At 36.6% G+C, this 70,303-nt stretch overlaps 7 protein-coding genes across 10 annotated transcripts in view; 3 read left to right on the top strand and 4 right to left on the bottom strand.

Moving 5' to 3' along the window:
• Window positions 1–6,184, bottom strand: part of LOC125197123 (P-loop containing nucleoside triphosphate hydrolases superfamily protein) — a 7,358-nt gene extending 1,174 nt beyond the window's left edge. Inside the window, exons 1-14 of the mRNA XM_048095828.2 lie at window positions 5,908–6,184; window positions 5,726–5,809; window positions 5,540–5,613; window positions 5,425–5,458; window positions 4,881–4,939; window positions 4,351–4,465; window positions 4,126–4,163; window positions 3,667–3,764; window positions 3,531–3,586; window positions 2,533–2,800; window positions 2,275–2,390; window positions 1,799–1,852; window positions 1,028–1,093; window positions 443–517 (exon numbers count right to left, since the gene is read on the bottom strand). Coding sequence (XP_047951785.1) covers window positions 443–517; window positions 1,028–1,093; window positions 1,799–1,852; window positions 2,275–2,390; window positions 2,533–2,800; window positions 3,531–3,586; window positions 3,667–3,764; window positions 4,126–4,163; window positions 4,351–4,465; window positions 4,881–4,939; window positions 5,425–5,458; window positions 5,540–5,613; window positions 5,726–5,809; window positions 5,908–6,069 — 1,299 coding nt within the window. The 5' untranslated portion in view covers window positions 6,070–6,184. The remainder of the gene's footprint in view (window positions 1–442; window positions 518–1,027; window positions 1,094–1,798; window positions 1,853–2,274; window positions 2,391–2,532; window positions 2,801–3,530; window positions 3,587–3,666; window positions 3,765–4,125; window positions 4,164–4,350; window positions 4,466–4,880; window positions 4,940–5,424; window positions 5,459–5,539; window positions 5,614–5,725; window positions 5,810–5,907) is intronic.
• A 5,895-nt stretch (window positions 6,185–12,079) lies between these two features.
• On the bottom strand, window positions 12,080–19,338 carry LOC125196126 (uncharacterized). Its single transcript, XM_048094504.2, has 17 exons — window positions 18,838–19,338; window positions 18,077–18,433; window positions 17,843–17,983; window positions 17,460–17,592; window positions 17,239–17,352; window positions 17,070–17,143; window positions 16,919–16,993; window positions 16,203–16,295; window positions 15,980–16,040; window positions 15,478–15,810; window positions 14,450–14,576; window positions 14,266–14,365; window positions 13,887–13,956; window positions 13,587–13,739; window positions 13,410–13,505; window positions 12,635–12,954; window positions 12,080–12,534 (listed from the first exon to the last, which is right to left on the bottom strand). Exons 1-17 carry the CDS (start codon window positions 18,925–18,927, stop codon window positions 12,352–12,354), a joined length of 2,520 nt encoding a protein of 839 aa, XP_047950461.1. The 5' UTR covers window positions 18,928–19,338; the 3' UTR covers window positions 12,080–12,351.
• Window positions 19,339–32,564: 13,226 nt separating this feature from the next.
• Window positions 32,565–35,121, bottom strand: LOC125193579 (uncharacterized). Of its 2 annotated transcripts, none has more exons than XM_089070105.1 (6): window positions 34,708–35,121; window positions 33,759–33,904; window positions 33,299–33,429; window positions 33,119–33,178; window positions 32,962–33,030; window positions 32,565–32,879 (listed from the first exon to the last, which is right to left on the bottom strand). In XM_089070105.1, exons 1-6 carry the CDS (start codon window positions 34,881–34,883, stop codon window positions 32,808–32,810), a joined length of 654 nt encoding a protein of 217 aa, XP_088926231.1. In that variant the 5' UTR covers window positions 34,884–35,121; the 3' UTR covers window positions 32,565–32,807. The 2 variants fall into 2 exon arrangements, with proteins under 2 accessions (XP_088926231.1, XP_047947361.1); XM_048091404.2 differs by having other exon boundaries at window positions 33,759–33,885; window positions 34,708–35,119.
• Window positions 35,122–43,053: 7,932 nt separating this feature from the next.
• Window positions 43,054–47,095, bottom strand: LOC125191941 (uncharacterized). The gene is made up of 6 exons (XM_089057690.1): window positions 46,952–47,095; window positions 45,945–46,148; window positions 44,782–45,011; window positions 44,507–44,677; window positions 43,637–43,985; window positions 43,054–43,542 (listed from the first exon to the last, which is right to left on the bottom strand). The coding sequence occupies exons 2-6, from the start codon at window positions 46,102–46,104 to the stop codon at window positions 43,331–43,333; spliced, it is 1,122 nt and encodes a 373-aa protein (XP_088913816.1). The 5' UTR covers window positions 46,105–46,148; window positions 46,952–47,095; the 3' UTR covers window positions 43,054–43,330.
• A 10,398-nt stretch (window positions 47,096–57,493) lies between these two features.
• Window positions 57,494–61,889, top strand: LOC125194099 (Methyltransferase MT-A70 family protein). 3 transcript variants are annotated; one of them, XM_048092134.2, is made up of 10 exons: window positions 57,494–57,841; window positions 57,930–58,152; window positions 58,331–58,461; window positions 58,664–58,697; window positions 58,932–59,007; window positions 59,119–59,296; window positions 59,367–59,456; window positions 59,528–59,630; window positions 59,710–59,830; window positions 61,764–61,889. In XM_048092134.2, exons 1-10 carry the CDS (start codon window positions 57,545–57,547, stop codon window positions 61,879–61,881), a joined length of 1,371 nt encoding a protein of 456 aa, XP_047948091.1. In that variant the 5' UTR covers window positions 57,494–57,544; the 3' UTR covers window positions 61,882–61,889. The 3 variants fall into 3 exon arrangements, with proteins under 3 accessions (XP_047948091.1, XP_047948093.1, XP_047948094.1); XM_048092136.2 differs by lacking the exon at window positions 61,764–61,889 and adding an exon at window positions 60,357–60,626; XM_048092137.2 differs by lacking the exon at window positions 61,764–61,889 and having other exon boundaries at window positions 57,495–57,841; window positions 59,710–60,626.
• Window positions 61,890–61,948: 59 nt separating this feature from the next.
• On the top strand, window positions 61,949–63,520 carry LOC125194100 (geranylgeranyl pyrophosphate synthase, chloroplastic-like). The gene is made up of 2 exons (XM_048092138.2): window positions 61,949–62,459; window positions 62,697–63,520. Exons 1-2 carry the CDS (start codon window positions 61,949–61,951, stop codon window positions 63,245–63,247), a joined length of 1,062 nt encoding a protein of 353 aa, XP_047948095.1. The 3' UTR covers window positions 63,248–63,520.
• Window positions 63,521–67,699: 4,179 nt separating this feature from the next.
• On the top strand, window positions 67,700–69,741 carry LOC125191908 (protein BRASSINAZOLE-RESISTANT 1-like). Its single transcript, XM_048089341.2, has 2 exons — window positions 67,700–68,140; window positions 68,671–69,741. The coding sequence occupies exons 1-2, from the start codon at window positions 67,853–67,855 to the stop codon at window positions 69,364–69,366; spliced, it is 984 nt and encodes a 327-aa protein (XP_047945298.1). The 5' UTR covers window positions 67,700–67,852; the 3' UTR covers window positions 69,367–69,741.
• Window positions 69,742–70,303: the final 562 nt, after the last annotated feature.

The raw sequence follows: 70,303 nt of genomic DNA, 5'->3' as shown, positions 1-70,303 counted from the left end.
AATGAACATAGATAGATTTAAATTCATTCCTTCCTTCCTTCCACCCAACTGGGACCTGGTAATTTAGAAAGATACAAAGAATATAGAAACCATACTACATTAAATAATTGACGTATTATATATTCATAGCATTTACAATAGTCTTAACTTCTAACTTTTGTGACTATAAGTATAAATTTTCTACAAGATGAGCTTTAAAATACGGTAAAGAGGAAGGTACTTTAACATCATATTTGCCATAAGTTGTCTATCAATGTCATATCTCTATAAAGTCAGACAAGGTTCTGAAACAAGTTATTAATGATGTGTTCCTATTTAAGTCTCATGTCTTCAGAGTCACACTTCCATCCTCTTGTGCCATAGAAAGGCAGAGAGAGAACAAGGAAATCAAAGGACAAAAACAGCCAGGACAACACCAAAATCTCAGAAGAATATCTATTACCTGAAGTAGGTAACTATGCAGCCAATCTAAAGTCTGAGGGAAAGCTGTAGCCGATATATTGACAACTGAGTAACCCTGCTCACAAGTTTTCAAGAAGTCTATGAGCTACCATATGCAGAATATGTTTGCAGCATGGTGCGATTCATCAAATATAATTATCCGACTGGAAATAATTTGAAGTGTGCATTTAAAACCATCTAACTTCACTCTACCTGAAAAGGATTATAAAATTGTTCCTTTGCAGGATAACCAATTTTTATCCAATTTATTAAAGCTGTAGCCGAAAAGGATTATTAAAAGTTTTAACCTAATTTATTACAAATAAAGAATAAACAATAGAGGATAGACAAAAGCTGTGATTGCATTTACTTTTTTCAGCAGAGATACACACACACACACATTCAAAGTCTTCCTATCTAGGCAGAACAAAAGGATGATCAATAGATGGGGCAGAAGAACATATCGACACTTGAAATTTCACCACATGATTTATTATAAATTACAAAAATCGACCATAAAACAGTAGTGTCTTTCCTTATGAATTTAGCATTTGAGTCCTCTGGCAAAGGTTTCAAATGGTAGTACCTGGGACTTAAATGAACAGAGGTAGTCCTGGATAGTTTTCAAGTTAGCAATTAACTTATCCTTGTCCTGGAAAAACAAGTAGATTGTGATTGTCAGCAATTTATTTTAAGAAATCACTCCAGAAGCATAAATACAAAAGAATCATATAGTTAATATGTATTCCAAAAGCCTATGTAGAATTTATGAGTCGAGTATTACAAGCTTAAGAACACATAGAGATAAAAATTCAAGACTTGATACAAACTCAAACCACAACTATAAAAAGTGCAAGTAATGTGTAAATAATTCCCAAACTTTTGAGCCCCATACACCAGATTGAATTCTTCAATAAGGAATATATAAATTAGGCTCACTAATTTAAGTTAACCTCAATTGATTCAGAGATACATCCGAAGTCCGAGGAGGACTTGAGAACAATAATTGCATGGTGCAGTCACCAATAAGGATAATGCACAATACTCTATAAACCAATATGCATGATAAAGTAATACAGCACTTCACATACCAAAATTAACACTTGAGGGAATTTACTCAGTAATAGGATAGATTCATAAAACATAGGATTGAGTATTTGAAGAATAAGATGGTCAAACATGCTCAAAAACTCAAATGTGGATTAGCTTAAGATTATTTTTAGCAATTCATCCTATTACTCAAAGTAGACATCCCATCACTGGTTTATATATATAACAAAAGTGAAGCAGCACAGTATTCTTAATCACATTGAACAGTTCTTAAATGAAGTTTGTGAAAGGACAGTTAATGTATAACCTGTACAGGGAATTTTTCCATGGCACGAGTAGATAACCACTCCTCCAGCAAAGCCTGCAAAATCCAACCAGATTAGGCAAACTTCCAAAAACAGAAACATTGTTTTGAATATTATAGCATGGCCGATCTCTAAAGAAATTACAAAATTATTCGCTAAAAAACATTTACTCATTTTTCGATCACCAGATCCAATGATAGATCCAACTTACAATCCCTAACCAGCTCTCCCTTCCATTAACCAATTTCAATTCCACATTTTAAGATTCCATTTCCTATATGATGTTGGCTGTTTGCCCAACCTTATATTCCCAGGCAAGCCTAATGGGGATTTTCCCATCATTAAATTTTTTCGTACTCTTGCCCAGGTTTTCTCAAGTCTTAGTTCATAATATAGGAGTAATCTTTAGAGCTATCTGAGACAAGCTCTCATTGTAGTAACAAGGAAAACCATCAAAACAATAAGTAACTTTAGACACCTTATGGTCAAATTCAGCCATCTTCAGGATTATAGGAATTATAATGGGTTCAGGTCCAGACTTTTCTTTATTGACTGCAGGTGGCCGGATGGGTTCAGCATCTTTCACCAATATGCCTGTGAAGATAGTTAGAAAGTTGGAAGTTTAGCTCAGAAAAATTAGTGCAAGCAGGTGAGATATCTTCTAGCAGAAAATACAGTATGAGTAACCAAATCAAAAAATGTGAAAGTCAAGATCACAAAAAACAACAATTTTCACCTTGACATTCAGGGCCACTACTGCTTATGTTCACATTTTCCAGAGCCCCTGAAACCATATCCACACCTGATGCTACTTCATCTGACCTGGCAATCTGATTGCCAGAGTTGTCATTATCTTGACTAACAGATGCAGCAGTGGAATGATTGTCAGCTGAGCTTCCATTTTTTATTTTTCCTTCAGTCTTTTCTCCCTCTTTTCCTTGGTTCGTGGTTGATGACTTATTTTCATCATTCATTAAGTAAATACTAGGGTCCAAATGTATGCCCTGTAATTTTATAAAAAAAAAGAAATACATATCCATGAGGACATATGTTAACAGGGTCCACCTCTATAAGAATACAAATCCTCTAATAATAATAATTATGTAAAGAAGCAATTTAAACAAGTCCTAAAATAAGTTACATGAGTATATCTGGGCCATAATTAACTATTCATTATATGCAGGTTTAAGCAAACTAGAATATGTTCTTGCATACAGATGTGTGTACTTGTGGAAAATTACCAAGTGATTTGCATGCAACTGTAAATGATAATACTGGGTACCAAAAATTATGCTTCATGGTCAGGTCTGATAATCACATCCGACTATGATTCAGAGTATAATAATAACCATGTACGGTGATTATGATCCAATCTTTTAGTATTTGAATTATAAAAAGAAGCTCAATATGATACTGATACATCTTGTGTCCTCTTAATAATCCATTCCGGCTAAAGAAAAATAGGATTTGAACATCTGTCATAGCAAAGAAAAGTCAAGGTTCCTCTACTCCTGGTTTTCCAATATCCTTACCATGTAAACCATCAGATTCCACAATATATAATTCTTAATTTAATGAACTCTGAACTTTTAGGTACAACCTTTCAACAGCCTCACATTAATATTAAGATATATTTGCCAGTGATCTAAGATTCAGTACAGAAAAGAATCAAAAGGAAAAGTAAAAAAAGCATGCAAACAAGAGATTCGCAAAGCAAAGCGAGATGGAAATTACCTCAATAATAATTGGTTTCCCATCCTTCATTGCTTTCTTCAAATCACCAGCCAAACCTATGCGAAGCACAAATTATACATGATTTATAGGATAATTTCCAATGCAACAGTGAAAAATACCAAAGCTATTGCAATACCTTTGCGGACAATTCGACACTCTCTGCAAAATTCAGTTATTAACTCATCAGACGAGCTGAAATCTCGTGCCCAAACTGGGGAAGATGTTAATGGCGCACTGAGATGAAAGAGTAGGCAACATTAAGCAGAATCACCATCAAGCACTTTAGCATCGCATATCATTTATCAATTTTAATCAAAATAACAATCAATGCATTGGAAAAGTATAAGTCTGATAATCTGCAACTGGATAAGCACAAACTTCTTACAAGCAATCTATAAAATTCTCTAGTAGCCCATATATTGACTATTTGACTATTTCCAGCCTTATAGCATGATTTTTAGCATCAGTAAACACTTCCCAAGGCTGAACAAGTTGGACACCAATTGACTAAGTCTGTCAGATAGAAATCTGGGTTTTTAAGATAATTTCCAGAAACTGTTAACAGAGCAAAATTATAAGCCAAGGAGGTACATACTCTGTTGCTGTACGCAGTAACTCGTACACCATACTCGTCTGTACATTAAGAGGATATAAAAGCACTGGAGTTAGTTTGAGAATTCCCAAGGGAGAAACAAAAATAAAAAAATATAGTAATAAATTATAAATCAAAACTGGGAAAAAAAGCCAGAGCAAGAATTTGAGTGTGGCGACTCCAACAAATGGACTTTAAGCATTACTTTTGTAATAAGGAGAATCTCACCTGCAACACATTTGGCAAATTTAGCCTTTGTGCAAGTTGAGTAGCAATAGTCGATTTTCCAACACATGCAGTTCCACATACAAGAATGACCAGTGGCACTCTTTGATGATGAAATCTTATAGACAGAGAAAAACATATAAAGTAATGGTAAACATTAGAAGAAAACAAAGTATCAGTTCATATATCATCTTAATACTCAGATGTTCAACAAGCAAGTAGCTATGGGTTTGTTAAATCTGATATTCCTCTCATCATTCTAGGGAATAACAATGTAGGTGCATTATGTACTTTTGGGGAGTACACATATTCCCTTATTCACCCAAAGAGACATATTCCAAACCTCTAGTCATCTTCACATATGCCCAAGTCACAAAACAAAGTGAATGTGTCCACAAGTGATACAATTTATTATCTTCCAAATGGTGTCTTAATGTTAGGAAATATTCAACCCAAGTAATTTTTTTTAATATAAAAATACTTGACCTCAATTATCAATATCAACATAAAACAAAGATGAAGAAGTAACTGACCTCGTCATCATTTTGTATCGGTTTATATACTCTTGGCCATAACCTCGCCGCTCCATGAGCTACGAGAATGAGGGAAAAATTATGGAACTATGTAATCATGTGTGCAAGCCTCCATATACAATGCAAAGATTTTAAGAACATAACAAAAACAGGAATAACAGTCCAGGAAATTCACTAGTTGAAAGAGATATATTCCTTGATAGTTCATTAAAGAAATGGAGTTAAGTTCGCCCGTACTATGTTGGGTCATTAAGGACATTGGAAACCACACAAACAGAATGTAAACAGAAGAAAACCATAAAAATTACACCAAAGAAAACAACAAGTGATCCAGGTTGCAGTCTGAAGGCAGCAATCAACACAGCAAAGTCATTCAAGCTCAATAAAGTAAATAAGAGGTAAACTAGTATGACTTAAAGACTTATCATAGTATCATACCAATTACAACAAGAAGGACTAATGGAAACTAAAGATGTATTGCCATTTATCAAAAAGCTCTAATTTAACATAAATGCTGAAAACTAAAGATGGCGAATGTACACACCTTAAATAAGTTAGCTTCGAGGTCAGACTGCGAGCTGCAATGCAATTACCTTAGTCAGTTAACAGTAGAAGAGAACGAATTAACATCCAAACATGTGTGTGGTGGCAGAACATACACGTCTAGAAGGCTATTATCTATAAGCAGCTTTTTCAGCTCAAGAGCAATCTTAATAGCCACGTGATTAGGAATCTGCAATGAAGATCAAATAGAACACCATAACTACAAATTCGTTTAATTTAACAAAATAATCAGGAACCCCCCAAGGTGTAAAAACAAAAAATGCAGGGGGGTTTTGTTTTACCTTAGTGACAGTCAACATTCTGCTAAGCAAAAACCGGGAGAGCACGTAATAGTGGTCGGCATTGTCTCCCAACCATACCTTCACCTGAATTGAACAAGCAAGTGTTGAAATTTTGACAACAGAAAAAAAAAATTAAATAAATAAATAAAAGTAGAAGATGATTTATGATCGGATGAGTAAACCTTAACAAAATCATATTTAGAAGAAGCGTTGCGAGTGGAGAAGGGGAGAGCGGCAGATTGGGCGTTTTGAAATCGACGATCAAAACCATCTTCTTCTTCGTCATCATCGTCTTCCTCTTCTTCCTTAGGGTTTTGGATTGCGACTCCTTTATCTTTCTTCATTTCGCTATTGGGATTGATTGTAGCGTTGTGTTTCTGGATTTCGTCACAGTTTGTATTCGACTTACGTGTGCGTCTGCTGCTCTTCTTCTTCAACACTTGTGTATTTTCAACTCTGCTCCAGACTTTAAATAAATTAATTTTAAAATGTAATATTTCTAATTGTATAAATAGGACCTGAAACCAATGTATAAACTTTTTATTCTTTTAGATATTTTTTAATATTCAATTAAATTAATTTATACTAGTATTAACACTTGTGCTATACAGAGGACATAAGAATTTCAAATAATGAATATAATATATAATAAATTTATAGAAAATATAAATTCAACTCAATATGAAGATTTAAAAAAACAGAAATGTATTTATCTTGTCTAACTCTAAATCAAGAATTTACTACTTCCTAATGAATGAAATACCAATATAATTTTAATTTATAATCTAAGTGAAATAAAAATAATAAAAATTAATAAAAAAAAAAGATATGTAACAGTGTAACTATATTAAAAAAATATGACTTAATTAGAATAAAGATATACAAATATTATTTCTATGTAACAGCATTACTATTACTATTATTGATATGTCAAAGTTGACTTTTCATTTACTACTATTTTCTTAATATTCTCAATCCTAACGTCTAAAAGTTTAGAAAAACTGATATGAATATTATTCACTGATTTTTCCTTTTTCAAAACATATATTAATAATACGTAACTAAATAATTGTTAATTTTTATTCAGAAAATATAAACAGTTATCATGTTTTCTTATAGAAAATATTCAAACCAAAAGAAAAATACTTATACGGGAATAAAATGATAAAACAAAACAATTTTGTCGTGATAAAAGAAAACTCTAAACTCTAATCTATTATTATCTTTTATTTTAAAAAAAAAAAAATTTTATCATGAAGCTAATGAATTCAGAATTTTATAAAATTTCTTACAAAAAGAAAAATTTATACTAATTTTTTAATTAGTTACTAAATAAAATTAATATTACATCCCAGGGCCTGAATTAGGTTTTGCAAAATGGGCTTGACCCAATTCTTTAAAAAGTACAAATGCAAGATCCGCCTCCCTCTCCTCCCGTCTTCTCCTTCACGCCGCCGCCGTCGCCGCCGCCACCATCCCTGCCCGGCCTACACCACCTCGCCGCTGCCGTGTGGGATAGCTGCGAGGCTGCACACTTTCTCCTTCCTCTTTCTTCTTCTCCCCCTTATCTCTCCATGTTTCATTTTGCAGATTCAATGTTAGTTTATAATTGTTCCAAATCTTGATTGGGAAGCTATCATTTGATTGAATCAATTTTCTATCCAATAGTTGTCATTTTTCAAAATGACCAAAAGGGTAAACAAAATAGCTTCATATTTTTCCTCCAAAAATGATAAAATTGTCTTTTCATCAAACTGTCACTTTAGATTAGTAAGATGCCTTTTTACTTGGTACAAATAAATTAATAGTATGACTTTTTATAGTAACTTTTTATCAAACTTATCATGAACTAAAAATTGATCTATAATATTATAAATATTTCACAATTGTCCACAATTAATAAGTGTTCGTTGAAAATATCTTATTTGAGTCGGATAAAATGTAAAATTTGTGATGAAAAATATCAGAATTTTGTCCAAAGTTCACAGTCTGAAGGATCATCATCCCTAAACATAAACGAAACATGATTAAAACATACTATTTTTAGTTTATTTTTTATTTTATAACTCCAAAATAATGAATTATCTACCTTACTAAATTTCCCTAAACAGTACTTATATATTTTTCTATTAAGCAACTCCCCCTTCCCAAAAAGTTTATTACTTATTTTTATTTTATCCGTCTCCAAAAATTTGTCACCTTTTACTTTTTACTACTTTTGATACAGTTTATTACTCCCTCCGTCCCAGATTAAGAGTCACTTTTGGCCATAAAAGTCCGTCCCAGTTTAAGAGTCACATTTAGTTTTATCCATATTTGGTCATTCAATTTTATCCCATTATTCATCAAAATTACATCAAAATGTCATTATCTATATTTAAATAAACCAAAACAAAAATTAAAAGTAAAAAAGGACCCACCTTCAACCAACTTCACCATCTCACTTCATTTATTACACACTTTACCATCTCACTTCATTTATTACACACTCCACCATCTCACTTCATTTATTACACTTCAACTCTTTCTTAAAACCCGAGCCATAACAATAAGTGAGTCCAAATGTGAGACGGAGGGAGTATAAAACTAATAGTACTATATAAAACTAGGATCTGCATGCTACTTACTTTTTCAATCCACTCTCTATTAGAGCATTAGCAATGGAAGGGCCCTCCCATAGTGCCCTTCTTTTTTTATTATTTCCACATCATCAATTTTTGAGGGGGGCTATCTTCCCACAATGAAGGGCCCTCCCATAGGGCCTTCCCATTTCCAATTCATTTCCACATCATCATTTATTTTGTTTTAATTTTGTAGCACTTGTATCTTTATTATGTTGTCAAATTAAATAATTTTAAATGCAAAAATATATTAATACACAAATCGTCGTTGTATTGCAATAGAATACAACGAGATTTAAAAAAAAACCTACATTGAAAAGAAAAAAAAAACCCACAAAGGAAAAACTATAAATTAAAGCCTAGATACGAGTCAGGGATCGGCGTCGGCTTCGTCGTCGAAATGCAGACCCATCTGTTTCTTCATCCGATTGATAGTTTTCCAGATGTCCAACTTCACACGATCATCCGGTTCTTCTCGATACAGCTTATAGAACTGACAAACTCATGTTTTCATCGGTTTAATTGATCTGTTGAGGTGCTTAATGTCGAGTTTATTGCTTGAATTGTTTATTTCCAGCCAATTATTCCATTACTTGGAGTTTTATGGTTTGTTGAGTGTTTTAGGCGAAATAGGTGGAAAGAAGGTGAAAATCCGGTTTTAAAGGTAGGAGAGGGCAGCGGAGCCTCTAAAAGTACCACCCGGCCGGGTGAATTTCTAGCTCAAAAACTCCACCCGACCGGGTAGAACCTTGCAGCGGTTGAAGCGACAGTGAGGTGCCAAAAACAACCACCCGGCCGGGTGAATTTCCTTTGCAGAAATTGTACCCGGCCGGGTCCGTAAACGCAGCAAGCGTTTCTGCAATTACGATTTCTCGAAAGAAACAAAAAGAAAAGGGGATCTAGGTTTCATTATTCAACGTTCCACCGCCTACCACATATTCCACACTTCTCCAATAACACCTTGAAGAGAGATTTGAAGATTGAAGACTACAAATCGAGAGATTGGATTCTCTAATCCATAGAATCATTCCACAGGAGTATTTATTTGCTTTCTTTGATGTATTTGATTGAATCCATTATTTTGGTTTTCATGAAGAACATGAGTAGCTAATTTTATTGTGGAGTTTTGGTGAAGACTACAATGGATACTTGTGATTAATTCAAGGACTTCTTTAGATTGCTTAGCTCTTGTGGTTTCTTTGTTCATTCTTGTGCCTTTTCAATTCAATTGTTTAGCTACCAATTGGGTTTGTTTACCTTTATAGTTGTAATCGAGAGATACCTATCTAGGTTTGATAAAAGAGTGAACATCACTTTGATAATCTACACTCGAGAGAGGGGAACCATAGTGAGGACTTGGGTCTTTTGTTCTATGGAGTTAATCTAAACATATTAGAAGGAGACTTCAATATTAAGGGTTAATCAACGGGGTGAGTACACTCGCGAGGGGGCTCAACCTAGACTAGCGACTTTCCTAGTAATTCTAGAGACATAAAAGGGGTAATCGAAGTTGTTGAATCAATCGCAAGACAATTCCATTGTAGTTGGATCCAAAACTCTACTCTCCTCTTTGTGATATCTTTTCACTTGTGTTTATTTCCTCTTGTTACTTTTAATTTCTTTTCATTGTTATATGCTTATAGTAGTGTTAGAACAAAACCATTTCTCTTGGATTGTCTAGATAGTAATTGAAATTTGTTCGTGGTACTTGAGTTGATACAATCTTGTCTCTGTGGGATACGATACTCTTGCTTGTTAATTGCTACACTAACCCTGTACACTTGCGGGTATTATTTGTGTTAAAATAAGTTGAGTCAAGAACTTATGCAGTTGAGCGTATCCAGCAATCCGTACATCATCACCCTCCGCGTCCCCACCGGTCGACTGGGAGGCGCTCCCCTGAGACTTCCCCTTCCCCTTCGCCTTCGCCGCTGCCTTCGCCGCTTTCACTCCCATTGGGCGCCGAGGAGTGCTCTGAACAACCTCAACTGACTCGGTTAAGTCAGTTGGCGTCGGACCGCTGCCGCTAAAACTCCCGGATTGAACGAGCTTTTCTTCCCCAAGCCCGTCGCCGCTGCCGCCTCAATTCCCGCCCGAAATTTTTCATGATCCTTCAGTTTCATGTAGGCGTCCCAGTGTTGGAACCCGGCGCTGCTGACGGTACTCGTGAATTGGTGGAGCGACAAATCCCGCACATCGGCGTAGCTCATACCGCTCGACATCATTCTGTAATTGTTCTAGTATATGCCATGAAACTTACCAATGTGGAACATGACACGCTCGAAATGCTTGCGAAGCTCCGGCGCCTTGTGAGAAGGTGCCCCTTTAGGCTTCACTCCCTCCTCATTGTATCGTTGCGCAATGCGGGTCCAGAAGCCAAGCTTCCGTTGGTTGTTCGACACAACCGCATCCTCGCTGATATCGATCCAAACCCTTGCCAGAGCAAGAGTCTCAGCTGCCGTATAATGTGTTCGCGGCCTTCTACCCTTCGGAGCAAGCGCCTCCGGGTCCGCGGCCGTCCCCTTTCGCTTGCGCCTTCCCCTTCCCCTTCCCCTTCTCCTTCTCTTTTGGAGGTGATGGGTGCATCTCCTCCACTTCATACTCTTCCGCCGTACTGAAGCTCAAATCTGTGACTGAAAAAGTTGTAGATCCGTGAGTGTCGGGTGTAGAACTCAGCATCTCTGTCCGGTACACCGCGTCCCCACAATTCGGGTTGATTCCTCTTCCGATGCTCCAGTGGAACGCCTGTGGGATAATTGGCCGACCAGCACCGACAAAGGTGCTCCCGGAGATTTGAGGGAAGGCCGCGGGTTGGTTCCCGGGAAAATAAGGAGTGAATCCTCCACCGAATATGTTGCCTCCGGGAACTTGGTTAAAGTAGGGGTTTTGCGCCGATGGTGGAGGTTGGTTGAAGTAGGGATTTTGCAGAGTGGGTGGAGTTTGGGATACGGGCGGAATTTGGGTTCCGCCTGTGTATGGGCTTCCATCGCTAGATACTTGGGGAGAGTTGTCGGAATCCATTTTGTAGAGAGAGGAGGTGTAGAGTGAAAAGATAAGTGTGGAAAGTGATGGAAAGTGGTCAAAGTGTTGGAATGTGGAGGAATGGTGTGAAAGTGATGGGAAATGGAGATATATATAGAAAAAAAAATCAAAAAAAAAAAAAGGTGAGAGGGCCGACCGGCGGCCCTTCCTCCACAATGGAGGGCCGATCGGTGAGCCCTCCTCAACGGCTAGGGCCGATACATCGGCCATATGGGAGAGAGAGGGAGGGGGCGCTCGGCGGCCCATTTTCCACTATGGGGGGCCGGTGGAGGCCAATGGGGAAGGCCCTTCCATCGGCCCTCCATTGCTAATGCTCTTACAATAGTGACAAATTATTAGGTACACAGTGAGTATTTTATTTGGACAAAACCGACAAAATTGATGGCCAATTCAAAAAAAGAGTAATTTATCCATATATACTACTACTTACTTCCATCCAAAAAAATTTGGAGTCATTCATCAAAATTACTAGTCTCTATCTAATTATATTAAGTTATACAATCACCATTACAATCAAGATCGAGCTACAATGATATATCCTATAAAATTCAAACTCTAAATGAACCAATCTACCAACTGAGCTCTTTCTAATACCATTTGACGAAACTTTGCTGAGCACGAATTAGCAAACTTTTTTTAATTATGAAGGCAAAAACAAGTCGAAAAATATGTTGATTTGAGAGATAGTGCGAAGACCACGAAATGAGACTTATACATTTCACAAAAGCCTTGAGCCGAGATACATTTTGCTCTCTCTATCTCTCTCTTTGCAATTTCACTCTTTACATGAATCAGAGATGGACTTTCTTCTTCGAAAGCCGAAAACTTAAATATGAATCCCTCCCAATCGTTTTTTTTTGGGTGGAAAATGGAGCTCTAAACTAAGCAAGATTGAATTCAAGAAAATATTGATTTGATACCTAAAGCTTCCTACAATTTACATACTCCCTTATGGGAATGCTATCATAACCAAGAACTCAGCTCTCCCCACCCTGTGCACAAACCTTCTCCCTCTTGTTCGTTGCTAAATAGCGTCTGGTCCGAGCAATCCAGTGATGCCCCGCACGCTAAGTTATACGACTGGCATGCTGAGTGGCATACTCGTAGCCGGTTGTCTCCGTTCCCATCACATTTCTGAATAGATATCTAGTTCAACCAACCAAACATAATAATAGTATTAGAGCTGACAACAACCAACCAACACAAAACTTAACTAAACTAAACTATGCATTATGAAGAAACTCACCCAGCAGGCTAATCGTTTGGCTGCTCCATCGCAGTCTCTGCCTCTTATATAATTTAGAAACTTCCGCGGGCCACCAGGAAAAAGGCGATGGTAGTTGGGCATCACCACAACTTCTTCAAGCTGTTGTAGGATGCTTAACTCACTAGGTGCACAATGTTGCCCCGACATATCGTTCTCAAGGACAGATTTGCACACTGACAGACTTGGGAGAAGCGCTGAACTGTTCTGGCATGTGTAGCCAGCATAGTCGGAGCAACGAAACTCACAGACACCATTGTCACAGACACCGCCGTGAAGACTGCACTGTTCATCACATGTGGCTGCAGATAGCCAAACAACCAGAGGACTTACTCAAGGCATTTTCAAAATTAGTATTATTTCAAATAATTTGCTTTTTCCTTTCAATAATTTTTATGTTCATGTAACAATTACTTCAACAATAGCTTCTTTGGCTTTTCCTAAGTAAATATACATATAATCAGACGACTAAGAAACTGAAAACTGTGTCTCCCTGAAATTATTAGACTTCTAGAATTTCTCATGCGCATCACTCAAGTGTCGCATGTAGGTAGCATGGATCCAACCCAGGCTGACACCTATTTCTAGGGAATATTATGTTGGAATGAGTCTTTCGATTCGCGTAATTCAAACTATAGAACACTTCACTGAGCAAAGTAGCAAACAAAACCACCAACAAAGTCGAGATTTTCTCCCACAAATGATGAAAAAAAACCACCCAAGCCTAATAAAAGACAAAGCGATTTGATTGCAGTACCTGTCGAGCAGTCAGTTCCAGTGTAACCGGGTTTACAATTACAGACTCCTTCCCTAAGGCATTCACCATGACCCCCACAATTGTTAGGGCAAGATCCTACAAACAGACAAGGACACAAGTTGGGAAACAAATAAGGATTGCAGTTTAAGCTTGAAAAATAAATCTTTGACCACTCACGCTGGCTACAATCATGGCCCTCAAACCCTAGAAAGCACTGGCATCTTCCATCAATGCAATCACCATTAAAATAACAGGCATTGGGACATTGACCAGATACAGGGGCAGGATCTACATTGCAGAGTTCATGATAGGCAGGGCAGATCAGCTCACCTACAGAATGGATGTGACAATTCTCCATAAGGAAACATGCATTAAGATGCAACTTATAAATAAACAGACACGATAATCTGTGATTGCACATGCACACTTGTTTGTGGGTGCACAAGACGGATAATGTATAGAAATAAAAGATGTTACCATTAAAGCCTGAAAATTTAATGGGTCCACCAGCTTGAGGACATACTTTCCAAAGTCCATCTACCGCAACCTAGTAATACAGCAAAATGCACTCTTAGAGTCAGAAATTAAAATGCACATGCAATTATCTGACATTTGAAGCTTAACAATAGATTACATCAGAGGTATCACAGCCTGGTGTTTTGCTTGTTTCTCACACTTAAATATTAAATCTATGAAACAAATCATTTTATTAAGTTTTTCAAATATTTAACAATTAATATATCCTGAAATATGGAAAAGGGTGATGATGCTCTACAATATCAGCGTACAAGAACTAGCTATACAAAAACTATTAGCATACATACACATATGAGTATGTTTAAAGAGCAAACTGTACCTCAAGTGAGTTGTTTAAACATCTGTGCTGATAACAACCGTTTCCCTGCGTAGCAGACCCTCTAACAAACCCACTACGCACCAAATTTGAGGCCATGCATCTGTTATCCAAGGATACGCGAACTGTAATTATCTGTTATACATGAATTTCATAATGGAACAGAAATGGTACAGATAAAACTCACCTTGAATTACTTCCCCGCACTTCACCCAACATACTGTCAGGTGCCCTAGCACTGTTAGTATCCGTACATGAACCGTCAGAATATGCCACATAATATGTACAATAATCAGCCAATGATGACTGGCCTCCTGCAAAGATAAAAAGCAGGGTATTAAGGATCCCAAGCCTGTTGAGATGGGATATTGTGAAATATACTACTCCTATTAGCCAAATTGTGAACTACTAGGATTACAATAACAATGCACAATAAGTACATAGGAAATCATAGAAGTGAATTGCACATTAAACATCAATGAAAGCAACCCCTTAAAAGATGAAAATCCTCAAGTAGAACACTAAACATTTAAACCACCAGGTAGAAATAAAAACATAATTACACACTGATAGATGTTGTCACTAGACACTAATACATAAAACATGACAGGAACAGGATACTTCAAATTCCAAACTGAATCATTCATATTGAAAAGATTAGCAAATCCCAAGCAAACATTAAGTCATCAATTCATGATCTTCACATAACATAAGACGAGATGGACTTGTAAGCATATTGTGTTTCCACATTGGATGGAGGTCATTCAAGAAACAAAAAGTAATAAAATATGATCTGCAATTAAATGTCTCAAAAAATTTAGACAAATAGTAAAAAGTAACTGGGTTTTGGCCAACTCTATCCAGATTATAGCTTATACATGTCCAGTTTACTTCTAAACGAGATTTTTCCTTTGCCAATCAAAAATGGCAATTCAAGAACTGAACTGCAGGCAAAATGAAAAAGAAAGGGAACAAGGATCAACTTCGCCTGACTTCAAGTTGACAGAGTAACTTGCATTGAAACGTGGAAAATATATATCTGGAGAAGGATAAAGGAACAAAATGCATGGCTTTTTGACCTATCATGCCGTGTAGATAAGAGTATAAATTGACATGCAACCTAGAACCGCTAGTAAAAAGGATGCACATACTACAACATTACTTGTTAGGGAGCTTAGAAAAGTTCAATTTAAAGGAAGCAACAGCAGACCACACCTTTATTAGCTTGTGAAAAGTAGCGAGCCCACTGCGGAAGATCACGACTGTAGTTTATAATAGGACAATAACCTTCTGCCTCCCTATTATATGTACATCCAGAAAGCTGTGTTGAATTGCAACGATATGCACCCTTCCAATGGTTGCAGGGCAATGTAACAAACTCAGTTCCCTGGTTGTGGCCCCAGTCAAGATGGTCTGCCATGCTGTAATTAGCCTGATACCACCCACTGTCCTCCAGTAAAGCAAGCGTCATCTTAGAAACAACTGATCTTGTATCAACTGAGCCCGTCATAATCTCATTCATTAGAAGTCTTTTCTCCCAATGAGATCCTGTGTTAAAAACCATAATTATAAAAACAATAAAAATCAACCACTCTCAAGACCATTCCACACACCAAACATTTTAGAAATGGTGATACAAAACCCGAAAAAATCTGGATAAATATGCAAAAATAAAATAAAAACATTAGGATATATGCAAAATAATACAATGACCAACCTGATGTGCCGCGCCCACCGCCATCTTCAAGCTCCAAACCAGTAAAGTTCTCAGAGAAAGCCTGCCAACCAAAATGTGAGAAGCTTTATCCACTATGTATGTATTTATATATAATCTACATAAATACTAAGAAAATGAAATCAAAATTATGTTTCTCGACATTTGCCAGCATACGAACCATTTAAAAATTGAAATTTGAATAAAATTGGACTGATAATTTTACCCCGTAATGATAGCGAGAGTGCATGATAACTCGAGGAAGCACCACTCTTGTTACCATCCGTCCTAGTTTTTCATCCATAGCTTGTTCTGTTACCTACAAAGAGGTTTGATGATGAAATAGTTGTGAGGACATAAGCATGTTAGTCGCCTGGAAAATCCACTAACCAAAGTGGGTGTCAAGCACGTGTATTTGCCCTGATAACTCAAAATAGAACCTTTGGTTGGGATTTTAATTACAGTTCCATTGAGGCAACGAACATACATGATTGTCTCATTTACAGAATGAACACTAAAATAAAAGTAAATATATTATCAATTATTAAGAAAAGGGCCCCATGCTAGGAACTGCTCTATTGATTATTATAAGTAGAGGAAAAGTTTTCAGACACAACCTTGTACTTCAATTCAATGCAACAAGCTATCAAACTACATAACCTAAACATGATTTCAAAATTATATCAGTAGTAAGAAAGTATGCAGAATATTAACTTGTTGAAAGATTTAGCTTTTCGTAGAATAGAGTCATAAAATACCAAAATCCAATTAAAAAAAGACTATAAAACAAGATAGGATTCCTGCATTATCATATTCAATGTGGGAAAAATGGCATTTTAATTCTACGATGTCAGTGACAATCTCCTAAACTTAAATACACAGTGGTGGTCTAGTGATAAATTTCCTGATAACCAATATGTTGAAAATCTTTCTATGACTTACCTGAATACGCCTTCTTTTCCTCTCATCTCGAAAGTGAGCAAAGGCATGAGGATCGAATCCAAGAACATGCATAACCTACATAAGCCAAACTTCACTACTTCTAATAAAGAAGAGCAACCTAATTCCCAAGTGTTAACTTGATCTAACTTACCTCGTGGATTAGGGTGGCAGAAAGTAATGATTCCGCTTCAGCAGTCAAGTGACGAGGTGCAACATTCACATGCCCTAATCACCAAAACAATATTGGTCAATGAACTTCCACCTTTAATAATAGCTAATTATATAATGAGAATTAGCTAAGTCAAATAAAAGAACCATACCAGCAATAGCACGACCCCATTGATCCCGTTCACATGCAACAGCCCAAGCAAGAGTGTTCCCAGTTGTCGGTCTTGTAGTAACCAAGAGAACTAAATCTGCATCAGCTACGCCTTCTGAAAAAGATCGAAAAGATGCATTTAATAATGCTGAGATTTTAAGAAAACCAACAGACGAAAACATTAATCATCTGAAGTGTTATAGTCTTTTGCAAGAGATAGACCTTCCACATATTCCCTGGGAAGTTGCACACCTCCGTCTTGACCACAAGCAGAGTATCCACTCAGCCGCAAATTCCCCCTTACAGGCTCAACAGCGAGCGCTCTTCTGAACCAATCTGCTGTTTGCCCAAGAGCCTGTAGTAGAATGTGCATATTATAACATGTTTTCAATATAGAACAGTTTTAAGGATTAAATTGAATGTTAAGATTAAAGAATATATTTTTCAAGCTATACACATCAGTAATCCCCCTATCATGCAGCAAACTCCTAAAAAGAGTTGACGAGAAATTCTTAAACAAACTCCATTTTTAGATTCAACTAAATTACTAATTCTGTCAAAGGTTACGGTTCCCACCATACAACAAAAAATAAATAAAACAAAACCTTGCGAAGACGAAGTTTCTTGTCCTCCTCAGCTATGTCATCTAGTGTACAATTATACCAACAGTCACCATAAATAGGAGGATCCGCTTGAGGGTTACAAGAAGGTGCACCAGAGTAAGAGGCTCCAGCTGGTTCTCCCAACTGGAAAAGGAAACATAGGCGTAAAGGGAAACAATATCCAGCATCAGTATCACATCAACAGTATAAACAGAATTTTTCATAAAGTATACTTGCCTTTACAATGTCCCCCACATTCCGGCAGTCTCTATCAGAAGAATGACCAACAGCATCATAATTTAAGTAGATTCTAATGGGTTGCTTCGCATCAGTATGCGGCAATGGCAATTCAGAAACACCGAGCAGCCCACGTCCCTTTCTCTTTAGGGACTTGGATAAATCAGGCTCAACATAGACTTGAGCAGACACGGAATAAACCTTATGACCAGGTCTCTTCCTTTGTTCGAGGATTTGATCGTGAATGCAAGAATGTGATAGTATGTTCTCTTTGTCCGTATCAATTACTCGCCTTTGAGATTGTAATCCTTCAGTTGTTGCAAAATCAGCTTCCAATAGAAGCAACACCAATAATATCTGAGATCGATAGAGACAACTTAGCAGATACTTATAAACTATCTGTCCTTTGCAGAAGTTGAAATTCATTGAGAGAAATACAAACTCCATAAGCTTAGCAAACAGACCCTCAACTAAACCAAATGAAGTCCAATTTAGCATCCATAAATATATCTGTTAGTCAATTAAGCAAACACTTGACTTGATCCAATTTTACAAAGAAAATGTCAAAGAAACCCAGAAAGGAATTTTTGCCGAAGATAACGAAATAAGAAAGTAAACACACAAACCCACCTTCCATAAACAAGCACCCCAAGTTTAAAGTAATAATGGAGTAAATAATTAAACAACAATGGAACCAAAAATTATCCTCTTTTTTTGTAGTCTCCAGCATTACCTCAACAAAAATGAAATTGAATCCTTACCTTGAAGCAAATGACAGCAAGATTGAGTTCAAATCTCAGGAGTGAAGAAACCTCGCCGGCGCATCGGTTACATCGAACCCTCAACTCCATTAAACGCCGAACAACCTCAATTGAATCAAATCGCCGCCGCTCTCCTGATCGGCAAAAGCCTCAAAACCCGCCGCATTATAGGCCGTGCTCAAAACCCAGAAGCTGGAAACCCTCAAACCCAACAAATATGGTAAAGGCGCCTCAGTTTTCGAAGAAGTCTGCCGAAATATGTGAGCTCTTTGTCTCTTGATATGTGTGAGCTCTGTGCACTGATTTGTCCAATTCCCCAGCACCAAATCTCGCAGATTTTTCAGTTTAGGGAGAGGAGAGAGAAAGGAGATAAGTGTACACTATGCATACACAGTAGAGAGAGGAAGATATACTGAATTACTGAGACGGAGATGAACAACTTTTTGTGCGGAGATTGAAAAATGGGTAAAGTTGGAATTGGTAGTGACAAATTGGCAATGGTGAATTGATGAATTCAATTCACGCGCATATATTATTAATAGTTTTAATTATATATAGAAAATATTAATAATAGCTTGTATGAATTCACCAAAGCAGAAGGTGATTTATGTTACTTTCCTTCTATTCAATTATTTGTTGTCATCCTTCAATAATCAATAATACTATTGGAGGCTTCAAAAATAGGGGTGGGTAGGTAAGGTATACCTTACCGAAACCACCATACCATATACCTTACCGTAAATACGGTATGCGAAAAAGTCATACCTTTACCTTACCAAAGTTTTTGGTATACCGAACTTCGGTATACCTTATTTTCGGTATGGCGAATTTCCATACCGATACCATACCTCATTTTCGGTATACCGTACCGAAGTTCGGTATACCTTACTTTTGCGGTATACCTGACTTTCAACATCAATTAAAATAGAAAATTAGAGTATTTAGAATATTATTTATATTTTATAATTTTAAAAATAAATTAAATATAATTTATTCATAATTATATTTATATTTCACGATAGATTTTACAATTTAAAAATATATAAAAAATATTTTATATATAATTGTGTTTATATTTTTGTGGTATATACCTTAGTTTACGGTATATACCTTAATTTACGGTATATACCGAATTTCGGTATGCAACGGTATACCGCGGTATTTGAAAATTCATACTGTTACCTTACCGGAATCTTTCGGTAAGGTATCATACCGTACCGAAAGTCACGGTATACCGAAAATTCGGTATTTTCGGTATTTTTTCGATACGATAAGGCCGGTATTTCGGTATTTCGGTATTTTTTCCCAGCCCTATTCAAAAATATAAATTGAGTAATTGTTATATTTACATAAATTAGTTTTTATATATTACGATTATAATTTTGGTAAGCTTATTTGGTTTCTTGCTTCGTGTGTTTGGTCCGATTTTTATGTGCTATGGAAAGTTTTTTTTAAAAAAGGAATCATTAATCCATTATTGTGATTAGAGTCAAGGGAATAAAGTTATCCCTAAATCAATATTATAATTTAAAAAATCATTAATATAAGTATATATTTCTGGTATAGTGGAGTATTTGTTTTCCCTGACCCACCCTTGCTTACCATCTCACGGAGAAAAAAAATAAGAATATGTGATTTAAATATATAAATATAAAAAAGAGTAAGTTTTTCAAGATCGTGATAGGTCAAATAATAAAAAAATAATAGTTAACTCATATGACGAAATCTAATAATTTGGGAAAATTAAATAGTCTTGAAATATTGAAGATGACTATGATTTTTTTTATTGTTTTGGGAGAAATAGTTTCGGGTTAATTAAAATAATAGAATAAATAATGTTAACAAACATGTAATTATATATATTGGGCACTCTATTAATTAAATATATAAGAAATTAAATACAATATGTCATGTATTTGAATTTTGTAATTTTATGACATCAACTTTGACAATTTAACTTTATGACAAATCAAACTATGATGTACGTGGAGTATATTTTTCCAATAGTAATCTAGATAAAAATCAAATTGTCACAGATTATAACTTTACCATATTTGAGTAGTACCTTTAAAGTTTAATGGCAATTCACAATTAAAAAATATGCTCATATTTTTCTGGTGATCCTACCCAACCCACTTGCTTCTATGACAACTAGACTTTGATTTAATTTGTTACATATATAAAGTTGCTGGCTGGATAAAGTTTGATTCAGCTATTATTATTTAAAGTAATTTAGGTGATCGATTGATAATGAAACGAGGAGCACGCAATTATGGAAGAATCATGAATTTTTTTTATAGTGGGAAGCAATTTATTGTTATTGTATATAATGCGATTTGCATATTCTATGGCAGTCGAATTAATTTTTCTAAATATAATTACTATTCATACCTTTTCGATGTCAATTTTAGAATGGATCCGAATTTCTTAGCTGAATATATTAATGATTATGCATGGATGCGTGAGTCGTGACTACATAACTATAATTACCGAATCTATTAAAAGCAATAGTGAAAAAGTCACTTGGTAAAATCTGCAAATTAAATGTTTTTCCTCACATCTATTTGTGGGTATTTATGTTCTTAGCAAATTGAGAAGAGCTCCTGTGAACAATTAATAAGTACTACTAAGAGGGGTTAATGATGAGCGCCCACAGAAGTTTTTGTCTAACAAATTTGCACAACCCCATCTTATTTTCAAATGTCAAATTAATTTTAATACTCCATTTTTTATCAATCGAACTAATACATCCCAATTGAAATTACCTTCACGAATTTAATTAGACAGTGATAAGTACTAATTTATATAAAACCTAATGCAAACTATACTGACTACAATTCAACCGAATCCAATCTAAGCTATATCCAATAATTCAGGGCATAGATTTGTACTTTGGAGCAAATTAATTGTCCTAACAGTAATTAAGTAATTGATGAAGTTTGAATGAACTAAAACATAAATTATTTGGTGTTAGGGCAGTTGGGTTTGGTGTTTTGCTGACCAAAGTCCGACAGGCTATATTATATTTTTTGAAATGGATGAGTCCAATAGTAGCGAATATTACCTAATCCACATTTTTTAACGTTATTTCACACCCAACTTATAATTATAATTTCGTATTATCTGCTTTAATAATCTTCTAGCTTAACAACTTTATTAAGGATACAGCTCACCAATTGATTGGTATTTATGTATTCTAGTGCAACAATCCATAAGACTAATAATTACCCCAAGAGTATAATAATACTGTTTTAACTAGCTAGAGGAACAAATCATACGTCCATTAAATCAATTTGCAGAAAATTACAAGCAATCGGATCCTCGGCTAAATTACACAGCTACACGTAGAAACCATATCAATTATAATACTTTGAAATTAATTTGGTCTTAAGTGTTGTCAATACATGCGAAATTATATTTTACTATAAAATTTTCAGTCACGTTTCCAATACTTTTTTATCAATTTAATATTACTCATATTGAAAAATTATTCAGTGTCCATTATATGTATGAAATTTTAATTTGGATGTATATTTTTTATAAGAAAAAATGAATTATTTGATGAAATTAACAACACTAATAATTTTAGTCCATATCCATAATAAAAAATAAAAGGGGTAAAAGTGAAAAGTGTCAAATTTTTGGGGACATACGAAAATAAAAATAAGTGACAAATTTTCAGGGATCGAGGAAATAATAACACATATATATATATATATATATATATATATATATATATATATATATATATATCTTTTCATTTTTTTTTAATCTTTGTGTTTGTTTTGTTTTTATCTGAGATGATGATAGATGTGAATTTTAGGAGAAGGAAAAGTAGTTATCCTACTTCGTTTTTCTTTGATTTGTCATGTAGGTAAGATTTTACTTATGAATGAACAAACATCAAAAGAGACTATTTTCGTAACTAAACTTAGAAAAAGTATCCCATGTTGGTAGAGATGATGGTAACAATTTTGCATAGGAAAAAAAGGGGCAAGGGTTGGTGTGACACTTCAACAAACTTCTTTCAAATTTATATTATATGGAAAAAAATAATTTATGATAATAGGTAAGATAACTTAAAGAGGCTATTTCCAATTTGTACATAATAAATAAATAAAAATAAAAACCCAAAACTATGGCATATCAAATTGGAGCGAGAGGATCACTTTTGTCTAAATTTAAATCTCAACTAAGTGCAACAACTATGTTAGGAGGTAACATGATTGGTGATCTTATTTAATAGATTACTAATATATCCAGTTAACTATAGTAGTAATATCTCATAAGAGTCATTTGCAGCTCTCTTCGATCGAATTCCAATCGAATTTCTAATTAACATTTAATTCGTGGTAGAGTTGATGAGGCAAAATTGTGGATTCCCACAATTATGTAGTAGTAGTATAGTAGTTGGGCTTGCTAATGGGCTGATAACGAAATCAGTTTAATGGATTGTGCTTTAAAATGGAAATAATTTGGAATGGGGGATTAGTTGGCCAAGAGTAGCAATAGATTTTTTTATGCATTATTACAACTTATAAGTATGATTAGTGCCCTAATGTTCTTTCCGAGAATGAGAGAGTGGTTAAACTTACGATAGAGATTAAATTTATTTGTTGCTTTCGTCCCATAATTTTTGAATCATACTGTATTATTTTTTCAGGGTACACCGAGATAACAGTGAGTCATATAATCTTTTAATAAAAATCAATATTTTCGATCACTATAACTTTATTTATTTTTCTAATTTATTTTATTTTCCTTTGTAAAATTTTTATTTTCTCTCTCTACTTATCAAATATTTTTTTTAAAATCTCGTATTATTTCATAAGTGTGACATCTTCCATAGAACGAAGGAAATTACTTTTTTGTTAGTGTCCAAAATTATGAGGAAATACTTTTTTTTTTAGTGCCCAAAATTGCTTTATTAATCGTGGGACGAAGGTGGTATTAATAGTATCTATTCAACTTTACACCCACCTCAATCAGAATTAATATTGAAATTAACCAAAAATATAATTAACGGGTAGGCAAAATTGTAGGGATGTCAATCCAACTCAAATCTCATGGGTCGGTTTGAATAGCCCGGTAAAATTAGCGTGTTAGAGCTGTAATTTTGTAATCCAAATACAAAACGGGCTAAACGGATTAGCCCGTTAGGATTGGTAAGTTAAACGGGTTGCGGGTCAGCCCAACTAGTTGCAGCATTTAATTGAAAAATACTACTACTAAGTTTTAGGGTTTTTTTAATATATATTTTAAGTTAAATAGTTTTATTGAAGGATCAAATGAGAAAACTATTGCAAGATAATTTGTGTGTTAGATTCTAAGTAGTAATATTATCTTGTACTACTCAACTCCAAGAACAAATATACTGGCAGTGGAATTAGAGTCTACTAATGATAATTAAATAGTTGCAAGTATGTGGCAAAGATAAGAATAAAAGCAAACTGAGTTAATGCAATACTAATATAGGAGTAGTACATATATTCCAGTACGATGCCCCGTCTCCGCATTTAATGATATTAAAATAGCACTTTATTGCCTCACGTTTATACATTTCATACGAGCAAACATAGTACCATATTAAAAGTTAAAAATTAAATGTACGTATCTATAATTGATCACACGTTAAGTAAATGGTTGATTTTTGTGTCGTTCGTTATGGACATGTGGTATCACTCTAATACTATGTCTCAACAATTAAGTTATTACTCATTTTATACCGTCGTTTCTTTTATGGGATTAAAATAGCAAAAACTTTTCGGCAATTGGGATATAGCTCAGGAATTGGAAATACATGTCCCCTATCTTCACGTCCAAGGATTTGCCAATTAATTTTTATACTATATGGTTTTTTTATTTGATTTAAAACTATATATCATACATAATTATTTTCGACATATAAGTAAGTGATGTGTATTTTCGACAGTCATAATAGTTGTATTTCTTTGGCAGAATATTTTATTCTAAAAATAAAATAATGAATACTCAATTATAATTATTTAAACGGTGAGAATTTTTTTTAAAAAAAATACATTGAGATAAAATCAATCATATGTTCGATATTTAATCATATCTTATTCATGGACTTACATCCCGTACAGTTTCAAATATACAATTCTCAATTCTTAGAAATATTTCATCAAATACTTTGATTACAATTATTTAAGCAAAAAAATTGGATAAGAAATAGTTTCAAAAACATCTATGCAATATAAAATCATGAGGTATTGAAATTTGAGGTCAAAAGTGACAAGCTTTCCATATCAAGCTTCACCTCTCAATTCCTAATTCTTATAAACGTCCCATATTCAAGAGCCAGCAAGGAGAAGACTTGTTTCATAGTTTGGGAAAATTAATTTGAGAGATTAGAGCTAAGAGCATCTTCAATGGCTGTTAGCGGCCGGCTAGCCGCTCCATGCGCGCTGGCCGGTCCGTTAGCCGACCATTGGGACCGGCGAGCGAATAGGCTAGCGCTCGCCGATCTGCTAGCCGCCATTGTAGCGTCCCGATCGGCTAGCGATCGGCGAGCGACCTTTTTCTTCTTTTTTTTTATAATTTTCGAGACTCTATATATACGCAATTTTAACGTGATTTTCATCCGCACTACTTGTTTTAACGATTTTCTCTCACTCTTAATTTCTGTACAAGAGTAATATTGCGAAATGGAGAACAACAACGACTCTCCTCCAGTGACGTGCGGGTCGCAAACTCCCACGGTACCCGTGGGAAGTGGATGGAGTCCAATGGGCGGGTACTACAATATGTACCCTTGGCCACAGATGATGCCAGGGATGCCGGTGGTGCAGCCGGGGGGTAGTAGTATGTGTTAGGTTTGGTATACTGAAAAGCATGTTTCGAGCAAGTTTCGCGCGAATAGAATCTTGCTTGTATACGTAAAACTCTACAATCCACTTTTAACCCGATTCAGTATTATTCGAGCAGTCTCGCACGAATAGAATCACTATTATTATTACATTGTGTTTGCTTGTGCATTTATAAGATGTTTTACAAACATTTAAATGCATAAGAAGTAAACAAAGTCTAAGTCTTTTGCTTAGTAGACCGGTTGTGGGCGTCGTCCACTTTAAGGTAACACAGTCAGATCTATGCAATGCTTTGCAAAAGAAAAAGAAGAATTTCACAACCTAGATAGGCTTTGGCTACCTATCGTGAAAGGTTGCAATGTCAGTCCGCATATTTCTAAGCCTTACTGAAATAAGATGACATTGGTGTGGTATAGCACTGAACGGATCTAACAGCAAGACGTGTCTTTATGCTATCTACTGAAAGACTAGGTCTTGATAAAATATTATTTCTTAATCTACATATGTTAGCATTGAGCATACGATATTGATTATGCACTACTTTGACTTATCAAATGGTGCGGGTTTTTCGCAACCCAATAATCCTGATATATCGGGTAGTGGTGATTAATATCTAGCGGTGCTAAGATTGCTATTATGTTGAAACGTGCGCGAGGTGAGTCTCGTTTGATAATGTCCTCAAGAGGAGCTCGAACAAGGTTTTATTATTCGGAAAACTGGCCAGTTGGAGTTTTATTACTCTATGAATAATAAATAAATGTTTCTTGCTAAGTCCACTCTTGGAATTAATAAGATATTAATTAATTAAGTCCATAGCAGACATTAATTAATTAATGGACATTTATATCTTAAGCGCGAGAAATAAATAATAAACAAAGTGGAAACCCGGATTACTTGTAATTTCGGATTTGGATGGGGAGAGTTCAATATTACTTCTGTAGTGGCTGCTCGTAATATTCCAATATAAGCTTGTATTAAATTGTGGGTTCAATTTAATTAGTTAAAAGCTAATTGGGCGAGCCCATATCCAAAACCTTCCATAGATCCCTGTCTGGGCCCAAAAGGAACTAATATAAATAGGAGAATAAAGGAGACTAAAATTCATTCATTATTATTCATAATTTTCGTCCCCCTCTACCTAGAGGAGTTCGAATTTCTCTCCTAATTGGAGAAGGATTTCTTCTGTCTTCTTTATTCGAGTCCTAGTATTTTGATAAGGTCAGTCCACCCTGATATCGAGATACAGTTCGGGAACCAGAGAGAAGATCTGTGGTCTAGTATTGAAGATCATCGTGGAGAAGGCGCGAGCAATCGATGATTCTTTGGAGAATCAAATCGGTAACTCTAAACCGTAGAATTCATGTTTTAGGATTTACTTTCCTTGAGCATGAATTATTTGCATTCCAGCATGCAATTATCTGTTTAACATGTGAATTGATTAATCGCATAATCGGTCAAATAGATCCTCGTCTGATTTATTTGTTTTGTACAAGTCTTCCGCTGTGCAAGGGGCACCAAACCCCATCAGTATGCCGGTGTGGCAGGGCGGGCAGGGGGTGCCGGGGATGCATCCCCCGCAGCCCGGAATGCAGGGGATGCCGGTGGTTCACTGGAGATGAAACTTTCTCCCTAGAGGAGTTGTTGGAACAAGTCGATCGATATGACGACACTCCCAGGGATACATGGGGAGTAGGTCGGGGTCGGGGTGCACCGAAGAAGAAGAGGGGCAAGGGCAAAAGGGTGGTCGGTGAGTCGTCGCAACCGGCTGATGACGACAATGTACGGAGGAAGTGGACGGATGAGGAGAACGTCGCGCTGTCCAAGGCTTGGGTGACTGTTTGCGATGATCCCCTCGTTTCGAACAATCAGAGGATAATTAACTTGTGGGCTAAAATTGCAGCAGCCTACAAGACACATTGCCCGCATGGGAAGCCATACAGCGTGGAGGAGTGCCGGAAGGGTTGGGGCCGAATCAGGGCTGCGGTCTCCTGATTTGCGGGGTTGTACGCCAACAACCTCCGCATGAAGACCAACAGCCAAACTGACGACGATGTCAGTAGGATGGCGGAGGCGCAGTTCCCCTTGAAGAATGTTTATAAGGAGTTCACCTACTGGAACTGCTATGAGGTGCTGATGGATTCTGAGAAGTTCCGGGTAGTGTCGATGCTGGCTGGCCGAAGAAGCAGCGGCTTGTTGGGGTTTGTATACTAAAAGATGCTTCGAGCGTACATGCCTTTGTACAGTCAGCTTGTGCATGTATACGAGAAACGCCACGTCCACTTGTTTACCTATTTATGAGAATAAATAATATAATATAAATGGTTTATTATTGAAATATAATAAACAAGTCTAAGGCTTCTTACTAAGAAGGTCAAGTAGGGAAATTCGATGAACCTCCTCATGAGTTTTCCAGTAGGGGACTTAGCCAGATCTAGTAAGAAGAAAAACGTATTCACAACCTAGATAGGCTTTGGCTACCTATTGGTACGGTTGCGGTGTTTGTGATAATTCTCTCTTACCTAAGATGAGATTAGTAACACCGGTGTGGTAAAGCACTGAAAGGATCTAATCCGGAATGTATTCTTTATTGCTATCTACTGAAAGAATACATTTCAGAAAGTTTAGTATTTTCTAGTCTATGATATTAATATCAATATTGTTTATTGAATCAAACGCCACTTTGACTTATCAATATGTGAGAGTTTGTACGTAACTCAAGTTCATGATATCTTGGGTGGTAGTAATTGAATAACATGAAGGTATTGGAATATTATTTCATAGAATTCGCGTGCCCAGTGTGGTATGATTAAATCCCTAAAAGGGTGATCCCCAATGAGGTGTTTGAAAGAGGAATTTATTATTCAGAAATCTGCGCAGTTGGAATTTATTCCACGAATAATAAATAAAGTTTCAAACTAGAAAACTCTTTGGAGAATTAATTTAATTCTAGTCACATAGCAGACAAAAGAATTAAATTGACGGATCAAGATAATCTTAAACGCGGGAAATATTATAAAATAAAATGGACCCAAGTTATTTGTAATTTGGTGATTTAAGTGGGAGTGCAATATTATTCTTTAGTGGAATAAAATAATATTCTATTGATAATATATTAAATCATGGGTCATTTGATTTAATTAGTAATTTATCTAATGGGTGAGCCCAACACTTAAGTCATTCCATGGATCCCCTTACTAGCCCAATAAGGTCCACTATAAATATTGAATGAAAGGGAAACCCTAGCACACAATCCAAGACAACACAAAACCCTAACCCTAGTGCCTAGAAATCGGCGCCTCCTTCCTCTTCCTCTTGGTCTCGATTTTCGAGCCATAGTTGTGGGAGAATTAGGGTTTTGATTATTGTTCTTGATCTATCCTAATTCATAGGATTAGATCTAGACAATTTGGTGTTTGTATTGGTTTTCCCTAGATCCATTCAAAGTTATTTAATTGATTATCTAAGATCCGCCCACACGGATGGAGAATCAAGGACAAGAGAATAGTACGGAAGATTCGTGGTCGATAAACCAAGGATCTCCGGGTGGTGCAGCTAGCAACGTCAATCCAATGATGGATTATGAGGTAACAATCGAATCTACATCGAATATGCATGATTATGTGTTTATTTGATGTTATATCTATAGATCTATGAATATTGCATGAAATTGGAGTCGAATGCATAATCACCTAAATAGATCCGTCTAGGACCTGTTTGGTTTCCGTGTCTTCCGCTGCGGTAGTCCCAACACGGCTGAACCTCGCCAGTGGCTACAGCAGCAGCGGTGGTTTCCACGAGATCCCCAACGATACTCAGGATTTCCCGTCCCCTCCAACGTTTATTCGCCGCACCCACTCGGTTGGTCAAAGGACGGCGCAACGGGCTCGTTCTAGGGGAGTCGCCCAGGGGTCCCAGGAGGTCCAGTCGACATCCCCCCCTACTGGCAAGTCGACAGCCGAGCTCGCCGAGCTCGCGCATCAACAAACGACGATGAACATGTGGAAAAACGTCAATTAATGGAAGGCGGCAGAAGACCCTATGGAGAAGGGGTTTCTTTATGAGATCCTTCAGAGTATGTAGGCCGATTTGGCCCACGCACGTAGGGCGATGGGAGACGAGGGGGACTCAGCTGCGCCAGATTTGGGGTTCCCGGGTAGCGGCGACGGCAGCGACAAGGAGTGAGACGGGGATCGTGTGTGGAAGCAGGATGGTGTTTTTTTTTTTAAATTATGTAATTTTTTTTTGTACTTTTTTTAAATTTATAAATAAAATTATCGCATTTTCCCGTATCTGTGTCGTAAATTTAATTTAGTAATTTGCGTGATTGTAATTTATTTATTTTTATGATTTTGCTGGCCTATGAGTAGCATATTGCTTGTCGAGTTGCTTGTCTTGATGATGTGGCAAGAGAGCATCCATAATAACAATAGGATAGTCATAGGCCAGCCATAGGCTAGCCACAAACTCCTCCTCCCACACCATCAGCACTAAAATTCCTCCTGCCACATCATCAAGACAAGCAACTGGACAAGCAATAGGCTACCCATAGGCCAACAAAATCATAAAAAACAAATAAATTACAATCACGCAAAATATGAAATTAAATTTACGACACAGATATGGGAAAGTGCAATAATTTTATTTAAATTAATAAAAAAGTACATTAAAAAATTACATAATTAAAAAAAAAAAACCCTCCAGCTTCCACACACAAGCCCCGCATCACTTCTCATCGCCGCCGTCGCCGCTACGTGCGCTAGCCGCCATTGCGGCCCGCATACTCTGAAGGAGATAAAAAAGAAGCCCCTTCTTCACAGGGTCAGTTGTCGCCTTCCATTCACCTATGATTTTCCACATGTCCATCTGCGTTTGTAGACGCGCGAGGCGGGAGAGCTCGGCTGGAGGAGAGTCGTTGTTGTTCTCCATTTCGCGATATTGCTCTTGTACATAAATTCAGAGAGAAAGAAAACTCGTTAAAACAAGCGGTGCAAATGAAAATGACGTTCAAATCGCGTATATATAGTGTTTCGGAAATTAAAAAAAAAAGCCGCTGGCCGATCGCCAGCCTACAATGGCGGCGAGCCAATCGGCGAGCGGCCAATAATCGGCCAGCGCTCGCCTATATTCTCGCCGAATCGGCGCTCGCCGCCCACAATGGTTCGGCGAGCGGACCGGCCAGCGCTCGACGCCATCGTGGATGCTGTAATAGATAGATAGCATATTGCAGGATTTGTGAAAGTTTTGGGGAAATCAATTGTAATTTTGCTCAAAATGACATCGTTTTCTGACACTGATTGGATTGGGTGGGGTCAGGTTTGAAATTTCGCTCAATCTGTAAAATTCATGATTTTAAAGACTGTGAAAAAAAGAAGTAGATTTTGCCCAAAGTTAGTACCGACCAATGCTAATACAATACTATGTTATAATGTTATTATGAAAAATATATAGCCGACCTATTTTCTGAGTGACTTCCCTTTTTAAGTTAAGATATTATCTATGTTTCTTATTAACTGGGTAATTTTTTTCAATATGGAGATAAAATGTTAAATGAAATGATAATAAAATTAAAGAGATGAATAATGAATAACGTAAGAAATATAATAAACTAGGGAAAGAAAAAATGAATTACTTTTTGCTATAAACATGACTTAATTATCATGGAATTTTTAAAATAAATAAATGACTCAATTATCTAAAAATGAAGAAAGTACTTGGTATTTTATTGTACATGCTTTCAACTGTATTCACCTTCATCCTATTCGCGTTATACACAGGATTTACAGTCATTTCTGTATAGAATAATATTTGAACTTTTATTGGCATTAGAAATACGTAGTCTTGCTCTAATTTGAATACGATTTTAACACTTCTTCCATCTCCTAGAAATAGAAACTTTGGGGTGAAACACATTTTAATAAGTGAAATAGAAATAAAAAAGTAACTAAAATATTGTTAGTGAAAAATAAGATCCACTTTCTAAGAGTGAAAAACTTATAAAAATTAAATATGAATTAATTTTATAGGACTACCAAAATAGAATAAAAAGACTATTGCTCGGAAACAAATAGGAATTTAATGTTATTGTAGTTCAAACTTCAAACATAGTTTAGAATTTACAGTAAGTACTGCAAATTAAAGCAGACCGACGGTGGAATTTGCTTACATTATCCATTCTTATATCTACCTTTATATACTAATATGTACAGTATATATTTTGTCCCACCTTCAATAGGAAATACTAGCTAACATGCTTATGTTCTTTGACCTTTTAAACTAAAATCCAAGTAATCTGTCATTCTCTCCCCACTTCATCTTGTTTATTTTCATCTTTAATTAATTTTATTATGCCACCAAATAAGTGGGCATGGCGCACATGGAATTTTGGCTGCTAACTCCAATCTTTAGGAGTTCATGTTCTTGAGATACAATCTTTAGGTCTCAATGGTAGATTGCTTCATGATAAATTTCATGATAATTTAGGTACTTTATATTCTTGATAATTTCATTTTGTTATTGGCCTTTGCCGCTTTTATTATATATAAAAAAAAAGAACATTACTAGTATGCCATATTACTCTTTGTCATTACTATTATTTGAGCTAATCACGCCATGAATTGATGAATATGAGTGGGAATGCTCAAGTCCCCACTTGCACACAAAATTAGTGTCATTAGTTATCTGGAATTTTGTGGTACATGTACCCAAAAATGAGAGCCTAATCAAGACCATCTGGTAAAGTGACAGTTGGATTACCATTGAACATATCTATGCAACATAGGATGCTCCATCTCCAACCAACCAACATAGGATGCTCTCTCTCATAAGATTTGATAGAATGTACTAGTACTACTATAATAACTCTTGAGAGATAGTATTTGAGAAATAAGAAAAGATCCATGAAAAGGGTTAAGGTAATTTGATTATGAAGGGAGGGGGCTATACAATTTGAAGAAAAAGTCCCCAGTTTTTTGCTTGCTTGCTGCAGGTTAGCACAAATGTTCGGGATATGGCCTTCTCTCAGTCAGTCATATCTACATAGAGCTTTATCTACACTTACACTACTAGAAACCATTACTAACACATGTACATTCCAACAAATCGCAACTTTGTTAGGGTTGTGGTCAGCTCTCCGAAACATGATCACTTGCAAACTTTCTTAAGTCTCTTTGCCGCCTGCACGAATCCTGCAATCACTTGAAGCTCATCCAGTTGCTGCACCCAACACACATATTTTCATCAGTAATCGCAACATTTGTTTCATCTTCAACAAGACCTTGTGCAAGTAATAACAAACCTGTGAAACAAAATGCCTCTGGACAACATCAATTAGTTGATCCTTGGAAGGGTTAGGATTTGTATCCACCTGAAACCGGACAGAATAGGTTAATGCTCTGTACATAACTGAATTGTAAAGCAAAGTGTATCTTTCTTAGCCGTGCGAAGCCACTCACAAGGTTAAAATGCAGCGCATATCTCCAGAGCGCGGCCATCTCAAGTTTGCTTAGGTCGACCTGAGGTATTTATCAATGATCAATTGTAGTCAATGATTTGCGAGGATGAGATAAAGAAGGCAGCAAAAGTTGCTTCAGCCTTTTATTCTAGAATAATGGAAAAGGGAAAGCCTTTCTCACCGAGGACCCTTTTGCTGTAGAAGCAGAATCCTTCAGCTGTGATTCAGAGGAGAGAGAGCGACGGAGAGTCTTGCTAGATGAACGGTGAATGCGATGCCTCGACCTATGGGACTTATGAGCATCGTCGAATGCTACAAAATTGCAATAAAGCATATAATTAGATCACTCTAATGGATGAATACAAGGTTGTAGTACAAAAATGGGGGACAGTATAATTGGAAAAAGTGGTAAACAAAATATAAGGAATCCTATGTAAATTGACAGCAGGCGTGACTTTCACAAATACTTTTGCCCATCTTCAAACATAAAGCAATATTATTGCTTGAATAGGAAATATTTTTATCATAGAACAAGATCAGTTTTCAGCTTAAAAGTTTTTTCATTTGATTTTGCAGAAAGAGGACCTCATATAGTCACATGAGCCAAAATAAAAATTAAAAAACCTACCTACAAGGCTTACCAATATCCGAGCTATTCCAATGCTCGTGTTCACTTTCAGGGTAGTCGTCTTCTTCGTTCCCAGTAGGAGGTTCAAGAACACTTAAAGCATTTCTTTGCAGCTTCACCTCAATTCCATTAGTGAGAACCTGCACATCCATCAAAAAACTAATTCCACTAAATAATCATCCAATCTCAATGTATCTTTCTCAAGCATCTCCAATCTTTTTTAAAAAAATTACAAATTTCATGGTATAGATCATTCAATTATACAATGATCAACAATCCTAACTTTCCTCCAAGAACAGTTTCTGTTGAGTAATTGAGTTGGGAACTCCTAAAAATCTACAGCTCAGATAATACAGAAATACTCATCAATACTTGCAAAACCAACAATGCTGTGTCTAATCAGTCACGGGAAGCACTCAACACCTTAAGTTAATTTGCAATATTCGCTAAGTTCATTTAAAATGTCAAAAAAATTAAATCAATGTCAGAATTGCCATGATAAGCTAGTTTGCAATAACAAAACATAGCGAAAGTGATCTTAAGGAAGAAGCATCAAAAAGGGTAACTAAACAAAAAATTTAATCAATTGGTAAAAATAGAAGTCAAATTAGCATCCACATTATGAAAACAAAAGTAATTAAGTCAGATCTAGCACAAAAGCCCCACATGCAAAAAAAGGAATCCATTATCAGCATAGCTCAAACAATACTCAGATGATAAATTTCAATGTCAATTCTGTATAAGGTAAATTCTTAATTACACAAGTTTAAGCTTATAAAGGAACTAAAAGCATTAAAATCTTGCCAAAAATACTTACTTTCTTCGTCCCAAAATCAAAGCTGAATGAGTCCAACAAAAACAAATAAGACCCAAAACACATTGCCCCAATAAGCAAATTGAAAATTACAAAATTGAGAGAAAAAACGAAAGAAGAAAAGGCGAATTTTGCAGTGAAATCATACCAGCCAATGCCATCCACCGAGGCCAACAGCTTTCTTGACGACGCCCTGAAGCCCCACCAGCACCGACTTTGTGCGGTTGTTTCCGGTGACAACAACCTTGGTGTGGCGGGGCAAAACAGATAGCTCCTCCTCGGAGCTGTCGCCGCAGCTGTGGAGATGGGATGAGAATCCGACATTGCTCACCACTGCTGCAGCTTCCAGCATTTTTCAATTTCCCACGCAAAAATTGAAGAAAAAATGGAAGTCAGTTCCCGAGCCCTAAGTATTGAAATGAGGAATACAATTCATTGGTTGGCGTAGCTTGTAACTGCCTCTGGATGAAGAGTGCTGGAATTTGGGTGTTTTTTGGAGAGAGAAAACACAGTGTGACTGTAGAATTGAACAAAGATGAGAGAGTGTGTGTGTTTGTGTTTTCTCTCTGCTTTTTGTTTAACTTTAATTATTCTGTGAGGAGCTGTGAATCCCGATGGTCTGTAATGCTCCAATCATACTTCACCACGTACTCACACTGGCTAGCCAATCATGCAGCCGAGTTGACTGTTTGACTTCGTGGGGTAGCTACTTGACCAAATTGCCCTTTCATATAAACTTTGCTTTTATTTTTTGTGTTTCTATGCTTTTATTTTTATTTTATGACGTATTCGGAGTATTTGAGATAACACGAATACTGAATCTGATGTTGATTGTAGATTCTTAATCTATAATTAAAGTATGAATGTGCACAGTTGCAACAAGAAGAGTTTGTACTAATATGAAATTGCTAAAGCTGACTTTTACTTACCTGTACGGAAATAGTAAACTATATAAACGTTATCTTATTATTCCATTTTATATCCATTGATCAGATTATACCCGGTTGATAAATATGGAGCAGTATAATTAAGTTGTTCTTATGTTCATTTGTTGGTTTATATACATTAAGTATTTTACAAGTAACAAAATCTAAAAGCCTCACTTCTTCCACTTAAAACATTTATTTTAAAATAGAGAAAAATAGTAATATGTGAATCGACTTAATAAAAAGTGATTATTGTTCGAGACTAAAGATCGATAGTAATGCGGCATTGAAATTTTTGTCAATTTTTCCTATAAAAAAAAGGGAATAAGTGATTGACAAACAATTGCTGTTTGGTTCAATATCAGATTTAAATAACATGAAATGTGATTAAGATATATCATTATTAGTATTATTATTATTGGTATCCAGCACATGCCTACTCAACTAATAATGAGAAAAACAGCAATTATTGTTGTATGTTTATGCGACGGTACTGTCACCATTATTCTATTATCACAGCTTAAAATTATTTACTATCCTTGATATTGACATAAGTGTACAAAGGACAATATATTACTAATTCACAATTCATCTACTATTAAATTATTTTTTGGGAATGAATTCACTGCGTCAGAATTAGTTACCACACATAACAAGAATTGATCCTTATCTTTCTCTTTTGGACAGTAACATGTCCCCAGCTAACAATAATTCAAAAATATTCAAGGAATTAAAAAAAAAGCAAAAATATCAGATATTATTGTCCCAAAACTTTGGTCTAAAAAAACGACACGTCACGCCAATGCAATAGTCGAGGCAGATGAGATATTCTAGTACTGAGAAAAAGATGAATCAAAACATATCGATTTTTCGAGATTAAAAAATATATTTTGCGACAGTTTGCCACGATAATTATATGGCACTACTTAAATTACTAGTACATTTATACATTATATATTTACACGTTTGGCACTATCCATTTAAGCTTGAAAATCCACTTAATATCACTAGAAGAGTGTGATCATATTTTTATTCACAATATTTTCGTCAAATCAATTCATTCAGTTAAAAAGTGATTCTAGGATGGATTTTTTTTTTTTTTTTCAATAAACTCGAAATCCATTTAATATCGTTAATACCATGATTAAATCTCTATTTATCTCATTATATATTAAGTTTAGCAAACATACAAACAAAGCACTGTTGTTTGCAAAATTGATGTGGAAAGAAGCATAATATTTGATCGAAAGAAAATAGGATGAAAGAGGATGAGAAATTGGAAGTAAATGTTTATTTAAGTAAAAAGAAATTTCTCTGATTTGAAGTTTAAACCTGAGGAATTTCTAAGCTTACTTGAACATCAATGAATCACACATCCATAATTTATATGACCAAATTATATCAAACTACAGAAATTTTAAATTAAAAAAAAAGAATTAAAATAAAAAGAAAAAAGGAACCTAATTTCACAATTTTCATATGAATGGTGTTTGGCGGCTCTCACAAATTAACCGATACCATGCATGCGTTCAACACCACTTTTTTCAGTCCATGCGCGCTGCATAATTCGTAGCCTATACCTGCCTCGCTCCCCGCGATGGACAATCTTGCTCGAATCTCAGTCTGACCAAATATTGTCAATAGCAATGAGTGCTAAAAATAAATAATTATCAGTAAATTATGTACCATATAAAATTGGATTGATACCAATAATTAGAATATATACTAGTATTAATGAGAAAATCATACAGTAGATTATAAATAATTGAGGCAACATGGTTGTTTTGTGTCATCTAGCAGCAAATTCTAACGTATCAAATAAGGTGGAAAGGGAAAGCAAATAAATTGATGGTGAATGGTGATCACAAAATTTAAAACATTAGCATAAATATCAGGTCCCCCTTTTTCTGACATAGCCCCAAAATTAGTGAAAAGAAGTGCAAAGGGTAGATATGTAATTTCGACGAAAAGGCGGGAAATATGAACCAATGCATTCCCTCACTGGGTCCCACTTGTACCAACCGTGCCTGTCTTTATCAACCATCACTGTTGTCGTATTCAATATCGGACTACGTGTTCCCGCCAACTATGAAAATACAATATGGAGGATTATATCTATTTTCTATTCCCAAATAATTAAAATGAATGAATTTAACATGGAGTACTAGTAGACTACGAGTGGTAGTTTATTTAGCTTTATTAATTACTAGTACTATAAATTAAAGAAATTTTTCATAACAACAAAATTCAATTTTAAATATTTTTATAATGTTTCAACTTTTCTATACTGTTAGGGTGTCTCCGGTGGCACCCCTCCAACTCGCCCTTCCCATGCCACGTCAGCACTAGCCCCTCCCATTCCACTGCCACATCACTAGCCCTTCCCACTCGCCCCTCCAACTAGCCCTTCCCACAATTAAATTAATTCACAATTAAAATTTAAATTCACGAAAATAAAATTCGACACGAATACGAACGGGAAATACGAATATTTCAATAAAAAAAAACATACATCATTCAAAAAAAAAATTACATAGTAGATAAAAAAAAAACAACCACATCAGTGTCCACCCCTCCGCGTCCAAACCTCTTCGATGATGTCCTCCTGAAGTCGAATATGGGCATTTTTTTGCCGCATGTTGGCAAATGCGCGCAACCGCTCAACCTCTCCATGAGGTACCCCCATGTTCACATTCGCGGTGGCCACGCCGTGGCTTGGACCGGCACCCGTGTCATCTTCGCTGGTCCACTGAGTCAGTTCGTCCCCTTCACTTTCGACAATCATGTTGTGCAAAATGATACACGCGTACATGATGTCGCCGATGTTGGGAATATACCACTGCCGTGTCGGACCCCTCACCATCACCCATCGACTCTGGAGCGCACCAAATGCGCGCTGCCTCCTACCGGGTCGCAAAGTAGGACTTCTTTGGCCCGATCGCATGCTTGATCGTCTTCACAAAGACGGGCCAGTTTGGGTATATCTCATCCGCCAAATAGTATCTCATGTTGTGCTGGTTGCCGTTGGTGACGAAACTGATGGCGGGACCAACGCCATTGCACTGATCGTTGAACAGGGGCGACGACTGGAGGACGTTGATGTCGTTGTTCGACCCGGCCACTCCAAAATAAGCATGCCATATCCATAGCCGGTAGTCAGCTACAACTTCAAGGATCAACGTGGGATGCTTGGCTTTGAAGCCGGAAGTGTGTATCTCCTTCTAGGCGGCGGGGCAGTTCCTCCATCCCAATGCATACAATCGATGCTGCCCAACATCCCAGGGAACCCGTGCACCGACCCGTGCATATTAATCAGCCGCTGACAGTCTTCGGGGCTCGGACGCCGAAGATACTGATCTCCGAATATCGCTCTAACGCCCGCGCAAAACTCCAACAGACACTCGATGGCTGAAGACTCCCCAATGTGGAGGTACTCGTCGAACATGTCGACCGGGCCTCTGTACGCCAGTTGCCTGATTGCGGCCGTACACTTCTGTATTGGCGTGTGTCCGGGTTTGCCAGCCGCATCCTCCCTGATTCTGAAAAACTCGTACCTTCTCTCTAATGCACCAACGATATGCATAAACAGAGGACGATGCATCCTAAAACGTCAGCGGAATAAGGCATCCCCAAAACGCGGCTCTGGAGCAAAGTAGTTCTCATACAACCGCTGATGTGCAGCAATGTGGTCCCGGGGTACATGCCGTCGGTGATGGATCGGCCGAGGCACGGCCGCCGCTGCTGCCTCTGCCGGATCCGTCGATCAATCGCCGCTTGCACAGCGAGATCCAATTCATCATTACTAAAGCCATCACTATCACTAGCGCCTCCGCCACTACCACCCGCACGACTACTCGCCATTATAGATAATTGAAAAAAGAGGTTAGAGAGAGAAACTTGTCAACACAAGTGGTGTAAATGAAATGATGTTGGAGGAGCCCTATTTATAGAGTTCTTTTTTTTTTTTTTTAAAAATTAAAAATTCCGGACGTCCGACCTTCGCCACAGTGGCGGACGTCCGGTCGGACGTCGACGCGAGGGGCGAGCCCTTCGCAGGGGCACTCGGGACGGGCGTGGGCGCCCTTCCCGCTCACTACGGCGCCCGTCCGGTCGGACGTCGCCGACGGGCGAACAGGAGGGGCACCGTTGGAGACACCCTTAGCCAATGTTTGTTTGTTTTTTTTTTTTGTTTTTTTTGTTTTTTTTTTTTTTTATTACTGTTAGCCAATGTGTTTCTCATAGATTTCTTCAAAATCAATCAAATCAACCGTGAATAATATTGAATGAATAAGTATACTACTAATATTAATCCAACATTTTTGAAATTATCGTTTCCTTTGCAAAAAATATCACTCTTTTATATTTGAATGAATAAGTATACTACTAATATTAATCCAACATTTTGAAATCATCGTTTCCTTTGCAAAAAATATCACTCTTTTATCTCATTAATAATGTATCAGAGGGCTCGGGGCATACAAATTAAGGAATGTAGTTTTTGTTATTATAAATTTAAAAGATTTCTCTTGTAAAATAATTTTAAATATCTGTTAAGTTTTTTATTATAAATGGAACAATAAAAAACTAATATCAGGACATTAAATGGAGCATATAATTTTGTGGTCCATTCCCTTCAAAGAACGACACAATTCCGACAGTATTATGCTAAAATTAGTTCAAGATTTTATCCAGCCAGAAATGATGGCGAGATTATCATTCTTCTATTAATCCACTATTTAAAAATTAGAAAGATACTAGTATAGATATGTCTCCTTGACATTATTAACCTTATTCATTTCATTCGCTCGTTAGTTCCACTATCTTTAACTATTCTAGTAGTAATAGTATAGTCCTGTTTATTTTACATAAACATTATCTTCGGTTATATTTTTTCTTTGACTATAGCACTTCAATTTGTTTAAGGTGGTAATCATTTAGACAGGGAGGAAAGTATTAATACTCTATGAGATTAACATACAATAAGAATTGATATTGTAAGTCATAGTAGTACACTAGTACTATATTAAACCTAAAGGTCACATATATATTCGCATTTTACGAACAGACTATTTAATTATTTAATTTTTGAAATATAATTCTTGTGTAGTTATGTTGCAGTAGTACAATCTATTGCAGGAGTGCATAGGTTTAACTAGGGGTGGGTAAACGGTTTTCGGTTAATTGGTTAACCGAGAACCGAACTGAAACCGGTCGGTTATCGGTTAACCGATAACCGACATTTACGGTTATCGGTTCGGTTCCGGTTTTAAGTTTTGCTAAATGTCGGTTATCGGTTATAACCGACCGGTTATAACCGGTAACCGAATTAAATTCAATTTTAATTTTAATTATATGTTTATTTAATACTAGAATAAAGTATAATTTACTTCAAACTTTGTCACAATTAAAGAAATTGTAATTTATATCTAAATTTTGTCTAAATCAATGTCAAAAAAAAGTCCATTTTAATTTGTGTCACTATCAATTAGAGTATTATACTTATAAATTTATATCTCAAAGTCAATAAAGTTCTTAAGAATTACTATTTTGATTTTAAATATAGAATATCCCTTCACTTATTATTGGAGACAAGTTTTTAAAGTATAGAATATAGATCATGTAAAGTTCAAGTCTTTTAAAGTGCCTAAACAATTTATATATTACTTTTAAATAGGAGTATAATAATAATAATAATAATAACAATAATAATAATAATAAAAAGTAGATGAAAACTTAAAAGTTAAAACAATAAATAATTTTAAATTCAATTATATTTTTAATTAATAATAACTGAAATTGTAATTTACTTTTAAACTTTGTCACAATAGAAGAATATGTAATTTACTTCCAAATTTTGTCAAAGTCTCATGTTGCATATTTGCAATGTCAAAAAAATCTATTTTAATTTGTTAACTATTAGTTATTTATACTTATAAAGTTATAATATATCAAATTCAATAAAGTTTCTAAATATATTTTAAAAAATAAGATCTCTCAAAGTTAACGAGTGCTTAAGCAATACTACTATTTTAAAAATAAGATAACCTTTCACTTATTATTAGAGAAAAGCTTTCAAATTTTAGATCATTTAAAGTTTAAGTTTATTAAAGAGCCTAAATAATAATAATAATAATAATAATAATAATAATAATAATAATAATCTGTAATTTACTTCTAAATTTTATCAAAGTCTCATATTGCAAATTTGCAATGTCAAAAAAGTCTATTTTAATTTGAATTTATTATGGTGTAGGATGAAATTGAATGATTATGACTAAAATGCAAAAAAATATGATAAAAAATTTGACGTTTTCGGTTTTACAATCATGCAGAAATGCGTAGAATTGAGAATACACAAAATCAATTAACAAGTGAGAAAATTTCAGAATTTTATATATTATAGATTGAATCATTGAATTGAATGATTGATCATTGAAGGATGACCGTGAAATAGTTAATTCAACTTTCGGTGATAAACTAATAGTGTGATTAGGTGTAGGTTGAGTTATCTATCACAACCTTAATCATGCAAAATAAACATTTGAATAAGTTAAATCAATTCGGTTAGTTCGGTTATAACCGAGAACCGACCGGTTCTAACCGAGTCGGTTAATCAAGTAACCGAACCGAAGATCGGGTCGATTCCGGTTAGTTTTTTGAAGGCATTTTGGAGTCGGTTAACCGACAAGTCGGTTCGGTTATTAACCGAACCGACCGAATAACCAGCCCTAGGTTTAACCAATGTGCACTAATAAAAAAAGGTTGAGTATGGTTAGTTGTAAATGAAGTTATGGTGATAGTGATGCGTAGGATGATTTCGGCGCTGTGTGATTGGATATGTGTGAACAGTCATAGCATGCATAGAAAAATAAAACACACAGTAATGTTGACATAGCATAGCATGTGCAATGATCAAAACTGTGGAAATTCAGTTTGGTGTGTGTTCTTTAATGCACAATACTATAAGGTGGTCCTACATTTGCTAAACAAGATGATAATAAAATGCTCCCGTATAAATTAGTGGTTACTTTTTATATTATTGCTCCCTCCGTCCCGCTTTAGCAGTTCTATTGACTTTTCTGTATCTTTTTGTAAAAATGATAAAAAATAGTTAAAGTGGAGAAATGGTAAAATAAGAGAGACAATAATGTAGATAAGACTATTCTCTATATTATTCTCTCTCTTAATTTACCATTTCTCTTCTTTAACTATTTTTTATCATTTTTACAAAAAATGAGCAGAAAAGTTAATGGGACTGCTAAAGCGGGACGGAGGGAGTATTTGATTGACTAGATTATTTACAAGATTAAGAGTATGTAAATTTATGTTTTTGTGTTCCAACATTTTTATTGGAAATTTCCTAAATAGAAGGAAATTGATGTTTAGTTGAGTAGCAAATGAAATAACAATGGGTATTGGTTAGAGGCTTAATGCTTTGCAACATTCTCTCAAAAATAAATTAGGCCCAATGATCGATATCCTTTTTCCTAACTTCAACTTTCGAGTTGAACACTAAACCCAAAGTTTGTTTCGTCCAAATTTGATAAGTTCTAGAACGACCTTGATAGTAATCAAGAAACACCATATGTATGTGGTACTACAGTCATAACAATTATTCAAATTAGGTACATATTTTACACTATCACAAACACTACAAATCACAGCTTCAATCAGATATTACTACATAACAAGGTTTTCAGTTTTCTAGTCCCCTGTCCTCATAGGCTTAGTTTTTTTTTTTTTTCTTTCTTTTCTCTCTCCCCTCATATACTGAATTTAGCATATCGAATGATAACCTCATTTTCTTCCAGTTTTTTACCTTGTTTTCCCTAAGAATGTTGGGATTTAGAATGCTGCAAAACAGAAATAGGTCTTGATCTTGTTAATTCTGCTTGAACCGCCACTCTTCTTCTCTTCTCTTGCTGCACCATTCGATGTCGAAGCTCCTTCAGCTTTCGACTGCACTTTTTTATCTTTTGAAGTTTCGTCTGCGCCTGGACTGGTGCTTGGGGTCTCAGCAACATCGCCTCTTACAGAATCGTACACTACAGAAGAACCTATACGACAAAATTCGACACAAAAAACGATCAAGCCATCAGTATTTACGTGATAGGAAAACGTAACCAAAGAGTTTGAGTGTAAATGACTTACCGGGAAGTGCAGGCTGCAAGACCACATCATTTTGCACAATTTGTGCGCTAAATCTGTGACATGAACGTGAAAATTGCTCCTCTCTGCAACTCTTCTCCACTTCTTCCTCGAGATCCCGCACAAGATCAGAAGAACCAAAATGATCAGAACCAAAATATTCTTCTGATAACTTGCTTGGACAGCTCGAGTTCTGTGAGCTCGAAGAATGTGATCCAGGATCTTGTAAATCATCCAATTCCAAGAAGTCGCCTCTAGAGAAGCATTCTCCTTCGGAAAAGTCTTCTGGAGGAGAGCTTGGTTTCTCATCAGATGCCATAGCAAGTGTTCTGACATCACTTTCTCTATTCGCCTACAAGTGATTTAACCACGTTCAAGCAAAAAATGGAATAGGGAGGTCAAAACAAGATCTCTGCCTCAATCTTCATGTCACACTATATTGGAATGCTTCTCTCACAAGAAGAAAAAAGTCAAGATCATATATGACACCAGAAGTTTCTATATGATAAAAGTTTAACAACTCATTTTTCTTCTCATTTTGGTACAGGCAATAAAGTTTACTAATACACTATATTGCTAATACATGTTTTCAATTACATGTGACAAAAGCTATAATAAATTCGTAAACATATCCTATGCAATATTATAGCAATCCAGCTAAAGATAACTTTGTATCTTAGACGAACAGGTGAACTGATACTGTGCCTAGAAAGAAGATCTTAAAGAAATTAACCGAAAAGATCCAACAAATTTGTAATGAGAGTAATGATCTGTATTTAGTAGCTTTCAAGATTCAGGACTGCACAGAAGGACTAACAGGATATGAAGCATAAAAGCTAGAAATCAAGCCACTGCACAGAGACGTGAACCTACCTGAGGTTCATGCTCCGTGTCCTGGTCAGATGTTACATTAGCTGTAGGTTTGATTGACTTCACTGGGTTGTGATTCTTTGACTCAATGATGTTTTTGCAGTTTTGGGATATCATCTTGCTCCTGGAAATGTCGTCACCACAGAGGAAGACTCTGCATAGCGATCTGGAAGCCTGCACAAACTCCAACCAAACCGGCAAATTTACTGGTAGGTTGGCTGTAATGTGAATAAAAGAACAAAACAACAAAATCATAAATAAATCGTTCCTTTGCATACCTTTGGACTACATTTGTCACTTAATTCATCAGGTGAAATCTTGTACTCTTGCATAAGCCAATTAGTTAACTGTTCATCGGGAGCTAAGCCTTCAAAATATTCAAAAGTGGTTCTCCAACCATCTATCCCATTGTTTGAGTAAACCTTACAAGGTTCTCCTTTGGCTTTCCAGAACCCATCATCAGTAAACCCTTTTTTCTCATTCGAGTGGACCAAGAACCACATTCCATCTGCGAGGACAACATGTTTAAGATTGGGAGCAAGCTTTCAAAGCTCTGCAGCTACACATGGTTTTATATTGTCCTACCTATTTTGTTAACCCAAATTACCTCAAAGCAACTATATATATATATATTTATCAATTCTCAAGATATCATAATACTTTAAAATTGACTATTGACATCTGTATCATATATTTGAGTACTGGAAGAAGGCCTATGCCATTATATCTGGATCTTTAACTATAAGTTGTCTGCATGAACACAACAACTAAATGGATTAAGTAAACTATCAACAAAAAAGTAAAATGACCATATTAATACAAACTATAAGGAAACAGACCATAATAAGACATATTTGACCAGAAAATGCCAACAACTCTTTCCGGGGGGCTAGATTGTTGTATTACACTCCCTCCGTCCACGAAAAATGTGTGTCATTAAGGACGGCAAGCACAAATTTAGATAAAATAGTTGGTTGTGTGGTGGACATTGTGAGTTGAGTAGACGCACTTTAAATGTGTGGTGTATATCGTGAGTTGTGTGTACAGTACTACTCTAAATGGAAGGAGGTGAAAATTTTGTGGATGGACCAAAAAGGAAATAAGAGCAAATTTTTTTGTGGAGGAGTAGTTAAAACTATGACTAGATAGATATCAATTCAATTATTTATGATTGCAAATTGTAATCAACCAAGAATGACAGTCATGATAACATAATCGACACCATGTGAAGATCCCTGACCGGATTGCCAATTTGATTCAGCCGTGAACTTGTTCTACAAGATTTGTGATTTGTTAAAAAAGACCTACAACCCAAACTGAAAACTAAACATGATTCTTTTTTTCCACCAAATCAAGAACTCAAAATTAACCTTTTATCTAGAGAATTATACCTAGATATCAGGTTCTATAAGTCCTTGACAGCAAGAATGTAACGACTAACCAGGTAAATTACAGGGATGGGACTGGAAAGGGCTTGAATCATCTAGCACGTTATCTGGGAGACGGGACCCTGGTGAGTTATCTGCAAGCAACAAAATAACTTGCTCATCGCTCCAGTAAAAACCAATCTGGCATGGAGGGGGCTGTGCCGGGGGACACATCTCAACCCAAGTGAACGAAGAGCCGCAAAAACAGGGTGCTTTATCTGATTGAGTTAGAGAGAAAGATGAATGGAAGCGCGAGAAAGTTCATCTAGATTAACAAAATACATATGCAAGGAGAGGAAAGGAAATGAATCCAAAATGATATTAACACCAACCATTAACCAATAGCCACAACCCATTTTCAAGTAGAACAACAAACTATAGGGATGCATCCTGATACACTGCAGAAGTGTAGTGTTTTATATGCTGTTGCAATATTCAAGTTATAATGCAGAAAGCCTTGGGCACAAGTAATCCGCTTTTGCATAAATTAACCAAATCTAACCAAAAAATGTGGAAAATATAAACGAAAAGGTAAATTAAAAATTTAAAACTTTTGCAAGAAATCTAATACACAAATAAATGCAATTAAATGTGTATCAAGAAGCAGTGTTAAGCAGAAAGCATAAAGCTAAAGTAATGATTTGTTGCCTTAAATGATTGGAGCTATTGAATCCTACAATCACACAGTTGGCTGAGTCAAAAGTCAACAACAGGGGATCGATGAAAAGTAGTTATAGCAATCCAAATCTCAGTTTTAATTTAAACATGATCGGGCACACGATCACATGAAATTAGCACTCGTGAAAATCAGGAACACACATTACAGCATGAAATTGCAAAACATTGACGATAAAAACAAAAAGAAGCAACCCACAAAACCCAAACAAAAACTGCAATCACAAACAGGCAAGGAATAAAAATAGCAATCAGACCAAGAAGCAAATAATCAGAGTGCAGTACACAAGAAATCCAGTGCAAAAGAAGGCAAATTGATGGAGGTTTGAGAAGTGCAAGATTGTACCTGCGACTGCGTCAGTTGAGCAAAGTGAAAGCCCCCAAATTAAGAATGAAAGTATGATTAGCGTAGTTGGTGGTGTTTTTATAGAGGGTATGGCTAGGTTACCTCCGTTGGATTATTACACTACAAGATCACAATGTGGTGTGGTTGCTTAGCAAGAGACGTCAGTGACGTGGCGGCGTAGCAGTGGCGGAGTTACGCGAGTGGGCCCCAGATCACACGGTGGTTCTGAGTCGGGCCGTGGGCCACCACACCCTTTTTCGAGGAAGATTCATTTTATCCAAAAAGCATTTTGGCATTTTGGCGCTCGCCGCTGACACCATCTCCCCCTTGGACGATGACGCCGCAACCACCATCCATTTTAAGTTAGAGTGAACTACAAAAATAGTCCCTGGGCTATGCATTTATCTCGCCAGACAACTCTGGACTTTAAAAATATCCTCAAACAACTCTGGACTAAGCGTTTATCTCAAAATTGGTCCTTTTTCACTGTTTCGTACCGAAAATACCCTTTTAGGGCTTTGGGCATTTTCGGAAGTTCAAAAAAATCACTTTTTCAGATGTCAGCACATTTAATGATTTGTTGCAGGTTGTGTCATTATATTAATCCAGATGTCTTTCTCTCTCTCATTCTTTCTCTCACCTTCTCTCCTCCATCTCTCTTCTCTTCCCTTCTTCTTCCTCCCCTTTCTTTCTTCTGCAAAAGTCGATAAAACATCTCGACTCAAGAAAGAAATCAAAATGTCTTCGCTTTCTGTTACAAAATCGATTGATGGAGGAGGCGGGACTGGTTGTAGGTGGCTCCGATTTGAGTACGAAAATTGTCTGTGCCGGCAAAGAGCGATTCTCAAAATCGTTGTTGATCCAATAAAGGAATCAAATGGAATGTTGTATTTCGTTTGCGAGAAAAAGGGCAAGATTGGAGGCTGCAAGTATTTTCAGTGGTGTCATCCCAAGTGTGTGGATTTTGAAGGCTGCAATTACTTGGTTGAGCATGGTGGGCGTGAAGACGAAGTTGGAAGACAAGATGAAGTTGATTCTGAATTATCTCCAAATCGTGTTGAAGGTGGAAGTAAAGTTAAAGATTATATTTTGGTGTTATTTGTTGGGTTTTCGTTGTGATTGTTTCGTTTGTAGCCATTATGGTGAGTTTGATGAAGTAGGCTTTCACCCGTAGATTGCAGTTTTTGGGAAAACAATTTAGTGAAGTAGTGCGTGAAACTTGGGAAGAATTGTAGTGTTCCAAATTAATGTAATTTGATGTTGATGTATGTTTTCTAAGTATTGAGTATTAATTTTTGAAGTTTCACATTTGTTTCAGATATACAGATATTGTCATTGCCGTTTGTGGGAAAAAAATTTGGTGACGTAGTTCGTGAAAGTTGGGGAAGAATTGTGTAGTGTTCAAATCAATGTAATTTGATTTTGATTTCTAAATTGAGTAATGAAATTAACCATGGCATGAATGAATGAGCTTTTCTTCGATTACTGAAATGCATCTTGTTGAAATAATATCGGATGTAGTACTCGACGTAATCAACACAAATAATATCATATGAAGTACTAGGACAATAAGCAATAAATAATATCATATTTGATACCTGATAGTTATATCCGATTTAGTCCCAAATTTTAATATCATATTGGGTTTGAAGAAATATCAATTGCAGTCCCTAGTAGAGTACTGTACATTGTAGACTGTTGAAAATTTTAACTTTTTCAATATGTCAGCCCCAACCCCAACTTCGCGCTGAATCTGCTAAACGATTTCAGTCGAGATGTTGCGTCGTGCAGAATAAGAGAGATGAGATGGAGGAGAGAAGGTGAGAGAGAGAGATGGAGGAGAGAGATACTTCAATATCAACTTCATCTTGTCTTCCAACTTCGTCTTCACTCCCACCATGCTGAACCAAGTAATTGCGGCCTTTGCAGATGTTTTCTTCGGAGATAGATACACATTCCATTTTGATTTCTTTCTTGAGTCGAGATGTTTTCTCGACTTTTGCAGAAGAAAGAAAGGGGAGGAAGAAGAAGGGAAGAGAAGAGAGATGGAGGAGAGAAGGTGAGAGAAAGAATGAGAGAGAGAAAGACATCTGCATTAATATAATGACACAACCTGCAACAAATCATTAAATGTGCTGACATCTGAAAAAGTGATTTTTTTGAACTTCCGAAAATGCCCAAAGCCCTAAAAGGGTATTTTCGGTACGAAACAGTGAAAAAGGACCAATTTTAAGATAAACGCTTAGTCCAGGGTTGTCTGGCGATATTTTTAAAGTCCAGGGTTGTCTGGCGAGATAAATGCATAGTCCAGAGACTATTTTTGTAGTTCACTCTTTAAGTTATGATCACACACTAATTCAAACATACTACTAAGACAGAAAATAAAAATTTTATTTATCTCTATATTTTATACTACTCCTACTAATTAAAACAAAGTATACAAAATTTAAAAATATTAGTATAAGATTTACCTCTGATTAAAACTTTATATTATACAAAACATTACAAATCTACCCACAACTTAAAAGGCTAGTACATTAGTACATAACGAAAAAGGTTCGTAATCCAAATTAGAAAAAAACACAAACCTGAATGATGTAACATTCTCAACCATAACAAAGTACTTTATCACAAAACTGCATAATTACAAAATATTTAAACACAACTGAAAAATGATTGATAAAGTCGAAGAGTTTGGAAATATATTGAGAACATCAGCTGGAAAAATGCTGTCAAAAATTATGACTAGAATTTAAGGAAATACTACTATAATGAAAGAGAGGACTAGGATGTTAATCGAACAAAAAAAAACAAAATATTTTTGGTGGACATTTACTTATTACTCCATCCATACGGGAATGGAGTTTCTTTTTTTATTTTTATCCGTTTGTAAATAAAAATCCCAAAAAATTATTAATAAATAATAAAAGATCTCAGATTCCATTTTATTTCAGTTAATACAAATGTGACTCATATTTGATTAACTTTCTTTCACTCACTTTTTTTTAATAACTTTTTTAAAATAATGTTAAAGAAAACAAATTACTCATTCTAGTGGCACCATATAACTCTGATTAATGATTTGCATCATCCTTCCAATAAAATGACGTGAAAGAAAATATACGTACCTCATTTGTGAACTGAAGTGCCATATTTTGTTTTGTGTGGCCCAACCGTTGAATTTTAACGCTATACGCCATCACTATTCACTCCACTAATGTATTTGGACATCATATGATTTACTTTATGTAATGACATATATATTGAGACAAAAAACATCAAACGCATATAGCTCTTTTTATCTACATATTCCATGCTACGTTTGATTGAATATTGCTAAAATATAGTTATGGACGCAAACGATTAGAAATAATGGGATAAAATTCTCAAGTTGTGTACATACGGTACTCTAATTATTACAATCGAAAGAAAAATAGCAACACTAAGTAGAATGAAAATTACAATGGAAATGATAAACAAACTGAACTATAAGTCGAGTCGAGGAAAGCCCTCTTTCCGCAAGACAAATTACGCCCCGACTAGTGCTCACAGAATGACGTATTGCCCCCAAAGATAAAACGATTTTTTCCTAGCGTGTAGGAGCACCTCAAACCCGCTAAGCACCGGCGAACTTGATAGAGTTCCGAGAATCGAGCTATGCAATGCTCCTAGAATGCACACTATGATGAAGATGGCTAGAGAGAGAATGCTTGTTGTGGTTTTTTCTCTCTACAACTCCTGCCTTTTATAGGCACCAAATGTGGACATGGAAGGTCATGGAATTAACCACCATAAACCACAAAATTAACACAATGGAGGTTACAAGAACATAAAAGGCTAAAGGACTTAGCCACATGAAAGGCCAAAGGCCTCTTAGTGATCAACTGCCTCACGGTATTATGTCACCGACGAATATGTCGAGACTTACCATTGTATAAGTCACTATGTGCTCTTCCTATAGCTGCTTGGCTATCACAATACTTTGAATAGATTGAAAATAAAAGTGAGGGAACACTCTATAGCTAGTTACGGTGAGTTTTCAATTGTGTGTTCGTTGGAATATAGAAATGTTTCAAAAGAACTCTTAGATTATATAAAGTACTCCCACTCTTCCGCCTTAATAGAGACATTTCATTTTGTTCACTCATTTTGGAAAAATAATACTAATATAAATACTCTTCTCTACATTATTATCTCTCTACTTTATTTTTTCTACATTCTAACTATTTATTTTTAATTTTTCAAAATGAGTGCGTATATGACTATTACTTAACTATTATTTAACTATATTTTTTTTTCCCCACTTTAACTATTTGAAACGCCTTCATTAATATGGAACGGAGGGAGTATTAAAAGATGGTATATGATTAATACTAATAATAACAGGTATTATTGGGACTAACGGGTATACCCGCTACCTGCAAAACTCTAAAACACACTACCCGACCCCGCCCGTTTCCCGTTATCATCGGATAGCGGGTATCCGAACCCCAGCGGGTAGCGGGTCGAAATGAGAATTACCCATTACCCGCTACCCATTTTGCCACCGCTAATCATTTATGTCACATGACAGTCAATTTTAATGCAACAATAGTAAAACTGTTCATTAAAGTTTATATAAATATGGGAGTATATCTTAAGGTGCCATGAAATTCATCCAACCAAGAAAGTCACCGATTTGTTTGATATTTGTGTTTAGTTTATCATTTTTAACAGGTAATTTAATTTGGCATTTTCAGTTAGCCGCAACTCTTCATTTACGATTTTTCTAGCGACGAGGGTGTGTTATTTTTCCTGAATTGAATTTCACAACTAATAATATAGTAACAAAATTAGAGATTCAGTTAAATTAAACTTCCTAATTAATTACGGCACAAAGTATCTGTAAATTTTGGCAGCTAACTTACAATTAATTTGCATAAGGCGAATTGTAGAAAATTGGAAGAATAAATTGGACGTGCAGATCCACTGGTATATTATGGCTAGAATTCGCAAGAGATTTTGCTGAGAAACAAAAGAGAAAGGGTAGTCTTGAATTAAAAATCTCTGAATCCAAAATGAGAAAACTTCCAAAGCAAGAATCAAACGTGATAGGCAACAGTTGGAAAAGTGTAAAATTAGAGAAGATTTTCAGAGCACTCCCAATGGGGGTGGCGAAAATCCGGCGAAAAATCGCCGACTTATCGCCGGCCATTGGGAGGATTTCGGCGATTTTTCGGCGAAAATCCTACCGATTTTACGCCAAGCGGCGTTTTTTCGCCGGATTATCGCCGAGCGATCGCCGGCCACTGTGGGCGACGCTCGGCGATAAATCGGCGATATTTAATTTTTTTTTTTTTCGGCCCAACGGCTATTTTTACATCCCACCCCTATAAATATTTCCTCCACTTCCTCCATTCACCACCCACAATCTTCATTCTCTCCATTTTCAATCTCTTCTCCCAATCTTCAATCTTCATCAATCTTCCAAAAATTATGAGCTTTTGGAAGAAAAATTCCCGCTCGGGTAAGGGTAAGGGTAAGGGTAAGGGGAAAGAGTCGAGTTCACAAATTCCCAACACGGATGAAGCAAACGAGCAGTGGATGCACTCGTTGTTGGCGATGGGTTCTCCTCCCGGCCAACTTCCATACGCCGGTCCGTCTCCTTTGCAGACTCCTCCGGCGCGGAGACTTTCTCCGTACTTCAACTCTGCCGGCAGAATGCCCTCTCCAGCCGACGATGTGTATCGGCCCCAGTTCGACACCCCCGGATCAACCCCAGGCGACCAAGAATCTCAGGCCGCGACACTGAGCGCGGAGGACTTCGAGGTGGAAGAAACGCCCACCGAGCCGCCTTCTAGGAGCGGGAGGGGGAAGGCGCCGGCGTCGTCGGCTGCGACTGATACGGGTTCCGATGAGAGGCCGAAGCGGGTAAGGACTACTTACACTTTGCAAGAGTCCGAGCTGATAGCCACCTGCTGGGCGGACACGTCACAGAACGCGGAGCGCAGCAACTACCAGACTGAGATCATATTCTGGGAGCGGGTTGCCGCGAAGTACAGGAGCCACAAGACTGCCTCAATGAAGGACCATGGCAGCGAGGCGATCCGTCGGCATTGGGAGCGCCTCATGAGGGACTGCGGCCACTTCAACGGTATTTATTCTAACTTGTTGGCGAACATGCCCAGTGGCCAGAACGAGCATATGGTCCGAGATGAGGCCATGCAGAGGTATTGTGGCAAGTACTTGTCGAAGGGGTTCAAGTATTGGAACATCTACGATAAGCTGAAGGATCTCCCCAAATTCCGGACGGGGATGCACGTCGCGCTGCACGGGAAATCGGTGCGCTCGCGACTTAGCGTTTCGGAGAGCGAGGGGAGCGCGACCTACATCGACTTGAGTGGGGATGGTCCGCACGAGCGCCCGGAGGGAGCGAAGAAGGCGAAGGGGAGGCGGAAGGGGAAGGGCACAACGTCGGAAGTCGAGTCGGAACCCCACATCGACTTAGAAAAAGCCACTTATTCGAGCAATGTCGCCAATCTGATGCAGATGTACACGCTGTACTTCACCGGCGGCGGGACCCCGGAAGAAAAGGCGGCCCTCTGGAAATGCATCCAAAGCCTGCAGATTACGATGGGCCTCGATCCCGACGCCCCTCCGGCCCCTCGGTCTTAGTTTTTTTTTTTTTAAATCTTTGTTTATTGCGTTTTTTATTTGTAGTTTTTTTTTTCTCGTTGTATTATATTTTCCAATGATTAATACAACGATGAATTGTTCATTATTAGTCTATTTATTAAATACATTTGTAGGGAAAATTAAATAATATAAAAAATAATGATGTAAAAATGAAATGTTGAGTTAGGGAGAAATAAGGGAGAAACCAATGTAGCAGTTGGCTAAAAACTGGGGATAAAATGTGATGCTGATGTGGCGCTGATGTGGCAGGAGTTAGGGAGAAATAAGGGAGAAATAAGGGAGTGCCATTGGGAGTGCTCTCAGGTAGCCAAACCTTTGGCCTTTCACTTAATATGCGGTCCCTTAATACCAAGGCATTTCATGCGGTCTCTCCTACCCTATAAATAGGTGAGTTTGAGAAATGAGAAAGAGACAAATAAAAGCTGTAACATCCCGCTTTTGCGAACCCTAATTTTTGAGACGTAAATTTTTTTGCATTATTTGCATTAAATGCTTTTAATGCTATGATATATGTGGATTAAATGATGAGTAATTAATTACGATATGGAGTTGAGTTTGAGTTGAATAGTCAAACTTGTTAAATATGTGACGTGGCTATTGAATAGTCAACATGGTGGAAAATATGACGTGACCATGGAATGGTCAAAGTCGTTTGAAAATGTGAAGTGGAGGTGGAAATTCGAATATGTGAATATTTTGATGCGGGGTGAAATAATAATTGTGGTGAATTATTTTCCTAAGGGATGAGTGAGAATTAAATAGGAGCATTATTTAATTATGTGGAATTTTCAACCCCTCCTATTTATTGGAAAGAAATCCTATTTTTCTTGGATTTAATTATTGTTTAGGATAATTATCCAAATTAAATCCAAAGTCCGGATATTCCTATTTATTCCATAAAGAATTCGAAACTCCTATTATTTCGTGGAGATTTTCAAAAATCTCTTATTATGGGAGAAGGGATTATTTTTATTATATTATTTGATCTCTTGTTTATTCTCTTCCATAAATAAATTCAAATATTCTAGCATATCTTGCCAAATCTAAGGAGATCTTACCATATCCTAATTTAAATAGGATTTTAATTAAATCCCTTTTGAAAGAGTCAAACTACACGCCACTTTTCACTATTATTGGGGAGATTATTATTATTATTTTCTTGCTCCGTGATATTTTATTCTACTCCGTGAAATATTCAAATTTAATCATAGGCTAATTAAATAGCCTAGAAATTCGAAATCCCCTATTTTCTCAACCAAATTAACGCCACTTCTCTTCCATATCTCTTCCAAATCTTTAATTTATTTAATTAAAGATATTATATCTTGCACTCTATAAATAAGAGAGAAGACCTAAACCCTAGATCACAAAATTACGCCCCCCCCCCACTCCCAAATTTTCGATCCCACTCTCCCCACTCTCTCTCAAATTTTTCTTCTACTTTCTCCATTAATTCTTCATCTTTTGGAGAAGAATTGAAGCTGCAATTCAAGAATTCGTTGAAGAATCAAGATCCTACTTGTTTTCTACTGATTGTTCTATCGAAAAGGTATTTTTATTTTGATCTTCTCTTCTTCTACCTATCAATCGGTGTTCTTGAGTCCACATGCATTTAGATCGAGTGAAGGGGAATTAATCGATGAATTTGGATGCATGTGTGGGTGTGTGACCGTGTGTGTATGTGTTGTGACCGTGTGTGTGTGTGTGTGCGTGTGTTGTGTGTGGAAAATACTCATGCGTGACACGATTTGATGTTAAATCTAGAGTTGTGGTGTGAATAAAAACGATATGATAATCGTACTTTGATTTTTGAATGGGAATATTGAAAATAATCGATGGGAAAAGGAAACGTGAGAACATGCATGATTTTGATCCATGATTGAGACTTATTTGAAATACATGAACTAAAGGTGATAGCTTGCGTTCTCAGTGTGATATCAAGAAGAAGTACGTACTTGAAATCGAAGGAAATCAAGGTGGGCTTTATTCTTAAACTCTCTATTATGATGCAAATTTATGAAAGTGGAGCAATAAGGGTGGATTAAAACTGTTATGCCATGTCTATGATTATTTTGGATATTGTGTGTGCCTGATGCCTAGTTTGCGAGTGCGCTCCATTAGGCTATAGGGCTATATAAACGAATTCGGGTGTGAGTAGGGCCGCAAACCCTATCAGGCTAGTGTACACGGGAGATCGGAAGCCGTCCTTGCTAGTCGGCCGGTCTCGTGGGCGAAAGTGTGGCCACACTTCGTCGCACCATATGAATTGTTGATTGATGAGAAAATGAGAGGTATTGTTTGACTGGCCAGTCCATGAAATATTTTGTGATACTCGATGCTATCTTTTAAATTAAATGCTAAACCTCGAGTTCACTATGGTAAGGGTGGCATAACTATAAAATGTTTTGGCATGAGTCCACTGAGTATGTTTAAAATACTCAGCCCTGCATGTGTTTTCCCTATGTGCAGGTTGAGCGGCGATGGGCGGTCGGTGGTGTTGAGACAGTTGAATCGCATAATATGGATGGTTGGGATTTTGAGTGTAGTCGTGTCTTCATACATGGCTTCGCTTTCTCTTGGAATGCTTCCGCTGAATATTTTGAAACTTATTATCTTTGGTTGGTTTGAACTTATTTCTTCGAATTAGAATATGGTGAATTATTGCGTTTTGTTGGAGCTACAATAAACCTTTGACTTTTGAGCTTAGCCTATGTTAGCTATTAGATCTTGTTTTTCGTATTTAAAGTCGTTGACTTATTGCATTGATCTTCATTAAACACTTGGTCAAATCTCTTTAAATGAAACCCTAGTCTATATTCTGGTCGCCTTAAGTTCGCCTAGTTAACAGTCGCCGTATTTATTATACCCTAGAAATGCCGGGCTGTTACAAAAGCATTCCCTCTTCTCTCTAGATCTCAATATTCTAGTCTGCATTTTAGGAGCATTGTGTTGCTCAGTTTTCGTCTCCAAATTAAGTTTGCTGGTGCCTACAAATTACTCGATAGGAGAAAAGTCGCTTCATCTTTGGGAACGTTGCCCAATCCGTGAGTACTAGCTTAGCGTATCTCGTCTTGTGAAAAGAAGGATACCTCGACTCGAAGAAGACAATAGTTTGCATCTTGTTATTTTCATTGTATTTATATTGTTATGTTATCTTCTAGTTTTTTGGTTATTGTGTGATAGCGAGAGTTTGCTCGTGTAAATGCTACAATATTTCCAACATTTACAAAAACGAGATATTGTACTCTTGCCGAAATCATGTTAACCAAAGTTGGAGGGAATAGAAATCGTTGGATCGTCTTCTATTACCGCTAACAACTCAATGATGGCACCTATTTCAAACTCAGGGGTCATGGCTTAAGCTGAGAAGCACGAAAAATTTAAGGGCTCAGAATTCAAACGTTGGCAACAAAAGATATTGTTCTACGTAACTATGTTGGGTGTTGCCAACTTCGTCAAGCAGAATGCTATAACCGTACCCGAGGAGGAGACATACTATAATGTCCGGGCTGCCCTATGATGTTTGGCATCAAGAGATTTCTTGTGCAAGAAATATCTTGAACAACTTAGTGGATAGTCATTAGTCTATCTTTGTCGGGGCCAAACCTCCAAAGTTTTGTGGGAGGCTCTTGACAAGAAGAATTGTGTCGATGACGCCAGTCTATGAAAAATTGAATAATTTTACCATTTTTGCCGTCTATCAAAATTAGTCTAATTATAAATATGAAAACTTTTAAACAAATATTAACCCTACACATCATTCTACACGTGGGCTTTGACTTTGGGAATTAAGCCTTGGATAACTTGGGCCTTACAACAACATTGGGCCGAATAATTTCACAGCAATAATTGGGCCTTGGTGTGCAGTAAACTTATCAAAATTCCCCTAAAAGAAACTGCAACTCACCGTCGCCGGTAATGGCTGCCTCCGAACCGGACGGTTGGTTAGCTGCCTTCCTGAAATCGGGCATCTATAAGCTTGATGAGGCCAATGCATTCTTCATCGATCCTGTTCGGGTCCTGAACCGATCATACACCCGATTTAGGGTTTCTCCGTCCGCCTACTACTCCCGCTTCTTCCCCTATTCGAATCCTTCAATCTGTAATCCCGATGTTTCGCCCAAAAATCCCAAAAAGCGCAAATGCCGCGGCAAGGATAAGAAGATATCTCAGTCACTCAACTCGCGGGAGAAATTGGCCGAACGACGGCATCAGGTGATTAACCAAACAAGCGCGGGGAAGTTTGTGCTTTATTCATGCCTTTCAAAATAAATGATTGTTTGTGTTGTGGTTTCGGATGTAGGAGGTGAGAGTGGGTTTGTTGAAGGCGCATGAAGCTTTGCTTGGTGATAGTGAGCTGCTGGGAGTTTTGAGGAATTTGAGGGGTGATGGAGACGAAAATTGCGGAGAATTGACTTCTGCGGAGCATGACCTAGATTTTGTGGAGTTAGGGAGCGTTTGGCAAGCTCCATTTTACGAGATTGTACTTAAGGTTGGAGATGACAGCAGTGCGGTTGAAAATGCAGGTCAGGGTTTATCATATTGCGATCGTCTTCTTCCATGACTGAAATTGTAGGCTTTTGGTTTAGTTGGATTATGGAATAGTTTGATTTTAATAGCTGATTCAGATAGATGAAAATGATATTTGGATGCATCGTGTTGATTTTGCTGCCCATGGGCATAAATTTCCCTTCAAATCTTCAGGTATCGGGTCCTCATATCAAAGAGAGGTTCCAGTCTTTGACAACTTAATCGCCAATGAGTCGAGTCATGACATAGAGGCTGAACTATTGGACCACAAATTTATATTTCCGAAGAAAAGTTGTGTCTATATGGTATGTGTTCAAACTATTTCCAAGAGTTAGTTTGTATTGATGCTCAATTGTTTAACATACAGATACACTTTAATTGCTTAATGATTATGCCATGGATCATATTGGTGGCAATTTTTTTGCTGGGAAGTTGATTTTGTCTAAATGTTACTACTGTATTCAAACTAACTTTTTAAATGCTGTGTTTTCCTTGTCAACAAGGAAGTCTGATCTGAGGCAGATTCACAAACTGATTCCCGGTAAGGAACTTAGTTCCTTGTTGATATTAAAATGTGTCGTTTCACATGTCTGATCTTAGTGTATTTGGTGGATGAAAGTTATTCATTACAACACCAGTTTGTAGTGCACTATTATTGGCTTTGTTTCTGCCCAGTCTTATTATAAGTTAGCTTATATACTTTGCATGATTCTGGGACTTAAAACTCTATGCTTTGTTACAAACTGAAGTAAAGTTTCATGTTGATCTCTGGCAGTGGAATCTGATTGTGGCTTCAATCTGATAGTGATTGATCCTCCGTGGGAGAATAGCAGTGCGCATCAGAAACAAAAGTATGCTCATGAAGTTCTTTGTTTTTTACTAACACTGATGCAGAATAAAGTTTATATTACATGCTCATAAAGTTCATTTGCTTTGCCAATTCTTTGGTTTTCCACCTGCAGGTACCAGACTTTGCCTAATAACTACTTTTTATCTCTTCCTGTAAAGCAACTCGCGCATAGTGGTGGAGCTTTGGTAGCCTTATGGGTAACCAATCGGGAGAAATTGCGAACCTTTGTGGAGAATGAACTTTTTCCCAAATGGGGAGTCAAGTCTGCTGCTACGATTTACTGGCTGAAGGTATCATTGTATTCTCACACTATTAACAAGCACAGCAGGGCGCTCTGTTTATTTATAAATCCAGTGATAGGTGAAGGCGGACGGCTCCTTGATTGGTGAACTGGATCTCTTCCATCACAGACCATATGAATGTCTTCTCCTGGGTCTCATTGATGGAAAGGTGAGGCTGGGTGGTCAAGTTTTCAGTCTGCTGTCATTCTGTTCCCAATGTTGATGATCCAGTCCATGCAGGGGATGATGGATTCTGAAGAGTTGCAGAGACCAGTAGTGATCCCGGACAACCAAGTGTTCATCAGTGTTCCAGGAGATCATTCAAGGAAACCCCCAATTGGAGGTATTCTAGCAGCGATCTTTTCATCTACTTGAATCGTCGTGTGTTGTTGCTTTGATCCTTATTTATTTTCTCTGATCAGAGTTGCTACTGGACTACATCCCGGGACCCAAACCTGCACGTTGCATAGAACTGTTTGCTAGAGAGATGATCCAAGGGTGGACTTCATGGGGTAATGATCCACTGCATTTTCAAGATTCGAGGTACTTCCTTCCTTCTAGAGATAAGTAAATTCATAATTTATTATAATCATAAGGTGTTGAGTACAAAATTCTTACTTTTGAGGATTCCATCTAAAGGTTTAGGAGTGATTATGAGATATTTTCTCAAAAACAACCGCAGAGATGAATGAATTATCACTGTACTGTTGTTATTAGTCAATTTTGTACCAGAATCATAAAATTTAGAGTCAGAAAAGGAGGATTCTTATTTATTACTACTACTTACTAACCAATTAGAATATTTTGATGACAATTGCATAATTGACTGGTAATGTGTGATATTCATTGATTCAGTTACTGTACTATCTTTAGTCGGTCTATTTCGCCTGTGCTTTAAAAGCAAAGATTCATTGCTAACCAATTACATTTGACGTAATACTGGTTTCCTGCTCCGATGTTACAATTTTGATTATATATATAAATCGTTTTCTATGACTGCGGATTAACTTTCTTACTTATATTAATCGTTTCTAATGGCTGTGGATTATTTTTCTTACATATATTATAGTCGCTACGGTCATGCCACGGAAACTAGAGGACTAGAGGTTGATTTCGAAACTAACATGACTTGAGACGCAACTCATCACACCTGGTACCAAACACTACAAAGTATTACTACAACATAAGTTTTATGAAATGTAACTAGAAAAAAGGTAGTTGAACACGAGTTTCATTTTTTATTACTATAATAGAATGTGGGTCAATTGAATTTGTAAAATGTGAGATCTACGTATAAAACATTGTAGAAATTGCCAAAGTAAAATGAGATATTTTATTACTATTGAAATAGTAGTTATTTGTTTGAGAATTTTGTTGATTCATTGTTGAGGTTAAGGAAAATATGAGGTGACTCATCAACTAATGTGAGTGTATGCGATAAATATCTTCGTCTATAAAATATACTCTTAGTTATGGACGACCCACAAAACTAACTTTGGTTGGGTCGAAAATGGAAAAATATGATTTTTTTTTTTTTGTGAATGAAGATTGTATACTATTTTTTTCTTACATTATCGTCTTATAACCTGCATGTACGAATAAGATATTTTATTTTGGAGTTTATTGTATCGGATTATCTCAACATGTTGAAGCTCGTTGCCTCTCTGTGTTGGTCTTCTCTTATTTCTACATTATGATCTTACATCCTTACTTTTTGGATTTTTATGCTATATTTATACTTGCTAAACCTATGACCTAGTGGCTAAATCACATGTAAATAAATCTGATTTAAAGATTCATTTTGCATAGAATTATTTAGAAAATTGACCAATGATCCTAGAACTAATGTCGGACACCTAATTGTAACTATACAAGTATCTTAAACTAAACAATGCCAAATTTGATTTCTCAGAATTACCTTTTATAGATAGTAAAATAAAAATGCTCTTTGTATGTAAAAGCCAAAATAGATCATTAATCATCGTATAATTTACCGCTATCATCTAAATATATACTCTTCTATATTTAATACTCTCCCCGTTCCATAGTGATAGAGTCATTTTGTCATTTTGGTTAATAGAGTTATTTCACTTTTTAGTAAAAGTTAACATTTTTTTCCATACCTACTTTACTCTCTCCTACTTTTTTCTCTCTTCATATCTTTATTTTTTTCATTTTCTACTTTATTCTCCTCTTACTTAATTCACCTAACACAATTTTTCTTAATCTTCGTGCCGAAAAGAAACGCCTCCATTACTATGGAACGGAGAGAGTATATCATACTCTCGTCCAATAATCGATTACTTAGTCGTCCAACTTTATATTTTATCGATTTTGCATCTACTACAAAGATTAAACCATTCACATTTTACCATAAAAAACGAGACAAATATTTTTGGTTCAAACCTATTGACTCAATTTTTTTAGTAGATTCCAAACATCATTCCTATATGTGACTATATCACTGGTTGTGTAGGTTCATTTTTGCCCCCCTCATCCAAAACCCTATCTTTTCTCTTCCACTCTCTTTCTCTCACAGACTCAGACGGTCACTATATATACACATGTGTGCGCGCATTTGTGGACGACTTTAATTAACTCCACCAACACCAACTGACTTTCTGAGACTCTGAATATTCAATTCATTGAAAAAAAAAAATAATGAGGTCCATGAATCTGGTGGATGCCTGGGTCCAAAACCTCTCAATCTTAAAGCACCCTTACCCCTCCAAATCTCTGCTCGGATCCATCAGATTCCAACCGCTTTTCCTCAAACCGTCCAGGCCAATCGCTATCTCCGCCGTGCTCACCGGCGAAGAGGCGAGAATCTCCACGCCCTTCAATTTCAACGCCTACGTCCTCGAAAAGGCCAATCATGTCAACAGGGCGCTCGACGACGCCGTGGCGCTCAGGAATCCGCCGATGATCCACGAGGCCATGCGATACTCGCTCCTCGCCGGCGGAAAGCGCGTCCGCCCCATGCTCTGCATCGCCGCCTGCGAGATCGTCGGCGGCCCCCAGTCCGCCGCCATCCCCGCCGCCTGCGCCGTCGAGATGATCCACACGATGTCGCTCATCCACGACGATCTGCCGTGTATGGACGATGACGATCTCCGCCGCGGCAAGCCAACCAATCACAAGGTCTTCGGCGAGGACGTCGCCGTGCTCGCAGGTGATGCTAATGACTAATCTACCCCTGATTTTCACTTCAGATTTACTTGGACTAATTGTCAATTAATGCATAAATTCTAGTATTGATTTTTCAATTTATTAGCGAAATTAATGCCCTCACTTTTTTAGTTTTACATTAAATAAATTACTAGCAATCAACCTTTTTTTTGTTTTGTTGATTGAAATCTGTAGTAAGAATTCGTAGCTAAATCATGAATGATTTTCTCTGTTATTATAGGGGATGCTTTGTTGGCATTTGCTTTTGAATTCATGGCGACGGCCACGGTGGGGGTGGCGCCGGAGAGGATACTGGCGGCGGTGGGGGAGCTGGCGAAGGCGATCGGGACGGAGGGGCTGGTGGCGGGGCAGGTGGTGGACCTCAACTGCACCGGCGAAGCAAATGTAGGATTAGACACATTGGAATTCATACACATTCACAAAACTGCCGCATTGCTAGAGGCCTCTGTGGTTTTGGGGGCTATCTTGGGAGGCGGAAGCAACGATCAAGTCGAGAAATTAAGAACTTTTGCTAGGAAGATCGGTCTGCTCTTCCAGGTTGTGGATGACATTTTGGATGTTACAAAGTCGTCGGAGGAGTTGGGAAAGACGGCCGGGAAGGACTTGGCTGTCGACAAGACTACATATCCGAAGCTGCTGGGGCTCGACAAGGCGGTCGAGTTTGCCGAGAAGCTCAACGAGGAGGCCAAGGCGCAGCTGTCTGACTTCGATCCGCTCAAGGCGGCCCCGCTCGCTGCACTGGCGGATTACATTGCTCATAGGCAGAATTAGTAAAAACAACCTTTGGTGTCTGTTGTAGAAAAATTGAAGAGATGTTTTGCTATGCCATGAAATAGCATAGCAAAACTTTTGGGTTTCAACTTATATGGTTTATTATAATCTTACTTGTTGTTGTTGTCTACTAATCTGTTTTTTTTATATACTACATATTATTATACAGATTCTGTACATTGTAAGATTGACTGTAATAATGGTAAAAGTGTACTAATAGCGTTGGTCATGATGAGTTCATGAATGTGGAAAGCCTCTTGGACCTTGGTAATATTCAGCAATTTTCTTTGGTGTGGTTGATCAGATTTTCGAGGTTTAGATTTACTGTACTCCCTCCGTCCCGGATTAGTCGCACGTTTACTGTTGGGCACGGAGGTTAAGAAATTATATTAAATAAATAGGAGAGATGAAAAAAGTAGGAAAGATAAGAGAGAGTAAAGTAAATGATAGAATAAAAAAAGAGTGATTAGATGTTTTGTCTTTTGTTAAAAAAGGAAAGAGTGCAAATAACTTGGGACGCCCAAAAAGAAAACTAGTGCAAGTAACGCGGGATGGAGGGAGTATCATTTTATTTTGTTTGAAAATTATGTGACTAATTTAATTATGCGAATCCGATTGGAAGAAGGCAGGAAGGATTATGCTATTAATCACTTTCTAGTTAAGAGTGTGAAGAGATAATTATACTGTATTTTGCATATGTTAGATCATTGATTTGCAGAATTGAACCTTTAAATATCGCAGCATCAAAGATTAGCACTCCACTATTTAGAAATGCACATCAAAGATTATTTAAGAATAAAAAGTCAGCTCAAATTTAAGTCCCTGTCAATCTAAATAATAATATTATCCTCAGTGACTATATTTTGTTTGGTATAGATAGCATCAGCATGGAATTAACAACATTACTACGAATTCCTCTATTGGTCCATTTTGATTTTGACTTATTAACGAAATTAGACCATATATTGAAATTGGATGGAATAACTAACTTGTTACTATATTTTAATGAGAGTTGGTACCTAGTAGTGGAGTATTAACTTTGAAGATAATGCAGGACACATTTTTTAATGAATCTTATTGTAAGAGTTTGATAAGACAGAGCTAAGTTGGTAAGGGCACTCCGCAGTAGCGCCCATAAACTTGCTCTGTGCGATTGGCAGGTTTTCAGCGATAATGCAGGCTGAGATATCAAATTGGTCAGCCCAGATTTCAGGCCAACCTTGCTTAGGTTGCGGGTTAATCAAGAGTGGGCAAATCGGGTTGTGATTTTATCTGGTTATAAATATTCAACCATGATACTAACAGTTCGGGTTTTGGGCTAGCCAAGCGAGATAATCAGACTGCTATCGATAAAATTAACATATGGTCAGTCTAATAAATAATGATGAAAAATAGACATATTTATAGGATAGTAAAACATTTAACTATAATAATTTTGAGATATAGCTTTAAACTCAACTACATACTACTCCCTGCGTCTCACAAAGTTTATCCCATTTTATCATTTTCGTCTGTCCTACAAAATTTGTCTCAATTGGAATTTTTCCAAAAATAGACATTAAATACATCCCTCAATGTGTGACCCTTATTCCACTACACAACTCCACCTAATACAAAGTCAAACAATTTCTTAAAATCCGCACCAGGTCAAACCGAGGCAAACTTTGTGGGACGGAAGGGGTACTAATTTAAAATTTGTATAAATAAAAAAATTAAACATAGTTTTTTATAAAAATAATTATGAAATTTCGAATTACGTGTCGAACATGAAATGAAATATTTTTTAGGGAAAATTGCCATTTAAATCATCAAGTTTGGTCAAAATCTGGTCTTAAATCACGAAAAAGATGCTTGTATTATCCAAAGTGTAATAAAAATGAGCCTTATCTTTAAGTTGGATTGAGATTTAAATCACAAAAAAGATGTGTGTATAATCCAAAGTGTAATCAAAAGTTAAAGTTGGATTGAGATTTCAAGATGGATTTCAATGTAGAGATGCAAATATTCCTCCTGAAATTCTACCCATGATAAACTAGAAAAATTGAAACTTTGTGATTTAATTAGCGGATTTTAAACTTTGTGGGATAGACCAGATTTTGACCAAACTTGGTGAATAGTTCGGAAAAGAGATGTTTTTAAAAAAAATAAAAATAAAATAAACTTCTATATAAAGGAGGAAATTACAACTGATGTCAAGAGGGCTCGAACTCCACACCTCATACATTGAAGTCTAAGCTCCTTGCCACTAGGACAAAGACTCTGGACTTTAGAGAAGAGATGATTATAAGAGGAAGAGTTGCAGATGTTGTCGCTTGAATAAGAAATGAAGGGCAGCAAGTGATGTGACACCCATGAACAGTGTAGGTAAGAGAGGATCGCATGCAGAGTTGCTGATAGTCTTGCCCTTGCTACCGAGCTTTTTTGCTACATAATTTGATTATATTTAACTTATACTCCCTCCTTCCACGAATAAGAGTCTCATTTCTATTCGGTACAGATTTTAAGAAATGTTAAAAAAAGTGGATGGAAGAAAGTTAGTGGAATATGGGTCCCACTTGTATATATTAGTTTTAAATGATATGTGAGTGGAATGAGCCGGTGGAATGTGGGGTCTCTTTATCATTTAAGGTAATTATGAACCGAGACTCTTTTTCGTGGACGAACCAAAATGGGAAAATGAGACTCTTATTCGTGGACGGAGGGAGTACCTTAATGTTTATCTATTAAATTTACATTTGGAACTATTGTTATTGACTTGATGGTATAATTAAAAATATGATATTATTGTATTCAAACTGTAAAATTACGAAATGAATCTGCAAGATACTTAACAGGATTACTAACAAAATAAGTTTGTCGATAATTATTAACAGATGCCCTAATTGCACTGACAGTCGTTTTTCATCGGAGATGCCAATAGGAAAAATTACAGATGGATATATTCCATCGGTAACACTATTCATCTACGAAAAATAAGAATTACCAATATTGTCGGTAAAATAAAAATTACAGATGGAGTAGTTTTTATAGTGTGATTCGTGGATACTACCTCGGATCCGACTTTAACACGGACTGATGTGAGCCATCATTGGTTTGATTAGTGTTTTAAAATTTTTACTAGAATCAGCATGTTGTTCGGTTCAATTCAAACATAAAAATCGTCAAATAATTGAGGCATCTTGAACTAAAAAAAAATTCAATTGAATAACTGCGTCAGCATGCCTTACAGTGATAAAGTTATTTATTCGCCTCTGAATAATAATTTTGATTTGTGGCTAATATAGGATTTAATCCCTTTCGCAACAAATAAGGTATGCCATTTATTTTAAGGTTATAGGGTGACATTTTGGAAGGTAAATAATTGTGGCTATGATCACACTCACACCTATTAATTCCACTGGCTCATTTATGAGGGCCGAAACTGAATAGTTATCTAATATAAGTCCGTTTGAAAATCTTACTTGTCATATTAGTTGAAGCATATAGTTTACTCTCATCCTTAAATAAAGATAAATGTAGTACTATTGTATTTAATTTCCCATCGTCAAAAAGAGAGAAAACGAATATTAATTTATTAATTAATAAATGCATATATCCTAATCAGCTTTCTTGCCAATTATGTACACTAGAAGTCAAAAGTCTAATGAGAGAAAAGTAAAATATTAGGCTCCAGATGACGTGGAAGTAAATGATTGGTTTGTTGACCAATTCGATAACCGAGGAATGAGAATTTTGGCCAAAAACTTCTTTTTGAGCACCAAGATTTCTCTTTTGCCTTTCCCCTCATTAAAAGAATATATAAATAAATAAGTGTTTAACAAATTAATAAAATGACAGTAAATATATTTTACCTTGTCCCTCGACCTACCAAATTATTATTCACATATTTAATAGTTCAATTTTATGTTTAATAAAGCAACATTAAGTATATAGTTATGAGAAATCAAAAAAGATACTAGTACTACAATTTTAATACAGTGCATCTTCTTCTCATATAAATATTAAATCCATAATTTAACATAAAATGGCTTGAAAATTTTTGATAGGGACTTAATAAAATTCCAAATACAACTTTATAAGAACATGTAATATTTTGTCTGTATTTTCACTTTAATGTTAAAAGAAGTTCAAATAATTACTTTTCTAATTAAATTTCACAAATTTTGATTAGATTTGATTTTTGACATTTTATAAACTGTTACAAATAATAATAACAGTTTTTTATTTCATATAAAAATAACTTGGCATAATTTAATCACGGATCATTGATGAAAATGAATATCGAAGTATTTTGCCATAAATTAAAAAAAATTCTTAAAATATACTATAATCAAATCTGGGTAAAAGTGGATAAAATCTCATAGGATAGCAGTTTACCTTGGTAAAATTACTTCAATTATTGCTTTATTTCTGCAAATAAAAGAAAGGCAAAACATGCACATTAATATCATGATATGAACACACTCACACACACAAACACACACTGTGATTCTTCTACACTTGGCAACGCTAATTCCTCTTCACCGTTGCTCCCCTCAGCCCTATAAACTCCTCTTCCATCACTCCCTAAATCACACAGATCTAGAGAGTGTGCGTGTAGCGAAAATGATGTGGGAAGCTGGAGGATCAACAGCTTCGTCCTCGGGTGCTGCCGGAGCTGCCGGAGCTGGCAGCGGCGACGGTTCAGGGAGGAGGAAGCCTTCGTGGAGAGAGAGAGAGAACAACAGGAGGAGAGAGAGGAGGAGGAGGGCGATTGCAGCTAAGATTTATACGGGGTTGAGGGCGCAGGGGAATTACAATCTGCCAAAGCACTGCGACAACAATGAAGTTCTCAAAGCTCTCTGCAATGAGGCTGGTTGGGTTGTTGAGCCCGATGGCACTACCTATCGCAAGGTGAATTGATGATTTCCCCCTTCTCTCTGTTTTAGTTTTAGCTCGATTTTGCTCTGGATTTTGTAGGGTTTTGCTTGATTTTGTTTGGATCTGTTAATTGGGATCTTTGTTTCTCTGTTTCTACATGATGATTAATGTTTCATCTAGGAAAAGGTTTTTAAAGAGATTTTTCTATTCCATTGCTTCCTAGCTACTTTTTTTTGCTGCAAATTAGAATATAGAGTTGAAATTGCTATGGATCTAGCACTTGTATTAAGTGTTTGCATGCCATAGATGAGTACTCGAATCTGTTCTTTTCAATTTCTAGAATTTGGTAGTAAATTTTACTTATTTAGAAGTTTAGAAGTACAAATTTTAGCAGTTTCTGGTTTATTGAGGCTTGCTGTCTAATTTTGAATACTGGTGTGATGGTGAACATTTACAATATCTTATTTTGAGAATTACCTATTAATATGGCTATTTCTCATATGATTTAGAGGTAATGTGTGAGATTGTATGGGTGTTAAGTTTAATGTTTGAATTGGATACAGGGATGCAAGCCAATCCCAATGGAAATTGGAGGCACTTCAACCAACATTACTCCAAGTTCTTCAAGAAATCCAAGCCCACCATCTTCCTATTTTGCAAGTCCCATTCCTTCCTACCAGCCGAGTCCGTCATCCTCGTCCTTCCCCAGTCCATCCCGTCTAGATGGAAATGCTTCGTCACACCCATTCGCCTTCCTCCTTAACTCGTTCCCTTCATCGTCTCTGCCTCCTCTTCGAATATCCAACAGTGCCCCTGTTACCCCACCCCTCTCCTCCCCTACAAGACTTCCCAAGCAAACTTTTAACTTGGAGACCCTTGCAAAAGAATCCATGTCTGCCTTGAATATACCCTTCTACGCTGCCTCCGCCCCTGCCAGCCCAACCCGTGTCCAGCGCTTCACTCCAACCACCATTCCAGAGTGCGATGAGTCTGACACCTCCACCATTGATTCTGGCCGTTGGATGAACTTCCAAGCCTATACGAATGCTGCCAACATGGTCCCAACTTCTCCTACCTTCAATCTTGTGAAACCCGTGGCTCAACCTGTTCCTTCCAAGGATGCCATGTTGGACAAGGGCAAGGGTGTAGAGTTCGACTTTGAGCACATGGCAGTGAAGCCATGGGAAGGTGAGAGGATCCACGAGGTGGGAATGGATGATCTTGAGCTCACCCTAGGAAATGGCAACACTCGCGTTTGAGGCACTGATCCAAAGGCTTCGTAGATTTGAGGTTAGTTGGTAGCATTCCTTGCTCTTGCTGCGGCCTAAGAAGTTCATGCCTCAAGTTTTAGTTTTCATGGAAGACGAACGTTGGCCCATAAAGACCGAATCAGTTTGTCTTTAGGTTGGATTCTCCATTCATGTTGTTTCTGTCTGGCCTTTTATTTGATCTTTTTACTGTTTTAGCTATTATTATTGGCCCCAGTTTAAGTTGCTTGGGGTTTATTACATGTAGATATTTTGTTTTTCTCATTTTTTCGATTGTGATCAAGATTATTATAGACTAGTAAGGATATTCCTTCATGTCTGAACTATTTGATGTTTCTTCTTAATCAAAGATTAGTTTTTTTTTAACAGAGCATTTTCCTTCTTGCAATGTGAGCAAGATTTGGTTGTACTATTTCTTAATTCTTTGCAGCATCAGAGGCGATTCGATTGCTTATTTTATGAAAAATGATTTATTAGAGATGACTAAAGATTAGATTGAAGTATACGTGGTTAATAGTGACTTGCTAGTGGCAATAATACAGTGTGCACATAATAAGTTGGTTATTAAATGAAATAAACAAATTCAAGAATTCAAAGATTGGATTATCATGTCATATTTTTGTTGGGGCGGTGTATATTTGGGTGGTGGTGTTATTAGAGTGTAATGTGTGGGGTTTTGTTGTCACATGTAAGTGGTTGATGAATGATAATGGTGTTGGTCTACTTGTCTCAAAAAGATATGGATGGCATTATTATATCATGCTCATGTGTTTATGTCTTTGGTCAACCATTCATAAGTAACCACAGTTATCCGCACAAAACGGCCTAAAAAAATGATTAAATGTGATCGTGGTTGGGATTATGGATTTATGGTCATCTAAAGGGTGGTGATGATGCGTGGATTGACATTGATTTTGGTGGTCAATTA

This window comes from Salvia hispanica, chromosome 4 (assembly GCF_029641045.1).
Source record: "Salvia hispanica isolate PSC_SH4W2 chromosome 4, Shi_PSC_v1, whole genome shotgun sequence".
NCBI lineage: Eukaryota > Viridiplantae > Streptophyta > Magnoliopsida > Lamiales > Lamiaceae > Salvia > Salvia hispanica.
This window is presented reverse-complemented; position numbering and strand designations above follow the sequence as displayed.

Excerpts from the sequence above, each read along its gene's own strand:
- LOC125196126 (XM_048094504.2), bottom strand. The coding sequence starts at position 18,927 with ATGGAGTTGAGGGTTCGATGTAACCGATGCGCCGGCGAGGTTTCTTCA. Across the intron at positions 16,041-16,202 it reads ACTCTCGCTATCATTACGGG|GCTTTCTCTGAGAACTTTAC; the intron begins GTAAAATTATCA and ends TTTGGTTGGCAG. Across the intron at positions 14,366-14,449 it reads GTGCGGGGAAGTAATTCAAG|ATGCATGGCCTCAAATTTGG; the intron begins GTGAGTTTTATC and ends CTTGGATAACAG.
- LOC125194099 (XM_048092134.2), top strand. The coding sequence starts at position 57,545 with ATGGCTGCCTCCGAACCGGACGGTTGGTTAGCTGCCTTCCTGAAATCG. Across the intron at positions 57,842-57,929 it reads TGGCCGAACGACGGCATCAG|GAGGTGAGAGTGGGTTTGTT; the intron begins GTGATTAACCAA and ends TTTCGGATGTAG. Across the intron at positions 59,831-61,763 it reads CTGCATTTTCAAGATTCGAG|GTTCATTTTTGCCCCCCTCA; the intron begins GTACTTCCTTCC and ends CTGGTTGTGTAG.
- LOC125191941 (XM_089057690.1), bottom strand. The coding sequence starts at position 46,104 with ATGTGTCCCCCGGCACAGCCCCCTCCATGCCAGATTGGTTTTTACTGG. Across the intron at positions 44,678-44,781 it reads GTGACAAATGTAGTCCAAAG|GCTTCCAGATCGCTATGCAG; the intron begins GTATGCAAAGGA and ends GAGTTTGTGCAG. Across the intron at positions 43,986-44,506 it reads ACACGGAGCATGAACCTCAG|GCGAATAGAGAAAGTGATGT; the intron begins GTAGGTTCACGT and ends AATCACTTGTAG.
- LOC125191908 (XM_048089341.2), top strand. The coding sequence starts at position 67,853 with ATGATGTGGGAAGCTGGAGGATCAACAGCTTCGTCCTCGGGTGCTGCC. Across the intron at positions 68,141-68,670 it reads ATGGCACTACCTATCGCAAG|GGATGCAAGCCAATCCCAAT; the intron begins GTGAATTGATGA and ends AATTGGATACAG.
- LOC125194100 (XM_048092138.2), top strand. The coding sequence starts at position 61,949 with ATGAGGTCCATGAATCTGGTGGATGCCTGGGTCCAAAACCTCTCAATC. Across the intron at positions 62,460-62,696 it reads GGACGTCGCCGTGCTCGCAG|GGGATGCTTTGTTGGCATTT; the intron begins GTGATGCTAATG and ends CTGTTATTATAG.
- LOC125193579 (XM_048091404.2), bottom strand. The coding sequence starts at position 34,911 with ATGCTGGAAGCTGCAGCAGTGGTGAGCAATGTCGGATTCTCATCCCAT. Across the intron at positions 33,031-33,118 it reads ATGCGCTGCATTTTAACCTT|GTGGATACAAATCCTAACCC; the intron begins GTGAGTGGCTTC and ends GTCCGGTTTCAG. Across the intron at positions 32,880-32,961 it reads AGAGGCATTTTGTTTCACAG|CAACTGGATGAGCTTCAAGT; the intron begins GTTTGTTATTAC and ends TGTTGGGTGCAG.